Genomic DNA, 72,089 nt, shown 5'->3' with positions numbered 1-72,089 from the left:
TGTCGAATAAATAAAAAAAATCTTAAAAAAAAAAAAAAAAAGATTCTCTCTCTCTCCCTCTCCTTCTACTCTCCCCCGCCCCCTCCCCAAAAAAGAATTATTCAAATCTTTGAAAACAAGCGTACATGCACTGATTGTGTAATTGTTTGATAATTAATTTCTTTCCCTTCAATATATATATTAACTTATAAACAATGTACATATGTAACATACATAAGCATATATAACATATAAAATATATACATAACACAAACATATATGTGTATATGTGTTATAAACATGTTACAAACATATATGTATATGTATATATATGTTCGTTTCCCAACAGGACAGCTGATCATGAGGTAGAAGGTAGAAAGTCTAGATTGTGCATGGCAATCACTGATATGGCTGGACTCAAAATGAGGCTATAAAGAAACCTCAGAAAATTTATGACTGTTGGGGCACCCATGTGGCTCAGTCAGTTAAGCATCTGCCTTCAGCTCAGGTCACGATCCCAAGGTCCTGGGATCTGGGATCGAGCCCCACGCTGGGCTTTCTGCTCAGCCGGGAGCCTGCTTCTCCCTCTTCCTCTCTCTCTGCCTGTCTCTCCCCCTGCTTGTGCTCTCTCTCTGTCAAATAAATAAGTAAATAAATCTTTTAAAAAATTTATAACTGTTTTAATCACATTAATAAATAAATGCAGCAAAAAAAATTCCACCAAAACAATAGGAAAAATTCTACCCAACACTCCAAAGTCTAAAGCAGAGGATCAAATACGCTAAGTCTGGAGTGCTGTCCACGGTTCGGGCAAACTACTTCCATCCAGGGGTCATTCAGGTGTTCCAAATTCTTGCTACCAACATCAGCACTGTCAACTTGTTCATAAAAAGTAGGACCAGTGGGAGGGATAGTGGCCTTTAAGGGAGGGCAGTGGTTGTAAGAGAGAGGATTCCAACCCCACCATGTGCCAAATGCTGAATTCTATTCGTGATCTAATGGGGAACAAAATAGACATGGGCTCTAACTAGAATTTAGAGTTTCAAGAGCTTAATGCAATAAATTCATATTATGTTGTAATCAATGTCTATGAGAAATACTATTAAAAAGGTACTGATTGTGCATGATATGAAAACCAGACTTCATCTGGAGGTTCAGGGCATCATTTGAGAAGCAACTGGAATACGGAGGAGTTATGTAGGTGAAAAGTAAGAAAGGAAGAAGGCATTCTAGATTGAGGGAACAGTATATGCAAAGGTTTTAGGGCCGGAGAGAGCACAAAAGCACATAAAGCCTCATACGTTTTCTAGTCACTTTACATATATTATCTCATTTGATCCTCACATCTACCGAATGAGGTAGGTATTTTTACCCCCCAGTGTCAGATAAGTACACAGATGCTTAAAGAGAGTAAGTAACTTGTTCAAGGTCACACCACTACTAAACTCTTATTTGAAATCAGACCTCCTATTTCTTTTTTTTTTTTTAAAGATTTTATTTATTTATTCGACAGAGATAGAGACAGCCAGCGAGAGAGGAAACACAAGCAGGGGGANCACATACGGTGTGTATCAAGTAGCCTTTTCTTCTACACAAAAAGAACAGAGATGAAGGAGACAAGATTCATAGTGACTTTCCATGACTTTTATATGTGTTCTTGTGTTTGACAACTGCTCAGAAGGTATGATAACATAGGAAAAGTTCAGCTACCATGGTTATATGAGTTGTCTAAAGGCTTAAAAACAGAAAGGCAGAAAAAAATGCAGGAACATTCACCTTTCAAACTAATAGAATAGTGACTTTCCCAGGTATCCCAAAGAGACAAGTGTCTGTGAGTCTCATTGGGTTGACAAGTCCTTTTGCAACAATCCATGATGAGATATTGTGTGTCTCTTTAAAGCCCCAGGAATGTTTCCAAGCCTTCAGGAACAGGAAACGAAATGTGACAGATTGTATTCTGTGCTGCTACCAGCAGACATTTTGGGCTTTGTGCTTCCTTAAAGTCATGCCCAATCATATTTCAGACGGGCTTCCAACCTGGAAAAACCACACGAAGGCCTGCCTCCATTATCAGATACTGCAGTCCTTAGAGAGAGGACGGTAGCAGGACACTACTCACTGAGTGGCTCATGTGAGGATCTCCCCCTGCTGATACTAATGGAAATGCAGTGATAAATATGTGATAAAACATCTGCATAGACATTTCCAGAAGTCATGGTCATTACACTTTCCAAAGCCTGCGGAGACAGATGTCAGCCATGATGATTAAAATTCCATTAAAAAGCACAAATCCTCATTAGATTTTTCAAATATTTTAAATTTATACCGCTACACATAGTAAGGGAATTTTAAAAACTCTTCCTACATACAAGTAGTAACACAATTTCACATTTTCTGCCTTTTGTATTTATTCAGGTTAGCTGTCTTTTTTTCCCATGTGAAATGCTCTAATTCCTCTCCCTCTGTTAAGATTCTTTAGACACAAGCAACAGAAACATAACTTGGCTAGCTTAATCTTTTCAAGCAATTGATTGAAAGGACACTGGGGAGCTCACACAATCAAATGTAAAGGTGAACCACTGGCTATCTGGGAGAAGAATCATGGCATATTGAAAGATATTAGTAGCAGGGACTTGTACACAATCTCTTTTTAATGCTAACATTTGCTGAATTCCAAGAATTGGGTTTGTTTTTGCCTTTTGCCATTTTATTATTTTTTAAGTTCTGACTTTAATTTCAGTTAGTTAACATACAGTGTGAAATTAGTTTCAGGTATACAATTACAGTAATTCACCAATGCCATACATCACCTGGTACTCAACACGACAAGTGCACTCCTTAATCCTCCAGGGACTGTTTTAATTTGGGTCATAAACTCACCCTGGTTGGGAAGCGGGGGTGGGGTGGAGTGGGGGAAAGCATTGTTATGAAGATCTCCCCCAGCACAATATGGAATACGGAAGTTTCCCAAAGGATAACTGAGGTGCTATTACAAACAAAACAAAACAAAAAACAAAACAAAAAGGACAAAGGAAGCAAATGCCTATAATCACTGATTTGCCTTTGTTTGCTTGGTTTGATTTGCCTTTCTGTTCGTTTGTTTGTTTGTTGTGTTGTCCTATTCACATTCTTTTTCGTTGTTTAAGCTGCTGCAGGAAACTGCCCAAATGTCCATCAGTAGTAAAATGAATAAAGTGTGTTCTATGCACACAGCGGAACACTGTGCAGCAATGAGAATGCATGTCTTGCAACTGCACAAAAATACAGATAACCAAACATAATGTTGAGCAGAAGCCAGACAATGAAAGAACATACTGTTTGATTCCAATTATATAAATTACAAAAATAAGTGAAGCTAAATGAAGGTGTTCAAAGTCAGGATTTTGGTAACTCTGAGGAAAGGGGATTAGTGACTGGAAGAGAATATGAAGAGGCTCTGCAGCTATTGACCATGTTCTGTTTTTTGAACTGAACATGAGTTTCAAAGACTGTGTTCAGTCTGTGAGGACCCACTGAGCTATAAACTTAATGTATACTATTTGGTGTGTACATTGCCTGAGACAAAAGGGAAATCAAAGAATACTGATTCTGTCTTTTAAAAAAATTCACAGTGTGTTAACTGTGGAGCCTTTAACATTAATTTTAGTAAAAAAAAAATATACTGTATTAAAATACTATTTACCTTGAAAGCTGAATGTTTTGGTGTCCCCATGAATTTTGTCCCTGAGGCAAGTATCTCACTTTCCCCACCGTAGACCAAACTCTGTACTTCACAACAGAGAGAATGAAAACCGAAGGACATAAGGTGACCAAAACAAAGTCACAGAAATAATTTCTTCCCCTTCGAAACATTTTTCCTCATCAATTAGAGATCTTTCTACACCTACAACTCTCCTTTCTACATGGTTATACAGAGCAGAATGAATCTGAAAACCTTCCACGCCTTCCATTACCCAGACAAGTCATATTATTGTATTTCCAAAGGAAAAGCAAAGTTAAGAATCCCAAAGAAACACCCCAAAATCTAAATACCTTCTTCCTCGAGACTTTATATTAACTTTAATTTGTTGAGCAATTATTACACTCAGTCGCTGTCCTAGTCACCTAACACAGATTTTCTCTAAAGCTTAGAACAAGTAACCCTGATTCTCTTAATGGTCTTATGGGGGAAGGATGATAATCCCCACTTTAGTAATGAAGGAGGCAGAGCAGATATTTCATATCCTGCTGAAAATCACAAGCTAGGAAATGATGAGGCCATAAACCAACACTGTGTATATGTCTAACTTCCTGGCACATATTTCTGAAATTCCCTGGCTGACACCCCTGAAGCACACAGCCACACCTAGAGTTTGACATCTTTGAGTACACTTAGGGTCTTAAAAAGTGGAACTTATCAAGTGTTTCAAAGTCGGTTTTGTTAAATTCAGGAAGAAAGGAAATTAAATCCTACAAAGTCACAATTTTATTCACCATTATATCCTCAATGCCTAAAACAGTGTGTGACACTCAGTATATGCTCATAAAATAAGTGTTAATTACATTTTTTTAACTCAAACATTTTTCAAAGTCTGGTCTCTGTCATGGGACACTCCCCCAAATGTCAAAGTTGTATTTTATTTTAATTTAATTTAATTTAATTTAATTTAATTTTATTTTTAAAATGTCAGCAGCTTAAGGATATTCAGTTTGAATTAGGTCCAAGGTCAGAATAGCTTTTTGTTTTGTTTTGTTTTTAAATATGAAATCTACTCAGTATTTTTCAAAGAAATTTAATTTTAAAGCTATCAACAATTTCCCAAGATTAATTATCTTCCCCAAGAGAGATAACAAGTCAATAATCAAAAAAAGTTAGAGTGTATGATTTTCCAATTATTGCCTTATGTGAATTTTTCACCTTTTCTTTAATAGTAATGTGTATTTAATGTAATGTGGTTCTTTCTCTTAACACTTTAAAAGTCTATCAAGTACTTTTGTCACTCTTTTTGCTTTTGGATTGCTTATTTCTGATGAACAGAAGCTTGAAAGTCTCTTGTTCAGGAGTCAATCAGAATGCAGCTCTTTAATAATGGTACAGTGAACACTTGACACTTTGTGGGGCTAACATCTTTTCGACAAAATGATTACATCTATTGCACATCAATCACTTGACATAACCAAAATAAAGCCAGCTTAATAGAACAATATCTCATGATAAATACCTTCCCTTGAAACTTCCCATCTTTGCCTCTACGCTTATATATTGATAAATGATGTTCCTTCACCTTGATGCTCTTTTTCTCCGAGCAGGAGGCCCATTGTCCTATGACAGCTCCTACTGAGTTCACTACATTACCTAGATGTTTAAGGCAGTTTTCAAACAAAGTCTTCTCTGTCTCAGTAGATTGCCAGTTAAATCAATACGCATTAAGAGCCCAAAGTTTAGAAGGGCGGACGCTTGCCCTCATCCAGTGAAACTAGGTAACAAGATATGTGTTTCTTGTTCTTTGTCATCTTTATAGCCATGAGCAAAATCATGGGTTAATATCAGGATCCTTGCCTTTCTTAGCCAGTTTCACAGGGCTCCGATGAAGGCGAACTCAGTCTAAGCTTCCATCTTTAGTGGTTTCTTCCCTTAGTGGAATGAGAAGAATGATGTTTATCTCTTGAATACTTTTAGTAAGACAATCAAACACAACTGTTGGAAATGGTACAGGCTCCATACTGAGGGCTTAAAGTTTTCAGTTACTTTATTACTTCTTTGTAAGTTTTTGTTATCTTGTAAATGAGTTGAAGTCTTTCCTTATGTAAATTCTGTATTAGTCAGCTCTTGTTAAAAAATATATATATTTTTTCAAAATTTCTGGCTTTAAAGAATTAGTAGTTATTCTTGCTCATGAGTTCACTGGCCATCAGGGTTGATTTAGGCCAGGCTCATGTGTCAGCATGCCAGGGCCAGTCACCTGGGGACTGACCTATCTAGAATCACATGCCTGTTGATTGGGTGGAAGTCAGCTAGGGCAATGGGTTGACTGGGTTACTTATCTCTCATCATCCCACAGACTAGCTTCAGCTCATTTACAGGCAACGGTTGGATTCCCAGGGAAAGCACATACCACAACACTGCATCTGACACATTGTGTTAGCAAGAACAAAGCACAAAGCTAGCACAGATTCAAAGGACAGGAAATACATGTAACCTCTTCACAGGAGGAGATTCAAAGTCACATTTCGTGGGCCATGGATACAGAGAAAGGAGAAGAAATTATGGCCAATTTTGTAATCCATCTATGGCAAATGCAAGAGCTCCCCAACAGTCAAATATATTTGCATGGATTTATAAAAATTATCATCCTTTAAATTTTAAATTCTTTAAAATTTCAATTAAATTACTGAGATGCCAGCCCAATAAAATTATCTCATTTATACAAACATGTTTTAAATTTCCCTGATTGATTTGTTTTAATCACTGGATATGCTAGGTGGAAAGCAATATGCATGGATTTGAAACTTTCAACATAAATTTCTGTTTTGATGACACCATTTCAAAATCATATAAAATAATTTTCATTGCACTATCATTAACATTAAAAGTTTAGGATTTCAAGTTCGCTGTATCTGAGAATAACGACAATATACACTCTATTTCAAGGAACATCATTCTTGGTGTAGAGTGCAAAGTGTTCCTACATCATAAAGCAAAATGAATATCCTGTTTACTTTGGTCACCATCCAGATGCTTTTGGTTTGTCTTAAGTAAGGCCAAAAGAAAATGCTATATTTAAATCTTTATAGCAACCTCATAAAGGAACAGTTTAAAAGAACAGAGTTAACACTAAGAAATTTAGAAAACTTAATGTAAGCAGAAAATATGCTTTGAACTAGTCGATTTATAAAAGGACTAAATAAAAGAATAAAGAACTATAAGAGTATCAGCTATTCTTCACTGAATATATGGTAGTATTTTTATTCTAGACTTTAGCATAATATTACTTTTTGGAGGCTAGCATATAGGTTTGAACGGGTTCTGTGAACAACATCCACACATCACTGTGGCTTATTTCTGGCATTTATTTTTAACCAGCAAATATTCTCCTACTCCACTGGCTATAACAGCCTGACATTTTGTAACTTAGCAGCTTTGATTCTTATTTATGTAGGCTGCATTATTTTCCATCAATTTGTCCTTTAGAGGGAGCTTTTTTCAAATAGAAACTGTACTATTATATTAATGAATGAAAACAATGAACGACTACTATTATTTCAAGTGTTTATTGAATTCAATAAACTTAAATAAAACTGAGAAATGAATTAACCCTAAGCTTCCAATAATCTGCAAGTAGAGATATAAGAAACCAATTTATTATGAAGAAATGTAGAGTAGAATAATTGTGTAAATGAATGCTTGAAAACTTAATTACTGCTTTTTATATTTCAGTCATTTTTTACTTAAATGGGTTTGTAAAAACTCCAGGAATTGATGCTGAATTTTCATGGTTTACTACCACGAGGAGTAATTCCATAAAATGTATTATACATTTTTGTTTGTTATTTCATTCTCTCCTCTGAGATCAAATTGTCAGCAAACAACAAACTTCTGGCAGGGGATATATATTGTCTGCTGACAGAAAAGATAAATTCAGGGCATCACCATATCCATCACGATCACAAACCTTCCTTGCCTAATTGAGGGTTTATAGTAAAGAAAAAACATATCTAGAGAAAAATTGCTAGAGGAATTATTGTAGGCAAGCTGGCCTGAAGACCTTCATGTTGAAGAGTTACTGTGAAAATTACCTAATAGTTACGAAGTGTTTCAGGTATGTGCTTAAAACACTGGTGATAATATTATCAACTGTAGCGAACATCATTATCACATTATTTTAAAAATATTTTGCATTGTTAAGATTTTATGATGTTCAATTTCTTACAAAGGTAGTATGAAAAGCATTTCAACTCATGGTTCCTACTCACTGCTGTGTTTTACTCCTATCTGCACAAATGTTCAATTGAAGCTGACCTAGAAAAAAGTACAGGACCTTAAACAATTATCATTACACTCATGACCTAGCCCGTGAAGAGACAACATGACATCACATCTTCAGCTAATGCTCTCTACGGGCTCAGTTATTTCCAAAGCAGTATCACAAATTTCAGAGTTTGACCTAGAGGTGAGGTTTTCTTCAAAGCAAACAACAATATTATATTCTACGGTTCTTCACGGAGACATTTACTTTAGCAGTCAGGGCTGTATGAAGACACAAAGACAAGGAAGCCACGGATCCCCTATTCAATCTCTGTCTTCCTCCCTCTTCCACTTCACAAATACCCTTTCTCTGGGATGAGAAAGGGGATACCATGTGCTGCCCTAAGCTATTAAGAGTTGACCAGTGGGGCAGCTCTTTCTGCCCATGGGTCCTGTCCCTGTTCCTTAATAAAACCACCTTTAAAAAAAAAAATGAATTGACCATTGGTGTGTCTCTTATGTGTCAGGCTCCTTAAGAGAAGAAACAATGCTGACTGAACTTGTTTTGCGTGGTGTGTACAAGGGGACAGAGCTAAAGAAGATACTTAATCAATACTGACTAAGGATGATCATTTGAGAGGTGAAGAAAAATCTATTAAGATTTCTTTGGAAAAGCCTGAATGATCAGAAACAAGATATCAATTTAGAGCTTAATCTGTTGTAACAAATTTATAAGAAAATAATTTTTTAAAGCACTCCACTATCATGTTGGTATATTTTTTAGTACCACAACAAGGTGGGCACTATGTTACTTGAAAGATAAATGTCATTAAAACACTCATTCTGCTCTGGAAGAACAGGGGAACAGTCTATGGTGGTACTTTATGGGTTGCTCATATTTTGGCATATTTAAGAAGAAAGAGAGGAAGTAATTTAAGCTTAAATAAATGCATAAAAACTTAAGCCCAACCTGCATGTGAATCAGATTTAGGTAATTACTTATGATCTACTCATCTGATATAAAAATGCATGAAGCATTAGAAAAAATATATAGATATTTAAGATTTTATTTATTTGACAGAGAAAGAGAGTGCACAGAGGGAGAGTGACAGGGAGAAGCAGACTCCCTGCTGAGCAGAGAGCGCGATGTGGGACTCAATCCCAAGACCCTGAGATCATAACCTGAGCTGAAGGCAGATGCTTAACTGGCTGAGCCACCCAGGGACCTGAAAATATGTATTTTTTTACATTTAAAAAATTGCATTAAGAATACTGAACATGAGTTTTACACTCAATACATTTTTAAGTATATAATTAAAGTAACATTAACTCCAGGCACAATGCTGTATAGATCTCTAGAAACTAATCAGCTTGCATAAGTAAAAAAATTTTTTTTTACTTATGATGAAAAGACTACCTTTGGAATCAAGGACCAAAGTGTTAATACGAATAACTAAATATTCATCAATAAGCATTTCAAGGAACTAACAAAATATGCATTTTGCATATTCAAAACAATAATCTACTAACTAGGGTGAATGGGACTTCAACAGTTTGAACACTGGGACTTTGTGTTTTTGCAATGTTTCCCTCATGTGCCCGATGACTATCACACCCAAAGTAGCCTGGTCTGTCTGTCTGTCTGTCTGTTGATGCTAAGGTATATACGCAGGACATAATTCTACAAAATCACACTGATCTGTTATCTTCTCAGAAAATTTTTAAAAATTTATTTTAGCCACATCTTGGTAAGATTGGGGGTATAGAGTAATTTCTCAAAGAGGAGTTCCGCGGACCACATGCTATACACTTCGCTATATTTACCTTCCTCCCTCGTGAAGCTGGTCGATAATTTATTCTTGAGAAAAACAAAAAGACCAAAGTCTCTCTCACTTCCATTTCAATATATATAATGATGTTTAATGACATTGTATTAATAACTTCACATGGGTTATTTCAAGAGATTTTCACTAATAACTCTAAGTTCAGATGAAATTTCAGTTGCATAAAATTGAACATTGCAAAAAAACATGAGCCGAAGCAAAATAAGAGTCTACTTTTCTTTCATGTAAAATGAGTCTGAACAGAGCCAGTCCAGGGCTGGTTTGTTGGCTTCCTAGTGACACTAGGGACTCAAGTTGTGCTACCTTTCTGCTCTGTCATCTGACAATCATTTTTTATTGTCAAGGTCGCTATGGTTGAAGACAGATGCTGGAATTCCAATCATGAATTCCAATCATTCTTTTTTTTTTTTGTTTTAAAGATTTTATTTATTTGACAGAGATAGAGACAGCCAGCGAGAGAGGGAACACAAGCAGGGGGAGTGGGAGAGAGAAGCAGGCTCATAGCAGAAGAGCCTGATGTGGGGCTCGATCCCACAATGCCGGGATCATGCCCTGAGCCGAAGGCAGATGCTTAAGCGCTGTGCCACCCAGGCGCCCCTCCAATCATTCTTACATAGAATAGAGGAGGAGAAAAGTAGAGAGGCAAACATGGTTCCTCCCACCTCCTCTGCCTTTCTTCTTGAACATTCTCAGAAATCTCATGCAGCATTTCTTCTTATAGCACATTGGCCAAAACATAATGTCTTGACCACACTGGGGAAAGTGACATATTTCATCCCTGAATAATATCAGTGTTGTGCTCCTGAGGAGGAAATAGAGAATGGGAAGAGAGTAAGAGAGAGAGAGCCTGAGACTGATTGAAAATAGGCAACTGGCTGACTGTCCCAACAAACCTGATTCAAGTATTTAAAAAGAGAAAACTGAGGTTAAACTCTTTAATTCACTGGTTCTTTTCTTCACTCCTTCAGGCAACCAATACTATTGATATTTTTTTCCCTTTTTCTGTATGTTACCCACCATCCTTGTACAAGGAATGCAATGTCTAGCAATTAGGCACGGTATTTGCTTTCACATTGCTTTCAGTGCAGTAAAGGGGTTTGATCAGGGAGTAGGAAAATGCAATAAAATGTGACAGGATCTATGGGAGGACAAGGGACTATGATGGCAAGTAGACAAGACCCATTCAGTTTAGATTCTACTTACAATGGGAAAACTCTGATTAAGAGGGAACATGATTAGGAGTTTGCCAAGTGAGATTAGGAAATGCAAAAGAATATTTCAGCATAAGGACAGTTCACAAGACAACTCCAGATCAGAGGGATCATGCCCTTTGTGGGATTGAAAGTTCAATGTGGGGGCGCCTGGGTGGCTCAGTCGTTAAGCGTCTGCCTTCGGCTCAGGGCGTGATCCCGGCGTTATGGGATCGAGCCCCACATCAGGCTCCTCTGCTATGAGCCTGCTTCTTCCTCTCCCACTCTCCCTGCTTGTGTTCCCTCTCTCGCTGGCTGTCTCTATCTCTGTCGAATAAATAAATAAAATCTTTAAAAAAAAAAAAAAAGAAAGTTCAATGTGACTGTTGTTATAGGGATTTAACAACATACACAGCAATAGAGAAGGACGGAGATGTAAATAGGATATAGTGAGCCACTTATAACTGTGTTTTGTTTCAATTTGTTATTCAGAGTAATAGTCATTGAATGGTACAAACAGAAGAATGACTAGATTCACTTTCCCCTGAAGTGTACAGTATTCAGGAGCCAAAGAAAGGTAGATCTGAACCAAAAACCTCAGATACTTTTCCACATTTTCTTTCCTAAGTGAGCTGATCATTTTTTTAAGTCCCAATTTAGAATACATCATGAAAAATAGTTAAAATTTTGTCTGTCTTGGAAGCCCTGACTTATTTTTCCGTATTTATTGAAAAGCTTTCCTTTACAAGATATGTGTGCTGTTTGAAATCATACATTGGATTTATTACCACTCCTAAATTCAATTTAGATGGTTGCTAAAATAATTTCCATATCTTTAATGAGTTTTGTAAATCACCTCTGAGCACACAGACTAATATTCTTTGTGAAGCTACTGGAAGAGGGATGGTCATAAAAGGAAGCTTTGCTAATGAGTGAATTGCAGTGGAATATTCTTTCCACTGTATGTTTTCCATTATTTTAATCAAGCAAGTGACAAAGAGAATCTCCATCCTTATTGTGCAGCAACAATAGTAACACCTGCAGAAAAATGGGGACCGCGACAGTTAACAAATGTAAAGCACCGTGTGTGTTAAAATGAGTAATATTTTATCAGGACTGAAAATAATTCTTCAACACTACAATAGAAAGGGTTTATATTGTCATTCACAGCAGTTAAGCATATAATTATAATAGACCCTGAAATCCAGTCAACATAATCACTTTCCCTTAGTTGTCTGAGGTTAAAAAAAATAAGAAAAAAACTGTGATTATATTAGGAAATATTTTTGTACAGAGAGAATTATTAATCAGAAAAAAATGTCCTCCACTGAAAGAAAGAAAAAAAATGTTCTTACTAAAGTGGAATAATTTTTCTATTAATTATTCCCATTGAGACTTCCTCAGTGACACAAAAACATACATGCTTATATGCCAGATAATTATAATACCTCAAGAATAAGACACTATGAGCCCTATTCAATATGTGTTCTGGTGTCAAGCCATCAGAACTATTTTGAAAAGAGTCCTTACTTTACTTTAAGAAAGGATAAAAGAGACATTAAAGAAGAAACTAATGATCTCAGAAAAATAACTTCCAAAGTATGAATGATCCTCAATAATTTTGATACAAGAATTTCTGTGTAGATTTATCCATACCACTCACTCTGTGACATCATGCCAAGTCGGATAATAAATCATTCTTCAGTCACTTGCAAAAGTATATGTTCTCTTGAAGGAAAACATAGAGCATGATTATGCTACCTCCCTTAATTTAGTAATTCCCTTTTCTTAACTTTTTCAAATAGATAAATGAAGGTGAGATTCTGGAAAGTTCTTAGGTTTACTTAGTACCAAAGTACTACGAGAAATCTTTAGCATTAGCGTGAACTGGAAAACTGGACTTCCATAACTTGCAAACCCCAAAAAAGCGAATTACAACATAAAACCTGTAAATATGCAAATTCTTAAATATTTACTTCCATCTTCTTTGCAATCCCATATCAGGTACATCAATTGGAGTATTTGTGAACATTCTATGTGTTCACACATAGAGAAATTTGGATGACTCAGCCATCAAAGTAGTTGTATAGGACCCTTTTGTAACAAGTATACCTCAACAAATTTACTTATTAATCTACATTAATAATATATTTTAATTCCTTTTAAGTGTATATTTTAGTTTTATATCCTGGAAAAGGGTATATCCATGAATAAAGAAATGTAGGAAATAGCACATGAAGGGGGGAAAATGGAATTAGTATATACAAGAATGTTCTGGGAAATCACAGAAGAAAAACAATTTTTTGAATTAGCGTACTTAGGGAAAGCTCCTTGAAATCCATTGCCCACCCTCTCCCCCCAACTACCTATCCCCCCTTTTTATTTTTATTTTTTTAAAAAGATAAATGTAGATTGACTTGACTATGTCTGGTCCTTTCCTAATTCTGGGTCTATAGGACAAAACATGAGAAAATCTCTACTAGCAGGGACATTTTAGAACAAATTAAATCCATCAGTATCCTCATCTGTAAGAAGACAATTTGATGTTTCCTCAGATACATTCTAGTATCTTAGTTATTAGATTCACAATGTTGAAGTAAGTGGAACTAAGTCAAAAGTGGGGATATCAGGATTATCACTTGAAGTCTGGTGGTACAGTTTTCACACCCCACTAGACAATATGGTATTCTACATAAAAATATTCAGTACACTGAATATGAGATATTTTGTATAGTTAGTCTTCTATTCAATTGCTCTTAGTGTTCATAGTAGCCATTTATTACACAAAAAATTCAATTCACTTGACATGTATATGCTACCTACCTGTCCCTTTGGAACCTGTTCAGCATCTCTGCCTTAATATGGTGAAGGATCCACCAGGCATCAGATAAGCATCAATTTAATTTCTGCAAACTTCCAATCTCCTAATTCTAGTCATCTATCTATATCATCTCTCTCATTACCCAAACTCTGCCTATGCCTGAGACCTACTTTTGGTAGCCAGCCCCCAAGGCTGTCCCCCGTGATCACTGCCCCTTGGCACTGGTGTGCTCATGCTGTCTGCCGCACTGTGGCAGGATTGGTTTGTGTGATCAACAGCATGAGGCAGAAGTGAAGCCCTATCACTTCCAAGACCACAGCTTGTGTCATGAGCACTCTCTCCTTCACACTCTCTCTTCTTCTCAGCTAACTTGCAATGTTGTGCAGCCCTATGGAAGAGCCCATGCCAACACCCACGTGATTTCCCATCCCCAGCAGAGCCAACGGCTTAATTGCAAACTTACGGGAGACCCTGAGTTAGCTACTAAGCTGCTAACAGATTCCTGATCAACAGAAACTGTAAATACTTCTTTTAAGCTGCTAAATCCCCAGATAATTTGTTAATGCCGTAATAGCTAACTACTGCAGACCCTGGTACCTAGAAGTGGAGCTCAGCTGTTGCAAAAATCTCAAATGTAGGTGTGGCTTTAGAACTGGAAGGCGCAATCTGAGAAGAGCTTTAGTGAAAGCTCTGTGCCTTTTTTTAAATTTTGATTGAATTTTTATTTTCTTTTTTTTAATAATATTTTTTATTATATTATGTCACCATACAGTACATCCCCAGTTTTTGATGTAAAGTTCCATGATTCATTACTTGTGTATAACACCCAATGCACCATGAAATACTTGCCCTCCTTAATACCCATCACCGGCCTATCCTATTCCCCCACCCCCCCAATCCCTCAGTTTGTTTCTCAGAGTCCATACCCTCACATGGTTCATTCCCCCTTCTGTTGACCCCCCCTTTCTTCTTCCCTTTCTTCTCCTATCAATCTTCCTACTTCTTATGTTCCATAAATGAGTGAAACCATATGATAATTGTCTTTCTCTGCTTGACTTACTTCGCTCAGCATTATCTCCTCCATTGCCGTCCATGTTGCAGCATCTGAAAGCTTTGTGTCTTGAAGGGGTTACTGGATGCCTCCGGGGAGGGCTGGGGAGCGTGAGGGAAATGCTACTGGAAACAGTTCAGGTGCAGAATATTTAGCAACACTGCCGCCTGCAGTTATGCGGAATGTGGCACATGTACCTAATGAAGCAGGCGATCTCAAGAGATTTCCAAACACAGTGAGCGAGCCATATGGTTTCTTCCTGCTGCTTTAAGGGAAATGTGAGAAGATCGATAAAATAAAAGAAGAACAGTTGAATAAAAAGAAGGCAGAACTTGATGATTCTGAAAATCCCCAGTCTCTACAGATAACAAAACGATCCAAAGACAAAGCTGAGGGTATGATGGTAACATCTTTTAAGACCTCCCTCAGAAAGGTAGAAGGCAGTATCTCAGAGTACTACTAGGAAAAATGGCCCCAAAAGGGATGAAAGGTGTGTAAATTCTGAATGAAACAAGAGGACTTCTAGGAGGCTTAAGGACATTGCCCTCAGCAATCCCAGCAGAAGGGGAAGGTAAAGGATTACCTCACAGAAACGTATGTGTTTGTTCTGTTATGTTCTAAAGGAGTAGATCCTAGAAAGATTGACAGAGGGTCCACCAAGTTTTTAAAAGTCCAATGTTTTGACTGAATGCGTTAAGAGTACAGAACAAAAAGACACCTTTCGACACCCCAGATTATATTGACAAGAAGTAGGTGGAAAGAATTATTCAGCTGTAAACACAGAGTAACTTTCATGAAATGGGAAGGGGACCGAGAGGTCAGAACCAAACCTTGGAGGGCTGAGTGAAGAGACATGAGGAATTATCCCCAGTCCTTGAGACCTAATCAAGGAAATTCCAACATTTTGATCTCTGTAGCGGTGATCCTCTATCAGATCCATCATATGGATTGGGTATAGGGGTGCAGATACCTTTTTTCTTTATTTCTATAGGTTGAGAAGAACTGCATTTGCATGGCTGTATTTAAGGAACTATACCCGAGGAAATTCATCCATACCTGGACCTGCTGTAGAGGATAGGATTCTTGAATTCAAGTGGATGTTGAAGTGGGATTATAATTTGGGGTGTGGAGGGCCTTGAGAGAGGTTAAGTATACCCTGAAAGGGTCAGAGAGATGAGCAATTTTTAAGTACTTAATACTGTACCATTAATTATAATCACCATTCTCTACATGAGATCTCCACAAGATGTTCATCTTATGAATGGAAGCTTGTATTCTTTGACATCTTCCCATTTCCCCTGGCCCACAGGCCCTGGTAGCCACCATTCTAACTCTCTGTTTCTATGAGCTTGACTTTTTTAAGGTCTGTGTATAAGTAAGATCCTACAGTATTTGCTTTTCTCTGTGACTTAGCATAATACCCTCAAGGTCTACCTGTGTTGTTGCAAATGGCAGGATGTCCTTCTTTCTCATGTCTGAATAATAAACACCACACATACACACACACATACACACACGCACACACACAGAAATACACATACACCCCCCCACACACACATACCACATATCATCTTTATCCACTCATCCATTGATAGACACTTAAATTGTTTTCCTTATCTTGGTGATTGTGAATAATGCTATAATACTGCTACAACAGGAGAGTGCAGATATCTCTTCAAGATCCTGTTCTTATTTTCTTTGGCTACAAACCCAGAAATGAGATTGCTAGATTACAGAGTAATTCTATTTTTAATTTTTTGAGGAACCATAAGGAACTATTAACACCTATGCTGGATCATAGAATAATTCTATTTTTAATTTTTTTGAGGAACCATCATTCCCAAAGTGGCTACATCAATTTATATTGTCACCAACCATGCACAAATGGTCTCTTTTTTCCACCTCCTTGCCAACACTTGTTATCGCTTGTCTTTTTTTATGATAGCCATTCTAACAGGTGTGAGGGGATAGCTCATTGTGGTTTTGACTGCATTTCCCTGTTGATTTGCAATGATATTTGAGAAGGATTGGCATTAATTCTTCTTTAAATGTTTGGTAGAATTCACCAGTGAAACCATCTGGTCTTGGGGTTTTCTTTCTTGGGAGGTCTTTTGATTACTGATTAAATCTACTTACTTATTATTGGTCTGTTCAGATCTTCTGTTCATGATTTAGTCTTGGTAGGTTGTATGTTTCTAAGAATGTATCCATTTCTTCTTAGGTTATCCAATTTGCTGGCATTGAGACTGGCTTCTGTTATATCCAGTGTCCTTATATTTTTCTGACTGTATATAAAACACTATTGGGAATGTATTTAGTCTCTCTTGAAAAGTTTAGTTTCTTCATAGGATGAACAGAAATCATCTTTCCTTGTCTTGAGTGTGATAAGTGTTTTGGCAGAAAAACTGATATCCTAGAACTTGACAACTAATGGATTTAGGGATATTAACACTTGAACTATAAGTCAAGTTTTTGTAGCAGCTACACATTGGTTCTTACGTCCTGAAACTAAGTATCAGACCCCTTAAATACAACAATATCTGACTTCTGGTATTTATTTAGAACATATGCGAGCATTCATATGAAATGATAAAAGCAGCATTTGCCTTGGGCTTTCCCTACAGCTGAGGAAATAAAGCTACTAAATGCTCATACAGTTCTTGCACTGAGTTTTAAAAGTAAACTTTTATTGCTTATAAATCCTTTAAACCATCAAGTATATTCTGTGCTATTCTTTCCAAATGCTGAAATAATTATTTTTAAAAGAAAAAAAATTCATTCTAAAGGGCAAAGCAATTAGGATAGGAAAAGTGATATACAAGCCAGCATTGGGGGCTGGGTGGCAAAATGAACTGAGCTGGGTAAGGGAGGCCCAGGAATACAAGTACAACTTCAGGACCGGCCGAGGCTATGACTGTGAAGGTGGTGGTAGAACACAGATATGAGTCCCAACGTGCTCTAGTAATGTTGCTTTGGATTAAGCGGAGCCAGGGGTAGTATGAGTATTAAAACCCATGATACTACCCTAAGGAAAACTTGTGTGGCGGTCACTGTTGGATGCGCTCCACATTATAAGACTGCAGAAGAAGTCATGTCGATTTTGATATTTAGGTAGAGCCATTATTCTTACCCTTTTCTAGTACAAAACACATGATGGCTGATTTACATCTATGAAAAATAAATTCCTTTACTGTGTCCACTAATGTGCATGTTAACTATAGCTCCATCATTTTTCTCTTCTAGTCGAGAAAGTATTACAGCAGTATATTAGAGTGACCTTGGAGGTCTTACTTGCTTTTGTATTAATTTATTATGAAAAGAAATACTCTTCCAACGTTAGTACTATTAACACTTATTGTTACCAAGATTCACCTCAGTGATAAAGGAATACCACAGTTGTAAATCTTTATTTATTTTTATTATTTTTAAAATAAATGCCTCTTAATAAAGGCTTTTAGAACCTCTACTATCTTCACTACTCCCTTCTGGTTTCTCTTGTGGTACTATGATACTATAATAGGAGATGTTGTTCTTTTTATTGAAGTATAGTCAACATACAGTGTTATATTCATTTCAGGTGTACAATATAGTGATTCAACAATTCTTTACATTCCTAAGTGCTCATTGGGATAAGTGTAGTCACCACTGTCACCAAACAACACTATTATGATCTTATTGACACCTTTCCTGGTGCTATTCTTTTCATCTCTCTGACCTGTTTATTTTGTAATTGAACTTTATACCTCTTAATCCCTTTAATCTATTTCACCCATCCCTGCCCCCCATCCCCTGGGGAAACCACCTATTTGTTCTCTGTATTTCAGAGTCTGTTTTGTTTTGTTTTTTTGTATATCCTTTTTTTTCCCCTTTGGTTTTCATTTGTTTTGCTTCTTAAATTCCACCTATGAGTGAAATCATATGGCATTTGTCTTTCTTTGTCTGACTTATTTCACTTAGCATTACACCTTCTAGGTCTATCCATGTTGTCGCAAATGGCACGATCTCATTCTTTTTTATGGCTGAGTAATATTCCATTGTATATGTATCACATCTTCTTAATTCATTCATCTACAGATGGACATGGGTTGTTTCCAAATCTTGGCTATTATAAATAATGTAGCAAAAAACAGAGGGGTGCATATGTGTTTTCAAATTCATGTTTTTATTTTCCTTGGGTAATCATCCAGTAGTGGAATTACTGTATCATATGGACTCTCTATTTTTAATTTTTTGAGGAACCTCCATACTGTTTTCCACAGTGGCTGCACCAATTTGCATTCTGACCAATAGTGCATAAAGGTGACTTTTTCTCTACACCCCCACCAACACTTGTTATTTCTTGTCCTTTTGATTCAAGCCATTCTGACAGGTGTAAGGCGATATCTCACTGCGGTTTTTATTTGCATTCCCCTGATGGTTAGTGAGGCTGAGCATCTTTCATGTGTCTGTTGGCCATTAGTATGTCTTCTTCAGAAAAATGTCTATTCAGGTCCTCTGCCCATTTTTCAATAGAATTATTTGTTGTTCTGGAGTTGTGTTTTATAAGTTCTTTATGTATTTTGGATAGTAACCCCTTATCAGATACACTGTTTGCAAATATCGTCTCCTGTTCAGTAGGCTGTCTTTTTGTTTTGTTAATTGGTATGGTTAACACTAATTGTCATATTTCTCAAGATCCACCTCAGTAACCAAGTAATACTGAGGTTGTAAATCTTTAAAATATAACAAAAAGAGTTCTGTTGAGAGAGCTACTAGAGAGGTGCCCAGTTAAAAAGAACAAAGGAGGATCAAAATAACTGATTGTTCTGTTGGTAAATTCAGAGGGATGTTAGTGGGCAAATTAGCATCTCACAAGTTTAAGCTACTATAAAAAGAATTGCATGTATCTCAAGTTATATATGTTTCATCTTTATCACCCTGTTTGAGTCAGTGCAGTATCTATAAATGTTATATTATTTTCTAGATATTTTGGGGAGAAACTTACTTTCTACGTGGCTAGAACCTATAAGGTTCAACATGGAGAACATTACACAGGATCTGAAGGATAAATTTAATAAGTACAAGGGAATGAAACTGATCAAGAGGCACAGTGTTTGGCAGAGGGTTCGGGACATAACAGGAACTAATAAATACATACTGAAAACCAAACCTCAGAATTTTACAGCTGAGCAAGATCCACTAGAACTCCTACAGCAGCCAATTCATTTGAAAGCTGGAGACACTAAGCTTTTTTATTTTTTTCTAGGAGACTTAGAAAGGTAATTATAACATAGTTCAAAACTTAGACTGAGGAATGGATTGGCCACTTATTTACTCAATGAACTTGAACCAATTATTTAAATTCTATGAGCCTCACTCTCTTCAGTGAGAATAAACAGCTACTCTGAGTGCTGACATGTATATAAAGTGATAAGAAAATGCAGGACACATGAGGAGCATTCAGTAAATGACAGTGCTAGAGTTGATATACAAAGTTGCTCATAGACCAGAGGATAGGATTTATGTGTCCTGCATCCATCACTATTTACAAATCTATTTCCAAATTCTAACTAAACTATTATTTACTGGCCTTTCATGCATGGTGCATGTCGATTTCCTATATGCTATTCTTAATATTACATCATGATGCCTATGTATCAATTTTCTATCAGAATTAGCGTGTAATATTAAATGGCACTACCACTGGCTCATTTTTTCAGTAATATTCCTATTACAATTTCTGAACATTCTAATTCATCAATGTTAAAGATAATTTCCTCCCCTCATAAAATATTAACATCCTTTTTTGTGTGACTAAGAATTGTCTTCAAGCAAGTTCTTCCTGTCATTAATTAAAATAATGAGTAGTGTAATATTAAATGTGTAATTCTCTGACAAGCACTCAAGTGTTTGCCGAGAAGTCCCTTTCTACCAAAAACATCTGGAAAATAATATGGTAAATTAAAAAGCTGATACTTTAATACACTACAGGGTAATCCCCAAGTCGAGGTAGGCAAAGTGCCAAATTGGCAAAGCTCCTACTCCTGGCATGGCGCGACAGCTTCCTCCTTTTTTCTTTTCTTGATGTGTTATATGAGGATTTTGCTCAGCCTCTTTCTATTTTCATTGCTTTCCTTATCAGACAAGAAAATGACAACAAACGCATTCCACCACAGGCTAGCTTCTCTGCTTGCGACAGGCAGTGCCTTACACAGACCCAGCTATCATAAAAAATTTAGGAACTCCGATAGACTTGGGACCAGCTGTAGTTAGTAAAAATAGTTGCATGACTCCTGGCCCAGCCGTAAAAGTAAATTGCTCCTTCTCATTGGTTTTATGTCCTCTGCTAGATGCATTTTAATGGGCATTCAGGTCCTCTTCCAAGAAGCTGTAGTCCTTTCCTTACTTTTTCCCCTCTCTCGACTTTATGTTTTCAGGGTATTGAATAGTATGTTAAAAGCCTGAAGCTTTAAAACTCAGTCATCCAACACTTTGTGAAATGAGTTACTTGATTTGTCCAGGACTTTACTGTTCTGGTTCTCAGCCATATTATGTCTTACACTTTGTAAAAGACTTTGAACCTCAGATGTACACCAAGAAGGATTAATTTCCCCACTTCTCTAAAACAACAACAACAACAACAACAACAACAAAACACACTGAAGCTCTGAAAACTGATTCTTCCTAAAATCAAGAGACAAATAATACACCTGTACCCCTTAAAATGTAAAACTTTCAATAAGATAATCATTCTACATATTAGATACAAATTAGCGGAAAAACAAAGAAGCGGGACTAGAATTCAGGTCTTGTGATCCCACATCTGGAGATTTTTCTGTGGCAGCACCTTGTAACCACAAAATCCAGACAGGAAGAAGGGAAACAGTATATGAAAACAGCACGTGGGAAGACTTTCAGATCATATTCAGATATTTCTCACCCCTCAAATCTCAGGTAAAATATCACTGATGAAGACAACATTGTATCTGATAGAAACAGAAAAGTCTTCAATGATATCTTACTTGAGACTTGATGGGTAAGAAATATCGAAATATGATCTGAAAATCTTCCCATATACTAGTTTTATTGTCTCCCTCAAACTTCCTCCACAGTATTTCTCCCTCTTGTGGTGTGAACCTTTTCCCTTACAGTTTGCATCTCAGATAATTTCTGAAAGTTTGGCAGGAGAAACTATGACCTCATTTCTTTTCACGTACTGCAATAACATCTTTTAAAAGTAATTTTTTCTCAACAGCAAGAGACAAGATTCAGTATGGAAAATTCCAAAGATGGAAGAGGAAAAAGAAGTGGGATCCATCATAATCTGTGTTCCTGCCTATGGCTGGCTACTTGACTGATCGTCCTCCTTCTGTCATGAACCACGTGAAAACTTTACTAACCTCCTGGTATCCACAAGATTAGCTTGGAATCCCTCAGCAGGGCCAGTAGGCTCTATTCTTCTCCTTTAGTCACATTATCAGTCCCTTCCTTCAATCCCACCAAACCCATGCATTGCAACAGTTCAACCACACTCTTGAATCCCCTTGGTACTTTGAACAAAACAGTCCCTTTCTCTATGTCTTAGGTAAAGAGAACTTTATTTGAACTGCAGATTTATTGGGGTGTGCTTTCGGAATAAAATGAATTAAGAGATGTAGAACTGGATAGTGAAAGATGTGAAGCCTTTTCGAGAAAAGCCTTAGCTAATCTCCGTCAGTTTTGTCACTGAATGTAGTCTGACTCTGAGGAGGGAGCGTAACCTCTGGCAAGGCTTCTCTCTGTCTGAAAGCAAGTCACAGAAAGATATTCAGCCATGAGCTATCAACAACCCATGCTCCAAGCAGATGGGAGAACAAATGCCTCAGTCTTAAGGGGGAGTCTGGGCATAACACCAGAGTATCCGCATTAGCTTGTAAAGACATATTATACTCTCCTCTACCTGTAACAAATTCTACTCATCCTTCAAAATGCCAGCCAAACAGCCTTGCCTCAGGTATTTCCTTCTTTAATTATTCACTTTTTTCATGATGTCATATTTTATGTCTACAAAATAATATTTATCATGAGCGTCACTAGTCTTTGAATTCCATGCAGAAAGGCCCTCTATCTTGCTTATTACTTTCTCCCCAGTGCCCAGCACAGCACCAGGCTATACTAATTAATAAATATTGAATTAAAAACCACATCAAGCTGGCAGCATGCAGGCCCTCTCCTGAATGCCTTCCTCTTTTCAAACTTGAGATAGTAGAAATTAAGTCATATGTATGTATAACCAGAGAGGATCTGCTGCTGTTCTGCCCTGAGGTTCTTGCATGAAACATTTTGTTGAGAAAGAATTTGTACCATTTATACCCAGGGGAGGAACTCGTGACACAAAACAAGACAGACAGCTGTGGGAGTAATTACACACAATTCAAAGTTAGGAGAGCTAAGGTTCAGCCTAGACACAGCCATGTACTAACTGGGAGATTTCAGAGGGTCCTATCTATCTATGATTTATTTATTTATTTATTTATTTATTTATTTATTATTAATCTATGGGGGGAGGGGCAGAGGAAATGGGAGAGAGAGACTCTCAAGCAGACTTCTTGCTGAGGGCAGAGCCTGACGTCAGGCTCAATCTCACAGCCCCCAAGATCATGACCCTGAGATCACAACCTGAGCTGAGCCCAAGAGTTAGCTGTTTAACGCACTGCACCACCCAGGTGCCCCAGAGGGTCCCAGATCTATACAGACTATGATTTCCTAGAACATTAGCATGTGATTTCATCCAAAGGTGTTTGAGCTAAAAGGGAAGTTGTCTAATTTGGGGGTATCTGAGCTAAAAGGGAATTTGTAGAATTACTATGTGTCATCAGAATGGAGTGAAAAAGGCTAAAAGTGCTTTACAAAGAAAGGCCTTTTTAGACAACAAAGTTTTAGTTATTTACAGATGAAATGGTGGTGGGCATCTGCCTTAGGCAAAAGAAAATGAGCGAAAGAGCTAATAACAAAAGAAAAATGAGACTCAAAACTGTCAGGTCTATTTCAAAACTAAATCAGTTCATATGTGCAGGGGTACAATTTAAGGTCAAATCTAAATATTCCAATACTCCTAAACTTATTCTTAAACTCTTTTTAAGATATGTTCTCTCCTAAAAACCTCATCATTCTCATTTCATTTGCCTCTACTGGGTATGGCCAAATCTCTGGAAATAGGTTATCAGTCCATATTGTTATTAGATTGGGTCTCAGAAGCAGCTTTTGCTGCCAACCAAAAGATATTTTGGAGACCAATCAGAACATTATCTGTTTAAACACCAATTATAATTCTTGAGTTTTCTTTTCTTGAAGAGAAATGTTTTATTTCCCTTTTGATTTCTCTCTCTCTCTCTCACACACACACACATGCACATACGCGCACACACATACACACTTTCCCTGTTTTTCCACTGAAAGGGGTTAAAAGTAATGACATAACCTTAGCAACAAACACACATAGCACTCATATCCTGCCTTTTAAATGTAACTGTTCTCTCAAATCAGTCAAGGTGACTTGAAGGAAAGGTTGAATCCAGCACTGGGTCAAGGAGAGTTAACAACAAACTTGGTACTCTTGATGTGTCAGAAAATAAGGAACTATATAAAGAAAGATAAGGGCCTGTCCAAAATATCCACACAGTAGCTAGTTTGAAGAGACATCCATTGGCCAAAACTGAGACAATTTGAACATCAAAATAAAATGAGTAACAGACTTATGGAGCAATAAGCAGATCCATGAATGTACAGTAATATAGATAAAGAAAGAAACAAATATGAATGAGAAAGAACCTTATATATGAATGCTAATTGATAAATATAGAGGGAATGCTGGATTTGGAAAATCACCAGTGGTAGCTAAAATTATGGAGTAATAGTTTGATAAAAAAAAAAAAGAAGAGTTAAATCATTTAAAAATATTTCTCTGAAAATGACTTATTAATTATGAGGGGATAGTAGTAACTTTATAGCAGAGAAAACTCACTGACACTCCAAGTAATCAAAGTTAACATCACCAATAATGGGACTAATTGGCATCATGTGCTTTACAGTATGATACACTGAAAAGAATACAGAACTATTCAGGCTTTTATTTCTAGATAAATACATCAGTTAGTTTCAAAATTAAAGACAACGGAACAGTGACAGGTACAATATTTCATGTCTGTGTTTTGTTATTTAAAAGTAAAATATATAATTAGTTTAAAAATATGTTCTGTTTGCAATCCATACATCGAATATCCGTAAAGCTTTAATTCAACAAAAATAACTCCAGTGATATAGCATATGGCTTTCGGCTTACCCTTGTTCACTTCAGTACTAAAAGGTATGCCTTTTATTCAATTCATTATTAAGGGCATCCATGACACATTGATTACATTTCCAAACAGATAAAAATATTTAATCCACTAATCTTTTACTATATATCTGGTAGGCACCGTGGGTCAGATTTAGCCACATTAACTATAGGAAGGTCAAATTAAACAAAAATAGAAGTACACGTACAAGGTTAAAATTACTGCTACTTATATAAATATATCATGGGAATTTTTATTGAATTAAGTTCAAAGTGGCTTAAAATAGTTGCCCTCTATTGATTTCATTCTTTTGGGTCTCAGATCATGCAGCTTCGGTTTTATAGAATATTTGAGACATCACATTCATCAAGCTCCCACTTCTAGTTGTCCTGATAATGCATATTTTCTTTCAAGGTTGGACTCTCATGTCTCTTTACCTAAAATATTTCATTAGATTTTGTGAGTTAGCATTCATCATTCTCATCTCTGGGTACCTACAAAGTCTCCATACATATAAGTCCCCATAGTATCTAATGAGAAGTCCACATATTAAACGTGAGTGAATGTGCTTTTTTGTGTAAACCTCCTTCACTGGATTACGAGCCTAAAGACAGAGAAAGCACATATTTTTCATTGTTTGTTTATCGTGGTCTCTGACATAGAAGTCAAATTAGCTAATATCTGTATGCATCTTAGCATCATGTCTGTATGTTAGCAGGCTTATCATGAACGAGCTAGCCAAAAGACATTGAGAATATCTGGCTCAGTCTGGTAGCCCACCACAGTAGTTAAGAGCGTGAGATTAGCAGTCAAAAGTACCTGAAATTGGATCCTCACTCTACTGCCTACTAGTTAGAGGACGAGAGCTAGTTATTCAATTTTTATGTGTGTCCAGCGCTCATTTATAAAATTAGAATAAAAAAATGTTCTCAGAGATGTGTGGGAATTAAATATATTAGTAGATACAGTGGGTTTATATAACTGACACATAGAGAGTTTGATATGAGCATTACGAGCATTTACTCTATACAAATGCAACAATAGGTAGGTAGGTGTTCTGCAGAGAAGGGCCTGCTATCATCTTGAACCACTCCACATGAGCAATGGTTGAAAACAGTGTAATGCTTATTCCAAACTTATTCAACAGACCATGTGAATCCTGGTTCTATTACTTGCTAGCCAAGTGGTCTCATAAGTTTCTTAACTTCTCTGAGTCTTTCACCTACATTTGTAAGGCAGAACTAGTAGTGAGATAAGAGAGATATGAGGAGAAGAATGGAGAAAGGAAGAGAAAGAAGAGAAGGAACAAAGGGAAGAGAGAATCTTCCCATAATTTCAGTGAGGAGTGGAAAAAGAGAAGATAGTGGAATGAGAAGATGAGCCAGTGAGAAAATAAAAAGATTGAGAGGGACATGAAAGCAAATTAGTCAGTGAAAATACCTTGGAGCAGTTAAAGACAAGATGAGAACAGGAGTACTGTGTGTTCAGTCTGAAGCAGATGTACTGTCGGGAAGTGAACCACTCTTACATACCACTGTATTCTCAGAACCCCCACTCTTCAGCAAATCATTTGGGTTAAATGGAATCAAGGGATTGAGGAAAGTGTTCAGTTCCCTACTTGATTAATGACATTTAGATAAAAATGACTATATTCAAGAGCACAAGCTCAAAAAGGCATAGGCATAAAATCCCAGAAACACTGGTGTTGATTTAGACCTCTATGGAACAAGGGATAGGAGCTGGCATAAGCATATGAAAATCTCAAAGACTCAGGGCACCTTCCCTGTTTTCTGGACCACATTGTCTTTAGAGGAAGATATCATGCTATGTGGGTTGCTTTAAAATACTGGAATTCTATGATGCAGTAAAGGGAATAATTTTCACCTTTCCAGAAAGTATGATGGAGAACAATTTTTACAAAGGTTACAAAGAGACCAACTTCAGTTCATTAAAATGAAGATTATCTTGATAATTAACTCTGTACAAAATTATTGGGGGATTGGATACCATCTGTTCCACAACTAACTTGTTTAAACAGAATAAAACGACCACTAGTTGGCATCACCACCGAGGGGATTTAAGCCTAAGAGAGGAAGGTGAAGCAGTGATGTTTGAGACTCTTTCAAAAACAAACAAAACACACAGAAAAGAAAACAAAGAAAGAAGCAATAGGAAGAAAAAAAAATGGTAGCATTTAGTAAGAACTGGTTCTGACTTGAATGTAATTTTTAAGAGAATAAATTAAATCTGAATGGTAGGGGAGAGAGTCAAGAACCCTTATATCAGAAAAGTTTGAAAATAATGGGCACTGGGAAGAAATGGTGCAGGAGGGGAGATATATAGCATTTGGAGCGGGGAGAGCCTAATGGTGTTCTTAGGGCTGATTTCACAGTATATATATATATAGATAGATAGATAGATAGATAGATATAGATATAGATATATAGATATATAGATATATGGCTGGAAGCTAACAAAGCAGAAATGTACAACAGAAATATGTGAAGGTTAAAGTAACTCTACAACATGTGGGCCATGCGACCATTTCTATTTTGGAAGATATACAAAAGTGTATATATTTACTCTCACACAACAATTACTTGTAGGACACCAGCTAACGTTTGGGTCTCGTAGGTGAGATGGAGAATTAAGCACGAGCATACATTCAGAGTTTACTAAAAATAACCAATTAAGCACACAGACATACTGTTGTTGGGTAATAACAAACATATTTGGCCTTTTACCAAAGATGTTGCAGGAAGAAGTACACCCTATTTTCCCTATTTTCTTACAACTTGACTATTGCTTAGCATCCTTTTTAAATCCTCTTTTGGAGAAGTCTGAATATAATAAAATATTTTAAAAATCCTACAACTTATTTCCATATTTTGGAACTTTACATTTAAATGGTTTCCCTACCTCCTTAAGAGACATTATTCCATAAAACTTCTCTTAGTCCAGTGTCTTCTGTCTTTCTATTTCATTCCTTCCTCCCACTTGCTGTTCCAGAAAATAACCACAAACAACTTCTTTCATCTTTTCTGATTTCTGCATTCTCTTTCTTTCTTTAGAGTGAACAGCTTATTCAAATATCCCATATTCTGCCTCCTGTCACTTCCAGAGTGGTGAATATTATCTAAACTTTCAAGCTTCAAACTAAAGATCACTTTCTCAAGGAGGACTTTTATGAGCCCTAGACTATGACATTCTCCTCTTCCTAAAGTTCCAACTACGCCTAACACCCAGTGCACATTCCACTGCAGCCACCTGCCACGCGGCCTCCTGTACTAGGGTATCGATGAAGTCAAGGCAGGTACTACCACCTTATTTATGTTCATTTACTGTGTCCTCATGACTATTGGGTATCACATGGGGGAGATAATGACTAAATGAATGGAGAGATAGGCGGATAGAAAGATAAACTAATCAGTGTATATCGACCAGGTACCCACAGGATTCTAGATTATGTGACGGTATCATGTATTGAAATGAGGGGGATGTTGCCCTTTTAAGACGCTAAAGATTTAGATAGAGAGATGCACAGGTAAATGACTAAAACTAACACGGGAATGAGACACATGCTATTTCAAAAAGTATAAGCATACAAAGTACTGCTGGGCAGTGCAAAGGAAAGAGTAAACCCAGCTGGGAGCATCAGAGGCAGACATCACAGAGAGGATAGGTCTGACTTCAGTCTTGAAGAAAGAATAGAAAATTGACAGAGATGGAGGGAGGGCACACCCTGCTCCAAGCTATAGAGGCCTGGCCAAAGATGACATCATCAGGTGTGTGTAGTTTAGGTTTTGTCGGAGTAGATTCCTATAAAATGATTTCATCAGGAAAAACAAGAGGGTGGGACACAACCTGGAGGGTTTTAGCAATTAGACTAAAGAATTGAGAACAAAGTATGTAGGAAATAGGGGCACATAAAATATTTTTGAGAAAATAATCAGCTTTTTTAAGGATGATAACTGACAGTAATATGAGGAGTTCCTTACAGAGACTGAAAGCACCCAAGTGAAATGGGAGGCTATTTAAAGAACCATGGCAAAGGGATGATGATAAATGCAATGCCACATCAAAAGAATCTATTAATATAAAGTTTATATTTCCTATTATACTTGAATGACCATCCTTCATGTCTTTGTAATACGCACATCTACTTAGATGTAAGATGGATAAGTCTCGAGAGAAAGCACCAAATGAAATTTACTAAAAGTTATATCTGAAAATCAAATTTGAAGGGAGACATGTATTCAAACACAAATTAAGGCGACGGGGCTCATTATAAGTATTTATCTGTTAATTAGATCAAAACGAAGTTTATACGTGTGTCTGGAGTTTATATAGAAGGAGGTCCTATTGATCAATATTCTTAATTTAATACTACCATAGCTCATTTTGGAAACAATAGCCCATAACTTGAAATGACATGTACATTTGTAGCCTGAAAATTTTAGTGACACACACATTGATTTGGGAGCTTACTTAGGTTTTAGAAAACCTGTGTTTTCTAGGTTTACTGGAAGGGGGGGTAAGGAGAATATGATTAAAAGGACTATATTTATTTTGAGGTCCTGGATGTATTTACCTATTTGTTTCATCTTGATTAAGCTGCAGCTTGTGTTAACCTTGGAGAATGCATATCTTTTTTTCCTGATTTAATTGCGATTGCCTGGAGCTTCAATCTGCATGTAGCACCGTGACAGTTTATAAAACAACAAAACAAACTGAAACCAAAGTCAACCAGGGAGGAGGAGACAAGAGGAAAATAAGAAGTGGGAGATTTTCATCTCAGTGAATTTCACGGACTAAATGTTTGGGTTCCCCCCAGATTCATACACTGAAGCTCTAACTGCCATGTGATGGTATTTGGGGGGTAAGCCTTTTGAGATATAATTAGGTGTAGATGAAGTTATGAGGCTATGACCCATATAATGGGATTAGTACACTAACGAAAGGCCATGTGAGGACATAACAAGAAGGCAGCCACCTGCAGCCAGAGAAAGTGCTCTCCCCAAACATCAAGTACGTTCAAACTTTGATTTTTTGGCTTCCCAGTGTCTAGAACTGCAAGAATTAAATGTCTCTTGTTTAAGCCATCCAGTCTATGGTATTTTGTTATAGCGGCCAGAGCTAAGACAGTGGACATATTGTATATTTTGTTTACATATATTTCCCTTTCCAGAAGCTAACTTTGTCCTCATTTATCTAAATATTTTTGTTTTTATCTACAGAACAAAGTAAGAACGTGATAGTCAATGGCAACACGTTTTCTAAGTGTACAAATGGGAGAAGAGCTTAAGTTACATATAAATACTTAAAATGTATTTTTATAGTAAAAATGTTTCCTTTAGGCTCTGATGCTTAAAAGTTTGATTAACGAAATAATTATGTGGAGCTTTCCAGTTGTATGTATGCACTCCTGATACAGCCTCTAGTCTATACCTATGTCCTGTGGAAACTCGTCCGTGAGGATTGGCACGAGATAGACAGGTGAAGGGGACATTTTTAACGGTGAGAAATTCAAGGTGAGGAATAACCAGAAAAACTGCAGAGAGAAGTTAAAGTGGAAACTGAGACAGAGGCCCCTAGTGGCAATTATAAGGAGTAACAAAAAGGTAAAAACCATCAGTGATAAGCATCTAGGTTAGAAACCAAAGGGTTTAGGGGCGCCTGGGTGGCTCAGTCGTTAAGCGTCTGCCTTTGGCTCAGGGGGTGATCACGGGGGTCCTGGTATTAAGTCCCACATCGGGCTCCCTGCTGGGAACCTGCTACTTCCTCTCCCACTCCCCCTGCTTGTGTTCTCTCTCTTGCTGGCTCTCTCTCTGTCAAATAAATAAATAAGATCTTAAAAAAAAAAACAACAAAAAACCAAAGGGTTTAGGTGCATAATGAATTGAATTCAACAGACCGTTCTCGAAGAGTGGTCAAACAAGACTGTAAACTTGAAAGGGAAGCTAGAATTATCACAAGCTTGATGTTCTCCTAGCACATTGGGGTTCAACTCACCATCTCACATAAAATTATGTTACGTTTTTTCAAAGAATAATTTGGCAGTCCTGACCACTCCCTCTCCCCATGCTGAAATCTTTTCCTCCCACAGTTTCTGGGATATGGCATTCACCTGGGTTCTTGTCTCCTCCCTTCAACTGGCTAACTGATCTCCTTCTCAGATCTCTCATATGAACGCATCTCCTGAGTCACCAGGTCCAACTCTGTTCTTCCCTTGGATCTTAAGATAAGGGATAACCTTATCTTAAGGATAAGGTTACCTATCTTAAGGATAAGGTTACCTATCTTAAGGATAACCCACTGCCTATTGAATAGTGCCTTCTAGATACACTGCTGGCCCCTCAAAATCAACATGCAAATACCTGAGCTTCTTTTTCCCAAACCAACTCCCTTTATTGATCCCTGAAGCTTTTTAATAGCATCTTCCACACTTAAGACAGTGTTCTCATCATGACTTTTTGGCCCCTTCATCTTTCCCGCTCACCATACCCCTGGCCCTCTTCCAACACTTAGTTTGAATTTCAGGAGCAGTTAGTAAACAGAACCAAGCTAAAAACAAGGATTATACTTTGAAAAAAATCCAAAATTTACTGTTTTATGTTGTTGTAGATGTGTATTTCATATGTCTATGGAATTTCCTGTGAGGGTGGGATTTGAGTTTCTCTGTTTAGATATATTTGGTTTAGTTTATCTACCTGACAGATGCTCTCATGGATTTCCTTCCAAAGAACACTTTATTGTTTGTTTCAGGTCCCCCTCCCCCGCTCCGTGTGAACACCACATTATTATCTTGAAATGTTTGGATTCTCGAGCTGTGTTAATTTGTGTTCTCTCCTAATTTTCTGGCAACTTAATGATTTCTCGAAGAAAAAAAAATCTAACACCTTCTTATTCACGGGATTTTAGCACATTCAGTCTTCCCTCTTTGGAGGTTAGATCTCTAATATCCTCAATCCCACAGAGCCATGGGGTAAAATCTCTTGTCTCCCTTTTTCATAAGTGCTGTTGTTCAGGACTTGCTGTTCCAAAGTAGTGAAATAGAAGCTTGTATTCACTACCAACTTCCACTTCGAGTCATTGCAAACACATCAAATGTTCTCTTGGTCTCAACTCTCTGATCTTAAAAATGCCTGACCTGGGTTAATAATAGAGCTGTTATTAGCCCATAAGCAATTGAGAAGGAAAATGCAGCACTAGCTGTAAAGTTTCTCATGGAGTTCGTGGACTATATTAGGTCCTGGTTAGGTGCTGTGGGTGCAGATTGTTACCACTGCTGCTGCTATTACAGTAGGTATGCTTTAAGAAAAAGAGATGATCATTATAATGGGGATGGACCGGGGGGATGATACTAAATGCAGAAACATGGATATCAGCGAGCGAAACCGCTAAACAGCAGCTGGACCAGAATGTAGTAGAACACTGTATCATTATTATAAAGCAAAGGCAAGAGTTCATAAGACACTGACATATGAGACCACTTAGCACAAGCAAAATCTGCTTTTGCATCATTAATACCCACCGATAAGACTCATTTCATCATGGCCTAATTATTGATAAAATAAGATCTGGGTCATTTAGAAAATAAACGTAAATTTGTTTTAACTTTACTTGGTTTAAGACAACGACGAAGCATGCATGTCAGCTGGAAAGGTTTCTATTTAAAATTGGTAATATTTTAAGATTTAAAAAAAAATGCAATTAACCACAACCATTTAGAAAACCAAGGGGAAAAACCCCTAGATAAACATCCATGCCCTAAGAGAAAGGCACATTTGAAAAGAGAAAAATCTTGAGTTGGCAGCCTGTTTTTCTACCCGCTTTGCATGACTGCTTGGTATGCAGACGCCGGGTCACAGGTGGAAGACGTTGAGGACCATTATACAATGTAAATGTTTATAATATATCATAATTACCAGCACACCTGTGGTAAATAACTTTGTGAGGGTGTGCAGCAAAGATGCTGAAAATGCTCAGTAGAGAAAGCAAGAAATACAACTCTCTCTCTAGTTTTTTAGCCTACCATTGGATGGGATCCAATTTCCATGTTTCATTAGTTGGAACAGCCACTTGCAAGGCTGTGAAGCCGATGTCTGTCTCTGAAGTGTTCCATTTCTCCCCAGCTATCACCCCAGCTCTCAATATATGAGGCACTCAAGATTCTCAGGGACCATATTTTTTTTCAACACCTTGTCTTTTATTCCAAGAAATACTTTGTACTTAGGTTTCATTTCAGATATAAATCAATTAGGTATTTCCTTGAGAAGTCAAAAAAACTCTGGTTAACAAGTCAAAAATTGCAATTAATTATTGTAAAATCTAAGTCAATAATTTTGGCAAAGTCTCCCAATATGAAACTGATGTATTCACTATTACTATTATCACAAACTAGTTCATTTGCTTCGTTAGCTGTGTGTTTTGCATCCAGTTTACTTTACTGATATCCCAGAAAGAAGCTTGGTCCACGATGAAATGTTCTAATGGATCTGGGGTTGGCTCCAACCATACACTTAAACAGATTCTCCAGAGACCAATATTATCTGATGTGAAGGATACCTGCTCTAAAACCTATTATTATGTAAGATGATTAGAAAACTTCATATTTGAACAGACTTACTGTATTCTTTCTTCCGCCACAACCTCCTAGCATTTGTTATTGAAATGTATTTCAATCGTATACTAATGGGTAAAATTGAGAAAGATTCTCTGAAGTGGCAGCTGTACTATAAGGATATTTTTGAAGAACTGTTTTCATTATAAACTGTAATAGTCCCGCGGGTACCACTGAATATTAGAGAACTCAGAACGCATTCTTTTGGGTTTTGTTTACTTTTTCCTTCTTCCCTTAATGGACACTGAAAAGGCTCATGATCCCTGGGTTGGCTAAAGAAGAGTCATAACCCAATTTATGGCCTGCCACTTACACGTGTTCAGGTTTTTAAGATCAACATTGTGGGTACTTCGGTTGCTATCATTTTTTAAAAAGATTTATTTCTTTTAGAGAGAGAGAGAAAAAGAGAGCATGAGTGGGGGGGGGAGGGAGAGGGAGAGAGAGAGAAGCAGATTCCCCACTGAGCATGGAGCCTGATGTGGGGCTCAATCCCACAACCCTGAGATCATGACCTGAGCCAAAATCAAGAGTCAGACACCTAACCAGTTGAGCCATTCTGGCGCCCCTTTCCCTTTCATTTCTATCACCTCATTCTGTCTCATTTTCCATTTGTTTATGTAGAGCAAGAGGCATATACATTATATAAGCATTTTCAATTTATTAAAAAAGAAAAAAAAATCACCTAAGCCTTTGCTTTGGCCTCTTCTATCCCTTCTCATCAAACAAACATGCTGAATGATGAAAGTTAGCCCCAAACCATCACACTTTCCACCATCTGGAGAAATAGGATCAATGATACAAACAAAGAAACTGTATCTCACTTGTAAAAAGTCTCAGAAATAGATGTGAATATCTCAGCCAAACCTCATCACACTTGATTTTTGTCCCCTACCTCTTGAGTCAAAATTTAAAATGGGACTCACTTATGGGTCAGAGGTGCTCAAGAAAGAATCAGCAAATGCTGCACAGCCCAGTGATGCTGGACGTTGATATAGTTTTAAGGGGGAGAAGGAAATCTTTACCCCATGAACTCAGGGAGGAGGAAACACAGCCTGAGGCTATATCAAAAGGGAATTAACGAGCCACAGGACATAAAGTCTAATAGAGAGCAAAGCATATTAATGAGCTCAAAGCTCATGCTCGCCCTCAACCAATTAGTTTGAGAAGACCTACCTCATGTTCCTGTGTCTGATTCCTTTTCAGTGAATGATTCACACTGCTGCCAGAGGGTCACAGCATTCCCCATTTCGGCAGCTCATCACCTAGAGAATGAAGTCCAGGGGGTTGGCCTATTCAGGGCCACCCATAAGAAGCCCAAAGCGACTTTCCTAGTCATCAGACACCTACTCACATTGCTCGCGAGCCACAGGTTGTGCCATGTTGTTGTCTGAGTAAATCATTCGATTATAAGTTCCACTGGATTTTTCTGTACAGATTGGTCCTACATCCCAAAATATCCTCTCCATCATGCTCTGCCTATTCAAATCCCACTCATTTTTCAAGACACAGCTCAGATATAAAAATCTCTGAAGCCTACCTCTGTATTTTAGTCCGAGTGTTTGTATGTACAGCCTACACTTTGTGGAAAAGAATAATTCAGTTTTTGCGTGCCCGGAACTTTCATAGATAAACTAAGCTAAAAGATTAAGGGGGAATAACATTGGTGCTTGGTTCAAAGGATTGTTTGGAAAATTTAATAAACAGTATATGTTAGGTCCTTAGTACTTGATAAATATTAATTACTTGGTAAATATTTATGCTAGTTACTAAGTAACAATCTATGAACTCTAAACGCGGATTCTCACTCTGAGAGTCCTCTTGTACAGGTGAACATACCTGTGCTGAAATACTAGGCTACTCTGGTACTAAAAACTCTGTGTTTTCGAGTTGGTTTATTTTCTGTCTTGGTCTCTTAAAGACTCACACTTACAAATGAACATACCGGAGCTCTTTTATATGGAGTTTCAGAGACAATTGTGAGACCCATCCAAGTCTGAAGATGGAGATACAGATGGTCATGGAATAAAGAAGAATTAGTAATGAAAAACTTGCAACGCTTTACCAAGCCACAGGGAATGGCTAGCACAAGATGGAATTTATCAGATTTGTTTGGAGTTTTGACTTTGCCATATGGGTTCAGACAAAACTGAAATGCAAAACAGAATTCTAAATCATTCAAAGCTGTGAATAGAAATTGCCAAGTTTTACAATCTCAACTATGAGGTGGTAAGACCATGGTAAGGAAGAGAGGTGCCCTACATGAAGAAAATGATCTCATTCTCTTTAACTCCCATTTACTGAGCACCAGCTGCGTAAAGAGATGTGCGCAAGATGATCGGGAAAATAAAGGTGAGGGAAACATAGAAGAAAACTCTTTCTTCTTCAGCCATATCAAAAATTCAAGTGTGGTGGGAAGAGCTTTGCTCTTAGAATGAGGATGTGAAAGTGTCTCTATCATCTAATAGTGTGATATTAATATTGTAATTAGCCATATCTCACAATCACATGGAACATAAATGTCATAATTAATGGTGAAGTAAGTCCATGAAATAATTATCTGTGTGGAATCTTACCAGCAACCCCTCCTGTGCTACATTGTTATTTTTTAAAATTTTTTTATTATGTTCATTTGGCCACTGTATAGTATATCATTAGTTTTTGATGTAGTGTTCAATGATTCATTAGAAGCATTTTTCTTTAGAAAACAAAATTAGAATCTTGTATCTGTGAACCTCATAGTCCTAATATGAAAAGAAAAAAAATAGCAGTCAAACTAATACATATTGTGTATATATCTATGTTTTTGAGATGGGCAAACAGTGAAAATCACATAAGGCAGCTAGTTCTGCCTTCATCTGAGAGTGCCTTTATTTTCCTTAATTCCTCAAGGAAACTTTGCTTGAACATAGGATTTTAGGTTGAAAATTCTTTTCTTACAGTATTTGAAAAAGTGTTGTGTCACTTCCTCTTGGCATATAATCTCTCATGAGAAAAATCACCGTGATTTGAATTATTTTTCCCTTATAGAGAAGGCATTATTTCTACTTTCAAAATTTGTTTGTCTCTATATATCAGAAGTTTGACCATAATGTGTCTTGGGATGGATTTCTTTGGATTTATCCTGCCTGGGTTTCTCTCAGATTCTCGAATCTACAGGTTTATGCCTTTTGACACAATAAATATTTTTCACCATTATTTCTTCAAATACTTTTTCAGCCCCACCCTCTTTATTTTCTTCTGCTAGGATTCCAATGACATGATTAGAGCTTTTATTATATTCCCACAGGTCTCTGAGGCCCTTCTTATTTGTGTGTGTGTGTGCATGCGTATTTTCTTTTTGTTGTTCAGATTGTGTAATTTCTATTGTTCTATTGTCAAGTTCAATGATTTTTTTCCTTGGTCTCCTCCATTTGGCTTTTGGGTCTGTTCATAGAGTATTTTATCTCAGTTATTGGATTCTTTTAGTTTTATAAATTTCCACTTGGTTCTTCTTTCTATCTTCTATTTCTTTAACAAGAATGCTTATTTCTTGCTGTGACTTTCTATTTTTTAATTTAAGTGTATTCATCACTCACTGAAGCATTTTTATTACAGCTGCTTTAAAAGATATGTCAAATAATTTTAACGTTCTGTCATCTCATTATTGGTGTCTATTAATTGCTTTTATTTTTCCACTCAGTTTGAGATCTTTCTGGTTCATAGTAATACAAGTGATTTTTTATTGGAACCTGGAAATTGGGGTTATTGTGTTATGAAACTCTGGATCATAATCAAATTTCTCTTTCAGCTGGCTTCTTCTGACATTCTTCAGGAAATGGAAGGAGTGACAGTGCCCCATTACTAACTGGCAGATACAGACATCTAGGCTCCCTGATTGGCCTCCACTGATACCCAAGAAAGGAGTTCCTCTTTATAGCTGATGCAAATGGGCATCATTTGCATTTCCTCACTAGGCCTCCACTGATATCTCTTTGCCTGGGTAGTGTAGGTATGCCTTATTATTTTTCCTATGAGGCTTTCATTCATACCAAGGTTGGGGACATGTCCTTGTTATTACTGGGCAGTGGTGAAATTTCCTAATTATTTCATAGGTCTCCAGTATGGAGATTGGAAGGAAAAGTACCACATTCCTGCAGAGTGGAGATTGAGTTCAGGCTTCCCAAGTGGTCTCACTGAGGGGGAAGGAGGAATGGTCTCATTAATCATGGTAGGAATCAAAGTTGTAGCTCCTGACTTGGCCTTCTCTAACACCATGCCGTCAGCCTTGTTAAAGACTTGTGGTACTAGGCTCCCCACGTGGCCTGCAACAGTAGGGGTAGGAGTGGGGCAACAGTTTTTTCTGAGATTTTTGGATAAAATAAAATTATTGTAGTCTAAAATTTTTTTCTGTCTCATTAGACTCACCCTGCCTTTGTCTTTTAGCTAGAGAAAACAGGTTTTTGTTGGAACATTTTTCCTCTCTGTCTGTTGGCATTTCCTGATTGCCAGCTTTTTCAGTTTTAAGTCTAGGAAATAGGAAGTAAAAGAAAATCTAAGGAACTTATTGCTATGTCATTCCTTGGGTCCCAAAGTGCATAGTCAGTCTGCTTTCTTCCTTCCAACTTTCATAGTCTTATTATATATGTGTTTTATGTGTAATATCCAGGGTTTTTAGTTGTATGTAGAAAGAGAAATTGGAAAAAGGACATCTACTCCATATACCCCGAAATACTCTTTTATTTTGCATGTTTCTGCTCTGAATGGATTTCTAATTTTTCTAACTATACTAGACTCAGAAAAACTTCATAAATAGCCATATACAATTTCACCAGATATTCCTAGGGTCTGAGTATGATTTTAAGTTTTCTCAGTATCCTAACCTATAAAATGAGGCTAAAAGCATTTACCTGGGAGGACTCTAGTGAAAATTAAATAAAATTATGTATGAAGCATTTAACAAAGTACCTCACACATAATCACTCAAAAATGATGGCTGTTATTGTTTTTATTGCTAATAGACACAAAATCCTATTTTTTAAAAGTTAAAAGCCATGTGACCTTAAACTACATATATATACATATATTTTCAAATATAGCAAAAAGTTACCATCTATATAACAAAACTTTTCTTATTTTAGGATAGAAATTCATGGAATTTATATTGCTAACCTGGAGTCAGAACTGGAGAGAGGAATTATCTTTAGAATGCTAGAAACAAATGTTAATTACACATTTGAGAGTCCACCAAAAGTTCTAGTCTGAGGATCAGAGTGAAGCAAGACACCTCATGCATTTAGTCTTGTGATAAATGACTTCACCCTGAGAGGATTCCACTACAGTATTGAAAGTACATTATATTATGACAAAAAGAGAAATGTCAAAACTGTTTCCCAGATTCAAGGAGAAAATGTGCCACATCATATGTCTTGATCAACATGCCTTTTTATTGAATCTCTGAATATTGACTAGTCTTGTGCTACAGTCTTGTGCTACTGAAAATGTGTTTCTTTCCAAAGCTTAGAGAACATTCTAAGGACATAATCTTGACTATATCTGAAATCTCAGGTTTCACCCTTCTATGTTGAAAAGTCTTATGGCCTGATCCAGTGCAATCTACCAGGCTGAGAAACCAATATTGAAAAGCACAGACCTTAGGAAGGACGATGAAACAGGTTATAGCCTGCAAAGCACTATATGGTACTGCCCAACACCGGCCCAGAAACAAGATTAAAGGATGTACCTACTTGTGAATCACAATTTTGAAGTGATCCTATTATAAAATCTCAATTAATTCAAGTGGATGTGAACATGGCTGATATTTTTGTTACCTGGAAGTGAACAGAAAACCCCTTTATTTACTACATCAATCTCCTGGAGATTCTAGGTCACAGAATTCTACATTTGTCTGAGAAATGAGGATCAGAAAAAGCTAAAGTGAAACTCTCATCACACAGGACTCTGCAAAAATGAGGAGCTTTCCAAAATAATTTTCTACCAAGACAGGTATCTGGCATCTCCTTTGTATTTTTCTATTCACTACCCCTTTCATCCTCATAACTTCACTTTGAAGTGAGGTTTATGACCTCCATTTTAAAGATGAAACTTGTTGAGGTTTGGACACTTGCTAGAACCAGAATTTTCATTCAGGTCTCTCTGTCTCTAAGTCCCAAGTGTTTTCTACTATATATTCACTGTCTTCCTGGGCTGTTCTTCCTCAGTTTACATTCTGGCTCAAATGTTCCATCAGCCAAACTGATAATGCTTTCAAAGAGATTTTGAAAGAAGCACAGTGCATCCCTGTGGCCAGCACAATAAACAGCAGGAATTAAATAGATTTCAAGGAAAAGAAAAAATCTAGCAACATCTAATAGTGACTGCATAATAAATACTTGAAATACATTGTTCTTAACCTAAGATCTTGGAGACTAACAAAGAAAGAAGCCTCCCTCTTAGGAGGTTTAGTTTTGTTGTTGTTTTTAACTTTTTGTTATTTTGTTTGGATGAGTGTATGTTCACATTCTATAGTTAGATTTTTTTTTAAAAGCATTTCCTATATGACCAAACAGAATACAAAACCTTTTATGTGCACAATTTCATTTAATCCTCACAATGACACTATGATATCACTGCTAGTAATTACCACCACTCCTCATTCTATAATTGAGGACATCAAATTTCAGAGATGCCACATAATATGACTGGTAAGTTAAGGAGCCAGGATTCTAGCCTAGGACTGTAGAACACCAAGCCCAAATAACTGATTACTCTCCACACGCTTATCACCAATTTCTTTCTCTCTTCTTAATGGGAAAGATGGAGACAACATGGTTATTTGAAATTCTAATAAATCATATGCTCACTGAATATTTGAGATAATTGATTATTGATGACATCTCTCAAGCCTCAACTCTTACGTAGATGCTGACTAGCTAAACCCATATGTACACCCCCTGAAACCTTTCAAGTCACCTTGAAAGACTTTTTGAACTTACCCTTCTCTTGTTTCCTTTTACTTGTGTGCAGAATCTCAGAAGAATCTTCTGTTCTTAAGCAGAATACATCCTTAGAATCACTCGAATCCAGTAACTTCCTTCTAATAGACTATTTGATGTTGGGGGAGGTCATTGAAAAGATGTGACCACTAATTGACCCATGAGCTGTTCCTAAGCACTTGGAGATTCCTCATTCTCTCCTGTCTTAGGAATATGCCTTCCTCTTGCCATTCCCACTCCTAGAAGCTGCTCTAAGGTCACAGTCCTGAGACAGTGATGTGGCATTAAACTTTTAAGATTTGGTGGGTGCAGGGATCCATTTGTCTTGCTATCTCCCAAGATTAGCCTAGTATGTAAGTTCACTTTGCTTATTAAAACTGCCACTTACCAAGGTAGAGTGGCCTGCCTCTTTCTTTGGTCTTTCCTTGCCCTTCACATATAGGGGCTGTTTTCAGATTTTGCCTGGAAAACTCCTAAAAGGGTTGGGAACCAGCATTTGAAAACATTTTGTATCACTGTTTCATTGGGTATTTTAACTGTTTACTCAAATGAGTAAATATCATCCTCTTTCAAAGAAGGAAACAGCAAGACCAAACAACCATCCTCTGGGCACATCTCAAGCAAAACAGTGGAGGAGTTGTGTTTACTTCACCTTAACATGCTTTTATAGAGAGTTCAGATGAGCCTGAGATTCCACATCTAGGACTCCATCACTGTAAACCTGGCCCTCAGGGCACCTGAGTGGCTCAGTTGGTTAAGTGTCTGCCTTCAGCTCAGGTCATGATCCTACAGTCACAGGATTGAGTCCTGCATCAGGTTCTCTGCTCAGCAGGGAGTCTGCCTCTCCGTATGACTGTCCCCCATCTTGTGCTTTCTCTCGTGCGCTCTCAAAGAAAGAAAGAAAGAAAGAAAGAAAGAAAGAAAGAAAGAAAATCTTCTTAGCTCATATAAGCATCATGTTGCTTGTCTTTGGAATTCCATGTTTGTATGGATTCCCCTTATTCACACTATTAAATTTGATTAATCTGTTATCTGTCTCATGTTGACTTGATTCTTAGTCCAGCTAGAAGGACCTTGAAGAGTACAGGAAATTCTTCCTCCCCAACACTGACGAACCAACCAACGGTATTTCCTTTAAGAACAGGGTAAAAGGAGATGTAGCGAAAATGTTACAGATGGGGAGGAAATAATCATTTAAAGAGTAAAAATTTGGACTACTTGACCAAAGGCTCAGATAAAATTGAGCACAGCATACTAAATTGGGGGCACAGAACTCAAATAATCATAGAATATAGAAGTGTTCAAGCTGGAAAGAAGCTAAGTATGCATTTGCTATAAAACTCTCAAATGAACAAAGTAATCCAGAGTGATCAAGCGCCTTACCTGAAGATACACAGCCCATAAATATTAAAATTGTCTCAATTTTCCAGGCCACCAGTTCTGTTGTTATGAGAACTATCCAGTTCTCTCAACTGCCAGTTGTATTGTAATATAAGTGCTAGCAAATCAAATAGCAAATGAATAACTGTACCAATTCAGTTTGACACAAAATATTACTTGTTTTGTTTGTTTTTTTCTTTCCTTCATCACCTTATTTTTGCCCCCATTTGTTATTTTATTCACCAGGTTTTCATTTTATGCTTTGATTTCCTTTGTTTCTCTCTCTGGTTGTCTTCCTGGATGTCCCTTCTGATGGAGGAAAGACATTAAGGTTCAAAGCCAACAGCCAAGAAAGAATTCCTGAGACATCTCTGGTGCAAAAAGGTGATTTTATCAAAGCACAGAGACAGGACCTGTGGACAGAAAGAGCTGCACTGGGGTCATGAGGAGTGGCCCATGATATATTTTCAAGTTTGGGATAGTTTAAGTCTCTAAGGAATTTTAGAAGCAAGATTTCCAGGACCCTGAAGGAGCTTACTATTGTTGGGAAAAGGTCATTACTGTCTAATAAAACCTGAGTCATGAGATCCTTCAGGTGTATATCAGTGGGTCCTATGCTTGAGTGATGATTGCCAACATGTATCTCGGGGGGGTAGAGATAAAGGAAGTTTCCGAGGAGATTTTTATATGTTAAAGTACACTTACAGGATCCTGGGGGTTGGGCTAAGATTACCTGTTGCCCTTAGCAAAGTATTAACCTTGAGGCAACTGTGTCCCTAGAGGAATGTCACTCTGTCTGTTTCAAGGACTTGTCAACGGGCTGTAGGTAGTAAGGAAATTTAGTAGTTTTTCTTCTGCATTTGTTTCCCATATCACATTCTATTTAGTTCTACAGAAATCTGTGTAATAGTTTTGACTGAAGTAAGTATTTCAGTCAAGAAGACAGATATAGTAAAGCTACCTCAGCCTCTCCAGCTAACCTAGTACTCTTTAAACTTTAGTAAATGCCCTTAGCCTATGTGATCAATTAACTACTCTTCCTTTGTATATTCATAGATCATGCATTCTTTTCTAGAAAGAACAGAGCACTTATGCAATCACAAAACAGGAACCACACCCCCTTGCACAACCCCCAAGCACCAAGGTAACATCTGTAGCTAACACCACTGAGTCTACACATAATCAAAAAATGTTACAGACCACTGCACTCCCTTTACTGATTAACTAACTACCCCCAAACCCCTTTAAAAATCCCTGGGCCAGGCAGAAACCTTGGAGTTGGCCTTTGGACAAGAGTCTATCCCCTCCTCAGGTGGCCAGCCTCCTGAATAAAGCTCATACTACTTTCCAATCAACACTTATCTCTCGAGTATTAGTCTTCTGAACAACAGGCAGCTGAACTTGGGTTTGGTCACAATAGCAACTTCTTTCAATAATCAGCATTTCCTTGATTCTGCAATATTTAGTGCAGGCTATGGGTCAGGTACTGTGCAATGTGCTTTATACGTATTTCCCCAGTCAACCATCCAATCCCATTTCTACAGATAAGGTCACTTAAGTTAATCATTATATGGCCTTGGTTAAGAACTGGGATCAGAATTCAACCCCAGGTCTTGATGCACCCATAAGAACACCACATGGTGATGCAGAGTGCCTTATGATTTTCCATTTAAAAAGTATACTTAGGGGGCGCCTGGGTGGCTCAGTCGTTAAGCGTCTGCCTTCAGCTCAGGGCGTGATCCTGGAGTTCTGGGATCGAGCCCCACATCAGGCTCCTCTGCTGTGAGCCTGCTTCTTCCTCTCCCACTCCCCCTACTTGTGTTCCCTCTCTCGCTGGCTGTCTCTCTCTCTGTCAAATAAATAAAATAAATCTTTAAAAAAAAAATAAAAAAAAAATAAAAAGTATACTTAGGTAAGCGGTCTCTTTTCTAGGTCTCTGAAGGTTATGAATTTATAAACAGATAAAAGAAACCATGACAGCAGATGAGGCTATCTCCACTTTCTTTGACCATTTCCATCTTATTAGAATTTTAAACATATTAATTGCTAATTAGACAAATCTAGATGGTAATCACAGAGATTTAATTTACCCAATATCATTTATTGGAGGGAGAGATTTGTTACTTGGAAATGAAAATTAACTCATCAGAAATGTTTTGGGATAGCAGGAAAAAAATAAAAGGAAGTACTCAGGAATTACGCTAAAAAAAGAAGCTAAGATCCTCATGGTTACTGAATATATTGATGCAAGACAAAACATCCTCTCAATAGGTGACATGTTTGTGGCTTTAAAGTAGGAATTGTATAGAGATACAATACTGGAAAGATCTTTGGATATTTTAACACCTTAATGTAAGTTTAATGGTCTGTGAATGTTGGTTTTCTAATGCCTAATCAGAATTACAAATTGATTTTCAAAGTTCTTTTTTTCCGCTATTGTTCTTGTTTTTGCTGTCTACTATGGAAGAAATGCACTACCTCTATAGCAAGTCTTTTAATCTTGTCTCCCTGTCTTTCTAACATACAAACACCACAGTGAGACACAAAATAATAAATTTCATTATCAGTGTTATCTAAGCAAAGAAATGGTAGCTTTTTAAAAAATGTTTATTGAAAGTTATACAACAGGAGTTTAGATATTAATATTAACAAGAATACCAAGTCTATCAGGAAAGATGTGTTTTCAGTTTCCACCAACCTTTATAAAATCACCTATGTAGTACTAAACAAACTGCATCCTTTTGCGAAAGATCTAAGTCTAACTGGATGAAGTGTAAAAAGCTCAAATATCTCATGGGCTTGACTTTCTTAATTCCTGGAAGAATATTCTATAGCAACCAGAAAGTTTTAATTAAAAAAATAACAAAAACCAAGCTTTAAAATGAAAATTGAAAAATAATATGGAAAATGAATAAGAAATGTGTGGGTAAATCCCTAGGTACAAGAAATTAAGGGGGGGGGGAGACCTTGCATTATTATCCAAAGATGTCTCTATTCCAAGTGATAATGGTAGTGTAGTCTGTGCCTTTTTGACACTATTGGACTCCTCTCCAAAACAGTGCAGTTTCCCAGCAATGGTGTTCAAAGAGCTCTTTAAATAGTGGCTTTTTCATTACAAATTTTGCATGTAAACACCATGCATGTTCTGATTTAATGAGGCCATTCAATGCTTTCTTAATACTACTGAAACTTTCTCCCCCGGGACTCATTTGATTGCTCAGAAATATCTTTGATTCATTTGCATTTACTAATTCAGGGAACCATGAGGATATTTTCTAAGCCCTACTAAACTCCTGATAGTAAGCCCTGGGGATACAGCAATAAACAAGACAAATGTGGTCCTTACCTTCACTGAGCTTGTAATCCACTGGCTAAAACAGATTTTTGAGGAAGTAATTACAAGAACAGTGAATTTAACAAAGAAGTTCAAAGCACAATGCTAATATAAATATTTTATACAATAAAAAATGAACATATGTCAAAGTTTTTATATAATTTGTTAATTAATGAGGGAACCAGAAATATACTGAAGTTGGTTCAAATGAGAATTTAATTTACAGAGATTCATACTCTATCAAACAAAACTTAGTTCATTCTTATGAACAGGAATAATTTACATTGCTCTGGACAGGAAGCATTTACATTACTATTAGTTTTCTTCTATCCCTACGTAGATGTAAAATAGCTTAGTGAATCAAAGACAATTGAAGACACCCCTGTGGAACCAGGTCATCCCTAGAGAGTCACCCAGTGATCTCTTCTGCCCACTTCCAGGTCTTTGACAGTTTGTCCTGGTAGCTTAAAAGGGATAAACCCAGAGAGGTTTGGTAATAATTGGGATGAATGGATAGTCACTCTGTCTCTGTAAACCTTACCTAGAAGATTTAATATAAGCTTTGAAGGGAGTCTAGAATATCAAGACTAGGGGTCTTGGAACATGTGTCAGCTTGCTTTGTTTCCAGGAAAAGTACCAAAAAAATCGATGCTTTCTTGCGGTTTGGTATGTCAGCTATAACTTTATGTCAATGATCTTTATTAATATGTGTACAGCTACTCACTTTTCAAATGGAATCTCTGTGTGATGGTTAATTTTATGTGTCAACTTGACTGTGCCTGTGTCTAGATTATTTGAACAAACATGATTCTGAATATTTTGGTGACAGCATTTCTGGGTAACTAACATTACAATCAATGGACTAAATAAAGCAGTTTTCCCTCTCCAATATGGATGGGCCTCATCCAGTCAACTGAAGGTCTGATAGAGCAAAAGGCTGACCCCTCCCCAAACAAGAACGGATTTCTTCTTGCCTGACTATCTTAAGCTGGGACATTGTTTTTTTTCCTTCTTTCAGAATGGAAATGAAACATCAGCTTCCTCATCAGGCTGCCAACTTTCAGCCTGAACTACACTGTCAGCTCCCCTGGATCTCAGCTTGCTGACTGCAACCCATGGGTCTTGTCAGTCTCCATAATCATGTGAGCCAATTTCAAATATAAATAAATATATATATACACACATACAGATATATACACACACACATACATATAAAACAAGAAATAGAGAACTATTTGGTGTTCTCTTATCACATAAAAGTTTGAAAATTCAGTTCCACCACTAAGAAATAACATTTAAATTTTTTCTCTGTGTATATATGTATCTTTTAAATTTCTATTTATGCTTGTTTATATAGCATGGAAAAAAGTGTGGAACATAATGCATTTAAAATTTCTTGAGGGGCACCGGGGTGGTTTAGTCAGTTAAGCGTCTGCGTTAGGCTCAGGTCATGATCCCAGCATCCTGGGATCCAGCCCCACGTTGGGCTCCTGGCTCAGTGGGGAGTTTGCTTCTCCCTCTCCCTCTGCCCCTCCTGCCTGCTCATGCTCGCTCTCTCTTTCAAATAAATAAATCTTTTACAAAAATTAATAAATTTCCTTATAATACAGAGAATGTGTAACCATTAAAATAATGTGCATACCAGAGTTTATTCAACAACCTGCTTTAGTTGGGTTTTTAGGGTTATTAAAGTTTTTCACTATTAAAATAACAGCCTTACTTGTACATATTTGCTCACATATCTAATAATATATCTGTAGTCTATTTTTATGGGTAATAACTGCCACAAAAGAATGTTGATTTTTAAGTAATTTGATGTATAATTTTGTCAATGAACATTTTTTCTTCTTCCTTTCTTCCCTCCCTTTCCCAATACTAATCGGAGTACATTTTTATTAAAACAACAACAACAACAGTAACAAAATCTCTCTTCTTACTGTTAAAAATAAGTGAAGGTTTCTTAGCTTAGAGAGTGCTCCACCTCCCACCATGACTAGAGCCTGGTGGGGAAAATGCCCTTTGAGAGACCATTTCCTCTTCTTAACCCTGTTGTTGGGTTGAAAGAAAAATCATGGAGAATTTGAATGCCAGTAATTCAGAAAGATCCAGAAGGGAGACAAATATGCTGCTTATTTTAAAATGAAAGGGGGGGGTGCATAGCCACCAGATACACTTTGCTAGCAAGACGAAGGCCATCTATACTATTCATGCCATAGAAGAAGGAATACAGATCATTTTTTTTTATCCTCTTTAAGGATATTTTACCATCTCAATCACTTGAGAACTCTGGGAAGCATGAGCAAAAAAGCAAGATATTGACTTATCTCTAAAGCAAAATTTTTAAAAGATTTTTTTTTGAGAGAGAGCACGTGTGGCACAGAGAAAAGGGGACAGGGAGAGAGAATCTTTTTTTTTTTTTTTAAGATTTTATTTATTTATTTGACAGAGAGAGAGAGAGACAGCCAGCAAGAGAAGGAACACAATCAGGGGGAGTGGGAGGGGCAGAAGCAGGCTTCCCAGTGGAGCAGGGAGCCCAATGTGCGGCTCGATCCCAGTACCCTGGGATCACATCCTGAGCCGAAGGCAGATGCTTAACAACTGAGCCACCCAGGCACCCCTGGAGAGAGAATCTTAAGCAGGCTCCATTCCCACTGCAGAGCCTGACATGGGGCTCAGTCTCATGACCTTGAGATCATGATCTGAATCGAAATCAAGAGGTGGATGCTTAACCAACTGAATCACCCAGGGGTCCCAATTTTTAAAAGAATTTTGAGACAGAGAAATAAATCAATATTTGTCAAAAGCAATGCATGACTGTGGTTTCTTTTATGTAAGAATTGACGTGGGGATGGTTTTTTAAAAAGCACTTAATATGTGAGGCCCCTGTAATTATAGGCATTCAGAAATGTACATGCTCTAGTTGGTAATGAATTAAAATGATGGACTCCAGAAATGTACATTTCCAGATGGCTGAAGTTGATACTGAACTTTTAATTGATCTCAGTTCAGCTATGCTATCTTTATTGTTTTCATCCTCTTTAGTCATAAGGACTCTTTGAGTTGGAGTACAGAAGCACAAGTTTGTTAGACCCCATTAATACTTCAAGTTCTATACCTAAAAATGATTTGACATGATTTTGAACAATATTAAAAAGGGGAATTTGGCCAAATAAGTGGTAGATGATTGTCTAGGGACAAGGAATTTAGTATTACATTAATTATTACTAAATATCATTCTGTACTTCCTAGAAACCAAGACCAAAGGAAAATTTATTGAGTTATATGGGTCTCATTTTCTAACAGAAAGCAGTATTATGTGGTAGGTATGTATTTTTGCTGACAATAAAGTCCAGAAGAACTTACTAGCCATAGATAGTGCTATGGTCTGAAAATTTGTGTCCTCCCAAAATTCCTCTTTTGAAATCCAAATCCCCAGAGATGATGTTATTAGCAGGTAAGGACTTGGGGATTAGATCGTGAGGCTGGAGCTCCCATGAATGGGATTAGTGCCCTTTATAAAAGAGACCCCGCAGAGATGCCTAGCCCCTTCCACTATGGGAAGACACAGTGAGAAGATGCAGCTATGAATCAGAAAATGGGCCTTCACTTGAACATGACCATACTAGCAACTTCATCTTGGACTTCCAGCCTTCAAGTCAATGACAAATAAATTTCTGTTGTTTATAAGCTCCCCAGTTTACAAAAATTTATTATAGCACCCTGAATGTATTAAAACATATAGTACAACACCAAAGCTATCACTATTGTGTAATATTATTTCATAGATTTAGTTTTATGTTTTATACTATGAGAGTACTTGAAGACCTTGGTCCATATAATTTTATTCTATTTATACATCATTTGGGTGTTTATAAAGGGAAAAAAAAACCCCTCACATTTGGAGTTCAGAAATATGGTAGAAACGAGCATGGAATATTTCTTTGTGTGGTAATCTTTTCCTTTTCCCCCTCAAGGTTTTCTTTGGGAAACTTCAATATCATTTCAAATTCTAAGATTAACTCAAACAGAGTAATGAAGATACCTCAGAGCAAGATATGAAAGGAGGGAGAAAATAGGAAAAGTGTAATTCAAAATTGGCCTAAGAGGTCATGGAAAGATTTTTATTTTCGTGTCTTATATTTGTTTGTTTTTTATGTCACTTGGTAGCAAGAGGACAAGCTGAGGAAACAAGGTCACCAAGGAAAGTAAGGGATACAAAAAAAAAAAAAAGATATGGAAAAAGAAATCCTTGTTATTTCAGCTACATGCTTTTTTATTCGTTCCTTGTGTTTACTTATGTGTTATGGCTTCATCTCTTATCTGAGCCCCTAGTACTTCATGCTCCAGATATGGGGTACCACATTCCTTCCAGTCTCTGGAGGAGGCCCGGTTCTCTTGAGGTCTTCAGCAAGCATTTCTGGGAAAACTTAGGCAAGTGTTTTTATCAAATATATATTTTCAGGCATCACTTTGGAGAATGTCAGCATACTTAACTCCTACTATGCTCAGAATACTTCAAGATGACTGGACACATTTAAATCTCCCACTCTAATTGACAAGGGAATTACTATTCCCTTTGATTAAGAACGTCCCTTGGAATTTCATATAATATAAAGTCTCACTTTTTTAATGAGTGAATTTATCTACATTTCCTTGTATAAAAGACATTGTCTGAATGTGTACGCATTTACACATCATCTGTCCATCTGCCCTTTAGCAAATTTAACACTGTGATTTGTATCATAATCATAAGTGGTGGGGAAATACAACTTATCTTGCACAAAATATTGAAAAAATATATTATTGTATGTCTCTGTTAGAGCACATGTTAACTTGTTTTAAAATCATGTGATTATTGCTTATTTCAAGTACAGCATGGGATTTGCAATCATAAAAACATAGGGTTACTCTCTGGCTTTGTCATTTTCTAGTTCAATGATCATGGAAATGCCATTTAGCTGCAGTGGGCCTCAGATTCCTCATCTATAAAATAAAGATCATAAAACAGATTTCACAGCGTGAGGACTGCATGAGGTAATGTATGTAAGGGCACTGGAATATAGTAAAGAGTCCAGAAATATAGTCCCCATACTTTCCTTTCAATGTCATAGAAAAAATGGTGTTTCAGTTCCTACACTGTGGACTTTGTGAGCATACGGAGTAAATGTATGAATTGAGTCAAACTGGGGGAAATCAAGATTACCTGAGTGAGATGCTGACATGTCCCCATAGGCACAGGCATGAGTTGGGTCTTGAGAAAATGCATGTAGACATCCTTTCATACTGACACCAAGTGGACCTTTCATGTAGTCTTAGGTATAGGATAAAACTGAAGAACGGAAATGATTAATCAGAGCTCCAAATCCTGCCAGATAGTTTATGCTGCGCAAAATGGCAGATGTTGCCTTTTCGTAAGTGTTTGACTATTTTTTGAGCACTAGGCCTCAGGCCATTTAAACTTAGCAAGAAAAATTTCCTTACCAGTTTTCCTTTTCCTTCCTACCTCCATCGCTCCATCTTTCCCTACTGTCCTCCCTCCCTTCCTTCCATTTTTCTTTTTCTGGGTGGTAGTTTTCTTTTTTCCTGGTTTATTGAAACATTATTAACATAAAATATGTTACATTTCAGGTATATAACATGATGACTTGATACATGTATATATTTTGAAATTATTACCGCAGTAGAATTATTTAACACCTCCATTCCCTCACATAATTGTCGCTTTGTGCGTGCGTGTGTGTGTGTGTGTATGTATGGTGAAAACATTTAATTATCTACTCTATTCTCTTAACAAGTATATAATACAGTATTGTTAACACAGCCACTATGCTATACTTTAGATCCCCACAGCAGACACACCTTATAGCTGGGAATTTCTATCCAATCACCAATATCCTCCCACTTCCTGCCTTCCACCAGCTTCTAGCTATTACTACTCTATTTCTGAGTGTGTTTTTTTTTTTATTTTTTATTTTTTTTAAATTTTTTAAAGATTTTATTTATTTGACAGAGAGAGAGAGACAGTGAGAGAGGGAACATAAGCAGGGGGAGTGGGAAAGAGAGAGAAGCAGGCTTCCCGCCGAGCAGGGAGCCCAATGTGGGGCTGGATCCCACGACCCTGGGATCATGACCTGAGCCGAAGGCAGATGCTTAATGACTGAGCCACCCAGGCGCCCCTGAGTGTGGCTGTTTGAGATTCCACATATAGGTGAGAACAAACAACATTTGTTTTTCTCTGCCTTATTTCACTTAGCATAATGCCCTTAAGGTTGCCATTCATGTTGTTGCAAAAAACAGTTTTCATTTTATATTAACTTTAGGCATAATTTACACATGCAATAAAATGTACCTATTTAAGGGTCAATTTGGTGCATTTTGACAAATGGATATATACACCGGTGGACTCAGAACTCCAGTCAAGATAAAGAACATTTCTATCTCCCCAAAAATCCCCATCTAAGTCCTTGCAGTCAAACCACTGGTATACTTCCTGTGATTACAGAAGAGTTTGTCTCTTTGGGAATTTCACGTAAATGGAATTATACAGCACGTGTGTTTCTGAGGTTTGTCCAAGTTGTGTATATCTCCAAACAGTCTCTTTCTATTGCTCAGTGTATGAATGTAACACAGTTTACCCATTGTCCGACTGGTGGACACTGTTTATTTCTAGTTTGGGGCTATTTATGAACAAAGCTGCTATGAACATTTATGAATAAATCTTTAAAAAGATATACATTTTCACTTCCCTTATGTAATGACCTAGTAGTAGAAACGCTGGGTTAAAAAGTATATGTTTAATGTTTTAAGAAACTGCCAAACTGTTTTTCAAAGTGCCTGTACCATTTTACATTCTCCCCAGCAGAGGCCCAGTTGCTCCATATCTTTACCAGTACTTGATATCATCTGTCTCTTTAATCTTAGCCATTTGGATAGATGTGTACTAGAAAAGCGTTGTTATTTTAATACACAGTTCACTGATGGCCTACGATGCTGATTTTTTCATATGTCTTTGGTCATGTACATTCAAATACACAATTTTTATTTTTTCTTTGAAAATAATTTCAAACATGGAGAAAAGTTGCAAAAAAAAGTAATAAAAAATACTTTACCCATTTATGTTTTACTCATATTCACTAACTCATGGCATTTGCTCTCTCATTTGCTCCCCGTCCTAAAACTTTCTCTCTCTGGTATATACACATGCATGCATAAATACATGCGTATTTTATTTTCTTTAAACCATGTGAGGGTAAGTCAGGTATGCTGTGGCCTTTTAACCCAAAATACTTCAGGGTGCGTTTCCTAAGACTAGGGATAACCTCTTATGTAATAACCACAATAGAGCTTGTCAACATCAGTAGATGTAGAATTGATACAATACTTAGCCTGACACCTGTTTTCTAAGTTTGTCAACTGGCCTATCAATATTTAACTCTCAATATCACAAACTCCTCTCTCTCTCCATTTATTTATGATTTCATTAAATGTTCTCATCGAAGTGTACATATCTTAATCATACTTAAAAAATTATTCCTATGTATGTCATACTTATTCTAAATATTTACAGTTTCAATCATTAATTGCTAGTGTATACATATACTGTTAATCACTGTATGCTGACTTTGCATTCTATGACCTTGCAAAATTATTTATTTATTTATTTACTTCCAAGGAGCAGGCAGCACAGGGACAGGTCCCAGGGCAGGACACCTCCCTGACCAACTCTCCTTCTCTTCCAGTCCACCCAGTGCAATAGGAGGATGAATGCCAGGTACTCCTAGCCAAGGACACATGTCCAGAGACTCCCACTGAGCCTATGAAGAGAGAGGGAGAACACAGGGACATATGGCCATAGGACCCCTGTCCCCACCTGCGCAAGGGTCCTCTTGGCCCCTGGGGGACGCAGATAACATTTCCTGGAGGCGGATGAAGCTCCTTCTTGGGCTCCAAGCTCCCTCCCCCTGTGTCAGCTCATCACTTGGGGGCCCCCAACTTTCACCTTTTTTAGTAGCTTGTTTATAGGTTTCTTAGGGTTTTCTATGTATAGTATCAAGTTGTCTGAGAATAAAGACGATTTTGTTTCTTTTCTTCCCATCTATATGCCTTTTATTTCCTTGTGCTTCTGCACTGGCTAGGCTTTCTAGTACAATGTTGAATGGAAGCGGTAACAGGGGGATATCCCTACCTTGTTCTTGATCTTAGGTCAAAAGTAATTAGTTTTATGCTATTAAGTGTCATATTGGGCCTAAGTTTGTTGTTGTTGTTGTTTTTAATAGATATTCTTTATCAAGCAGAGAACATTCCTTCTATTCCTTGTTTGCTTATTTATCATGAATGCATGCTGAAATTTCCTAAGTGCTTTTTTTCTGCCTCTACTGAGACAATCATATGGTTCTTTCCTTAATTTTGTTAATATGGTTAAGTACCATAATCGATGTCTAAATGTTGCATCAAACTTGCATTTCTGAATAAAGCCAACCTTACATAATGCTGAATTTCAGCTTGCTAATATTACGTTACCCTTTTGCATCTGTGTTCATGACAGATATTGGTCTATATATTTTTTACTTTTGTAACATCTTCGTTTTTGATATCCTGGTTATGGTGGCCTTATAAATAAGTTAGGAAGCATACCTTCTTCATCTATTTTCTGATGAAAAGAATGGTAATATTCTTTTTCGAATGTTTGGCAGAACTCACTAGTGAAGCCATCTGAGCCTGGCACTTTCTCTATGAAAAGTCTTTTATTTATGAATTAAATATCTGCAGCAGGTGTAACACAATTCAAATCTTATATTCTTGAATCGGTTTTGGAAAAATCATGTCTTTCAAGGAATTACTTATTTCATTTGAGTTGTCAAATACATTGGCATAAAGTTGTAAATAATATTCCTGAATTACTCCTTTTATGTCTCTCGAGTGTCAGGTAAGATCTCTTATTGCACCCCTAGTACTGACAGTCTGTGTCCTCTCATTTTCTTGATCAATCTATAAAGGTTTATCAATTTTATGGATTTATGCATAGAACAAACTTCTGTTTTATTGATTATTTTTACTGCCTGCTCACTTTCTTTATAACTATCTTATCTTCTGTATTTGCTTTCATTTACTTATTCTCATTTTAATTTCCTCTTCCTTTTCTAGCTTAACAGGAAAGATTATATCATTGATTTTAGCCATCTCTTCTGTTTTTATTTTAGCATTTAAATCTCCAAATTCCCTGTAAGTGCTGCTTAGCTGCATCCCACACACTGTGATGTGCTGTATTTTCATTTCCACCCAGTTTCAAAATATTTTCTAATTCCCCTTCTGATTTCTTCTTTGACCCATGGGTCATTTAGAATTCTGTTGTTTAATCTCCCAAATATATAAAGATTTTCCAAATATCTTCCTGGTATTGATTTTTATTTTAATTATGTTGTGGTAAAGAATATGTTCTGTATTATTTCAATCCTCTTATTTTGTTGGGACTTATCTTGGGACCAAAAATGTACTCTACCTTGATAAAATTGTGCGAGCGTCTAAAAAGGGCGTGCATTTTTCTGTTATTTTGTGGCATTTCTACAGATGACACTTACTTCAAGTTAGTGAATAATATTCATAGGTCTTCCCTGTCCTCTAGATGTCAATTATTTCCTATTAGTTAATAGTATTTGCATCTTCTATGTCATCATTCCTTGCCTACTTTTATAACAATTTCCAATAAAGGTATATGAAATATTCACTATAAATGTAGGGCTGCCTATTTCTCCTTTCTCTTCTAACAGTATGTACTCCAGGCATTTTAAAGCTCTATTATTATGTGCATACACATTTCAATTATATGTCCTTGTGTTAAACTGATCCCATTATCATTATGAAATGTAACTTTTATTCCAGATAATATTCCTTTTCCTGGTGTCTACTTTTTGTATTAACAGACCACTCCAACTTTCTCCTGATTAGTATTTTGTATGCTTTCCTTTCTAAAAATCTTTGCTTTTAAGCTATCTGTATCTTTTTTTTTTAAAGATTTTTTTTTTNGTTCTTCTAGAAAGCATGTAGTTGAATCTTGCTCCATATCCTAATAGCTTACAGTTTCTGTTTTTTTAATTGGAGTGTTTCAACAACAGTTGTGTTTAATTTCTTATTTTTTTTTAATTTATGCCATCAATTCTTTGTTCTTTTTTTTTTCTTTATTTCCCTTCTTTTGGACTGAATATGGAATATATACAAATATATACAAAATACTTAAGGTGTAGGTAAATTCCTGAACTTCATAAGCTATAGTATAATATTTAACTGCTGTTTTCATGATCATGAATGATAACGAAACAAGCCCACCTAGTGAGATTCATGATTTCACACACATACTTTGTGGTGAAACTGAAGGTCATCGATTGCTTGGTGTGGCTCTTTGCACTATGCTGTTTCTACTACAATGCACAAATTGTGCCATGCATTATGTATATGAAAATCTGCTTGGAGTATATTTACCTGAGAGTGATAGCTTTCATTCAGTTAACTGACCTTTGGACTTATTTCTGCATTAATTTCACATTTGAAATATTACATTCTAGTAAAACAGTAATTAAAAATTCAATTTTTGCCATCAGATAATTTGGTGTCCAGTCTTAGCTTGACTACTAATTTACCCAACAATACACAGGTGGAAATTTTGAGCTTTAATTTTTTTATTTCCTAGGTAGAAATAATAATGCCTAATTTGTAGGGTGCCTGGGTGGCTCAGTCAGTTAAGCATCTGACTCTTGATTTCGGCTCAGGTCACCATCTCAGGGTTGTGAGATCGAGCCCTGCATCGGGCTTTGCAGTCAGCACAGTCTGTTTGAGACTCTCTTTCTCCCTATGCCTCTGCCCCTCCCTCTGCCCCCCGCCACTCCTACTCCACAATTCTAGCCCTTCTTTTCCAAGGTAGGCTGGATATTCTCTGTTTACCTTTCCAGTCCACTTCACCTTTTGGGCATTTATCTTTATAGCCTTTATGGACTGTATCAAGGCACTCTTGGCCTCCAACTTACTTTGCATGTAACCAGTGAAATCCACTGGTAAGAAATGGGATGGTGGAAGGCAGGAAATGGGATGGTGGAAAGCAGAAGAGAGAGAAGTTGAGGTGTTATTCCTGTTTCTTCCCTTGCCCAGGTATGGTTTTGCCCTGGCTGCTCTCCTCTATCCAAGTAACAAACCCTACTGGAGAGCTTTCAAGAAATAAAAGTCTCACCAGAAATCAGTGATGGCTAACGTCTTCCGCTACTCTCCCTCCCCAACTTTCCACTCCAGGCTCAGATTTGGTGGTATTTTCTTACATACATTTGTAAAAAATATGTAAAAATACGTATTTTATACATATACATGTATATTTCTCATACCTATATTTCTTTTCTTTTTAAAGATTTTATTTATTTATTAGAGAGAGAGAGATTAAGCACAAGCAGGGAGAGTGGCAGAGGAAGAGGGAAAAGCAGACTCCTCTTTGAGCAGGGAGCTAGATGTAGGATTCGATCCCTGGACCCTGGGATCATAACCTGAGCTGCTCTGATTCCTATATTTATATAGAGAGATATATGTCATATGTATTCCTATATTTATATATGTACTTATATATATCATACACATATACATATGATATATAGATACATATAAATATAAAATATATTTCTATATATATTTTTAATATTTATATATATATATAAAAGCATCAAATCTCTAAAATCATCCCTCTTGAGCATGCCTTTTTTTCTTTTGCAACTTTGATACATATAGACCCTTAGACCCTCAATTCAAATCCTGTTTCTAAACTCACAAAGTCTACCCAGTTCATCTTCCTGTCTTGAGCATCCAAAATATACATATTCTTCCTCTTATCATGCCTGGATCTTCAAGTATCTTGCTGACCAACACTTCTTTTTTTTTTTTTTTAAGATTTTATTAATTTATTTAACAGAGATAGAGACAGCCAGCGAGAGAGGGAACACAAGCAGGGGGAGTGGGAGAGGAAGAAGCTGGCTCATAGCAGAAGAGCCTGACGTGGGGCTCGATCCCATAACGCCGGGATCATGCCCTGAGCTGAAGGCAGACGCTTAATGACTGTGCCACCCAGGCGCCCCTGACCAACACTTCTTGCCAACTGAAATATACTCATCTGCTTTACTGATTTAAAATTGTTCCTGTTTCCACCAGGAAGATATGACAGACATACCTTAACATTAACACACATTAGCATTTCCAAGCACACAATAGCATATACAAACCTCCTAACAAAATATACTTCCTAAATCCGTTAATTTTTTGTAATCCTATTTTAAAATAATACATTTTAACTTTTGATCAAAATTTAAGTTCTTTTTTTTTTTTTTTTACACTCTCTATATCTGCAAATGACCATTTTTTTTCCTGCATGCCCATACAAGTATGTAGGTAAAGTCTTCAGCTTTACGGTTTCAGTATTCAAGTATTTCATAGTATGATCAAATAGCACAAGTGTAACGGCTACATTATTTCATACAACAACGTGTTTCTTGGGTAACAGGTGGTTCACTGGATTCAGAAGTAAGTACAAGGCAATTATAACTCCTAATTACCCTTGAGAATGATGTAAGCAATACCAATAATTTATTCTAAGGAGAAAAAAATAGTATTCATTGGTTGTTACAAGTTCAGAAACAAAACTGTGGCATTTTATACGTGGTGATATATTTTCAGCTTACACAACTGAATTCTGTACTGACAGTCAGTACCCAAGCTGTCATCCATTCACCACTGACCTATAACATGTGGGAGACTGGGAGTCAAGGAGAAAACTCAAGTTTAAACAGAGTGGGCCACGCTTGATGGCCACACAGATACTCTCTCCCTTTGGTACTATTCAATACCGTTTGTGAGGCAAAACAACCAGAAAAGTTATTTCTTGTTCTAGAATATCTAGAGATTAAATTCTCAGGTTGTTTGTGACAAAAATGCCCTATGCATGCCTTTTGTCAGTTATTATCAAACAATATAAAGTTGTCTCCATAGGTTTCATTGGCTGACTCGAATCAATTATTTAAAATATTTCAAACACTTTTAATTTGTAAGACAATGATGCTTACTATTGGCTTATACCTTTAACAATGAAAATCGTTTTTCTCTCAAAAAAAGTACTATAGCATGGAATAAGTATCATATATTGCATTGTATTCCATCATCTTATATAGGCCCATTTAAGCATTTTTATAAGATCTATAATAATCTCCCTGGTTTTTGCTCACCATCACAACTTTGACCTTAGCACAATGACTGGCACAAAGCCACTCACCATTAAGCATTTGGTCAGTGAATAAAACAATCAATTTTTTAAAAATTGTAAAGGTTCTTCTAACCTCCCATGTTCCCTCCTGAACCTCTCCCTAATTTTCTCCCATTCTAATAATGGATTAAGGAGAAGTGGGGTGGAGTTGGAGTAGAGAAAGGAAAAAAACAAAAATAAAACTACCCTATCCTTTTCAATGCTTGTTATTTAGAAAATACTATTATTTTTATATTTCAATATGGAGGTTATTCCATGGGTTAGGCCTGGCATCAGTAAGTCTCCAAATGGAATAAATTTGGATAAATCAATGTACCTGACAAGACAAATATCAATCAATGATGACTCGAAGCAAAGGAAACAGAATCATTCAAACCCCAGACTAACCAATAAAAAGGGTAAACAATGCCTTTTTATAAAGAGAATAAAGCACAAAGAAGACACACAGACACATCCATCATTCATGCACATTAATTCAAGGTTATTTGATAAGTTTGAATGTATTTCTTTGATGAGACATTTAGGTAAAAATGAATTTATTCTTTTTACTTGAACTCATACAAAATCCCTTATTAATTCAGAAATAAAAATAGAGACTCTATGGAAACATATTTTTCAGTCACAGACGAATGGAGGTATGGTGGTGTAATGCAGAGAACTTTGGCTCCTGGGCTCAGACAATCTGTGTTCAAATCCTGACTTTATGACTTACTCGCCATATGACAGAGCTCATCCTACTTTGAAGGATTATTCTGAAAACTGAAGTTAATATATAGTAACACCAAACTTACTTCTTTCCATATGGGTGGTTCTCTTTGGGAAATTTTTCTTCCAGAATATTTAATTCTGTTTTGAGTTTCTGTGTGTGTTTGCATGTGTATGTGTGACCATACCATAGTTTATTGTTTATTCTCAAAGTTTTCCTAAAATATAGGGATCGTAACTGTATTACCTTTCCTAGATGAAATCAAATTGAAGCCTTAAGTGCTTGTCAGTCTCTGAGGGAAAGTTGTGTTTCCTTATGGCCTGAATATCTGGGAATGGACTTCCCTTGGTATTCTTTCTGGTTAAGATGGGAAGCAAAAGAGGTCGAAGAAAAAGAAAACTTCCAACATCCACGGGATGCCTTGATGATGTGGGTTTTAAGCGTACATATGGAGCGTCTACTGACAAATGTGGCCTTTCCAGTATTTATTTTGAAACTAAACACTGCAGTACATAAAAATCCTGAAAAATTTATTTTTTTTGAACACATAAGCATTTAAAATAAATGTCTCTTTCTTCAGTGAAGACTCACTAGCCTAAATGTTATAATTCCTTTTAAGTGCCAAGGAAGTTGGAGAAATAAAAGATAAAATTACAGTGACTGCTTCCCTTATGAAAAGTCATTCTTTGAGTAATTCAGTAAACAGAGGCGCTTATAGAATCCTGTTCATCTGTGAAAAATACTTTATGACAAAGATGTCTCTGCGATAAGAATTAATTAAGATCAACCATCTGGTTTGAGGAGTTTTTCTCTAAAAGCAAAAGGAAAAAAGTATTCTTGAATTGTTTTAAAAAGGCAGCGTTCATTAAAGATAGAAAAGTAAGTAATATTATTTTGATTAATTTAGGCAGGAACGTGTATGTTTAGGAAAGAAGAGAGTCACCCAGCTGAGATGAAAACTAAATAAATATCTGTATCTCTATCTATATGTCTAAGTCTGTACGTCTCTATCTATACAGCGTATGTGGCTTATATTATTATTGTTGTAACTCTTAATTTAGACTTTCAAATGGGATATTTAGGGCCTCAAAAACTTTTGTGTTCAGTGTTAATCTTTAATTCTTCTCCTCCCAAACCCCACACAAAAGGTAAGCTTACATAGCTTTCTGCCTGTTCTGTCATTTTGGTCATATCTTTCCTGAAGTCAACTAGCTATTTCACTAAAGAATCACTGAACGGCCTCCATTATCATGAAATTCTTCTGTGTCCTTAATTGTAACCCTTCTTAACACAGCTGCATTATTCCAATCCTATTAGTAAAGACATCTCTCAGAATGACAGAATGCCACATACACGCTACACCTGAATATATTTCTGAAGTACGTGTTTTGATATGATCAGGTCAGAGTAAGGTAATTGACCCCCACCCGCAATACCCATATTTTTTCCAATCCACCAAACAGACCTGGATTTAAATCTCTCTTTGTCATTTACTAGCCATGTGGCCTTGGACTGTTTCAGAGGACTGTTAGAAAAATGAATTCCTCTATTATTTTCCATGACGATCTTGCTATGCGTTCATGAAATATTTAGCATAAGGTATAGAAAGGAGCAGGCACTCAATCAATGGTAGCCACACAATAGAAACAGGTTCCTGGAAGAGTCTTTTAAAGGAAATTTGTAGTCATGTTTCTGGGTTCTCAATAATGAAAACTTTTTGACGTCAGCTTCTTGTGAGCAAGACATGATGATCTGGAGGGGCACATCCACATTCGTGCAAACATACATACGTGCTCTAATTTCAATGTAACATACCTATAACTTCATTAACATTAGTTTTTCAAATTATATGTAAGATTTTAACACTCATGATGCTATTAAGAAAAAGTAAATTCTTCAATACCTATTTTCACAAAGCTTAATTATGTTTTGGAGATACATGACTTGGCTATTCTGGAGATGTAATTTTACTTTTAACTTTGTATTCCCAATAATTGGCCAGCAACTTTAAACAGTTCTCAATGTCACTAAGAGAACATATGATTTCCTGGACAGGTGTGTTCTGTGATTAGGGTTTTTCTTTTCTAATATGCTATAGAATTTCCCTTTTAAGACGTTTGAGCTGCTGAATGTTCAATTGAATCAGAAGAATGTTGGCATTGTGCCCAACAAACAAATATTCCAGGTACAACAGACAAGTAAATATTCATTAGAAATGTCTGGGATGTGAGTGCCTGAGGTAGAATAATGTGAACTGGAACAGCACTGGGATAAATTACATTGTGTCCGATAGGAGCCAGTCAGGAAAGAGAGATTATAGCACTTGTTTTCACAAAGAAGATTTCATTTACTCTAAACTATTGTTAAGAAACAGAAAAGAAAGAAGAGAACACTAAAGTAACACTTTAAGAAGCACCTACCATCCCTAGAGATGGGGGAACCAGGGGAAGAGGATGGAATTTTTACAGCTTATAAGCTTAAGATTTAAGCCTATGGAGCAGAGACTCAGCCTCTTAGAGAGGACACCAGCCAGATGGTGCCGTGTGTCTCTGGGCTTGGAGGAAGGCCCGTGTGCTTGGATCCAGGTAGATACCAATGGGTTGGTTCTGTGGCTTCAGAAGAGGGAGTGATGAGGTTGATATTGTCGAGTGTTAAAAAATCTGGGGACTGGAAATTTGCTGGGTTAACACTGATGAGAACAGCAAGCAAAAAAAGGAAGAACCATAATCTTCCTTCCTCCTCTCCATCAGCTGTCTGACCTTCCTCTAGAGACGGTGGCAGGCAGAACCTAACAAGTAGCCACCTGGCAAAGGTGCCACGTTATTTGAACCTGAATAGGTATGACTTAATGATAGAATTTGCATTATCAAAGCAATTTTCTTTTGAGCATAATTTCTGTGTTTCTGTACTAAACATTCAGAGATGAAATAGTAAATAAAAACAGAGAAAGAAGAAATTAGGTGAAGTAAAATAGAAAAACTTTAAGGAGACGAGGGTGGCATTAAAGAATGCTTAGAGAATGGAGCGCATAAGTTAAACGGAGAATTTATATAGTGCAGCCCAAGCGGTGAATATTTTCTAATGGGTCTGTCCAGAATAGCATCCTGCTTTTCTCAAATGGATCTCCTTGTTCTTCATGAGATGTGATATAGTTTAGGGATCCGCTCAGTACTGCCATTTCCATGCATATTATAAATTACCCTGAATAGAATGATAACCTAACTCAACCAGTAGACTAATTTCCTCCCATAGGTCTGACTGATTGACAGGTAAGTACTCTTTTGTCTTCATCATCATCATCATTATAGTTAAATTTAGGATCACAAAAACTAATGAGTTCCAGTTTCTCTCTCTTGGTGAAGAAGATGTGAACCTTGTGTCCACGCATACAGAAGAAGCTAATCAGAGAATGAGTCTACTCCCAGGGAAAGACAGTCAGCAGAAGAAAAGGGAGCAACTTGGTGGACTTAATCCACCCCTGACACCACCTTTCCTTCTAGTCCCTATGTTTGGGTGACCTTAAAAAGCAAATCCCACCTTCTTCAGAGTCTACTCTGACTTTGGTTTTTCTCTTGCAAACTGGAGTCTCCTCCCTGGTATAGGATATCTTCCCTGATTTAAAACCTGACAACTTCTATTACAAGGTCTATTAAACACATCCTCCCCTTTCAACACTCTTTTCACTGACTTACACCCTGACATCCTCTTTTGTGGGGAGACTAAACTATTTGAAGAATAACCTTGATTTTGCTCCAATTTATAGTAAAGCAATCCTCCACAAATTCCAATATTCTAATGAAATTTTGTTGTGAGTTACTTAAGATAAAACCCATGGTATATTAATATCACACTTGAGAACTGCATCCAAACTATTAGTGCATTTCTCTTCATTTTTTTTCTCACCACTTGGAACACTCTGCTCTTTTCTTCCTCTACCACCTGCATTCTGAAATTCTGAACTGATTTTTGGAAGCACACAGAGGACGCAGGCACGCAAGTGCCACCTGAACTGCCTTCATACAATCTTCGTGGAATTCTTCTCAAGGCTGGAATTTATCAGTCTTTGCACTTCTCATGATTATCTCATTATATAAGGTGGGAAGTATTTCAAGGTTCAGCTAGACAATACAAGAGACTTCTCCTTCCCATAACACTGCAGACTTTTAGCTGTGGATGTGAGTTGAGTCACTGTTAGCTCAATTTAATGAAAATAGTGGTGGTCAGGTAATATATTTATACAGAATAGATTTTGCCTCATAAATTACCTATTTTTTATGTGCCCTAAATATTTTCTAAGCATATATGGACTAGTTTTTCTTTTTGGATTGTGTCGTTACTGTTATCCGTGAAGTGAGATTGGATCAAGGTTATTTTTTATAATTTGAAATTAGAGACTATACTCCTGTTTTCAGTGGTTGAATCTACTATTCTAATCCTCTCTCTTTCTCTCCTCTGTCACCACACATCCCTGTCTCAGCTGTCCCCAAATTCCCCCAGCTGTCTCTAAACTGTATATTACCTCGGTTTTCAGGTTGTTCGGAAGGCATTTGAAAGCATTTAAGTAACGGGCAAGGACTGATGTTGCTTCTGGACATATTAAACAGCTTCACCGTCAAAGCTGTTATTTTATTATTAACTGATTAAACAACAGCATCCTGAAAGTCATGGTGTTTTTAATTACCTATAATTCCTTACAATGTTTTCAATAGTTAATTTTTTTCTCCAGCAATTTAGTAGGACCTTGGTTTTCACTGATTGGACAGTGTAGTAGTATTGACTACTCATGTCCATCCCTGAAGGCACATGACATGTGGTCATTTGTCATTTTCCTGGTACTTAAATTCAAGATGTGCAGGTTGTGAGGCTGTATTTCCAGAAGTGTTCCTTAGCTGGTGAACGAATTTTGCCTAGTAGTGAGACTACACAACCCCACCCGACTTTGCTATAGAGGCATTTAATGTACAAGTTCAATCGCGCTGAAAAAAGATATTTATTATTCAGGAAATACTCATCTTAAAGCAAGGATTTTCACATCTCTGAAAATAATTATTGGAATTTAAAAGACAAGCTTCCTGTATATTGACAGAAAACAAACTTTCAACAGATGAACATAGGGGAAGGGAAGGGAAAAAAAATAAGGCGAAAACAGAGTTAAGAGACTCAAAGTTAGGAAACAAAGGGTAGCTGCAGGGGACTTGGGTGGGGGGATGGGGTAACTGGGCGATTAAGGAATGCGCTTGATGTAATGAGCACTGGGTGTTATATGCAACTAATGAATCAATAAATTCTACTTCTGAAACAAAAAAAGAAAAAAGAAAAGAAAAGAAAGAGAAAAGAAAACAAATTTTCAAGTCAAGAAGAGCCAGATTTGTATTTTAGTTCTTGTACTCTCTTTTGTCATAGCTGGAAAAGTACTTACTCTCTCTTAATTTATGTCCCAACCTGTAAACTACTTCTGAAGATGTCAGAGAGGATTAAATAAGACAACAAATGCATATTAATACTAGCTCACGGTGGGTCCTTAATAACTAATGAGCATCATTGTTAAATTTTATCTTAGTACTTTGGACAAGACCTATAGTTTTCTTTTTCTTTTCTTTTTTCTTTTTAGATCCTCTGGTTTATGATTTTCAATATTTTGCATGGTTATTAGTTGATCTTCTCCAATAGAATAGTATCAAACATTATGAAAGAGGTTAACCTGGCAGTTTTCCCTTTCCTGAAATGACTACACAGTCTCTTAAGAGCCTTTAATTGGATTTCAGTTGGTTAATATCTTTTTTGAATTCTAACACTTCTTGCAAGATACTGGTATAGAATAAAAATCAATTCCAGAACTAAAAATGAACCAATCATTTTTTAGTATTTATATCTCATTTTTCAAATATACTTATTTTCATAAAAGCATTTTACTGTTAAAAATCTTTTTTAAACAGATGCTTTATTCTTAATCTGTGTTTTTCACCAAATTTGTAAGGACCAAAGTGCTTGCTCTTTAAAAGCAAAGCAGGCCCTCTAGTTGTCTAAAGAGATTTTGCTGCTTTAAGATTATTTTTCATTCCACTCTTTCATTCTAAAATAAATTCTATTCTATGACATTGAAACTTTTTAAAACAGCTTTATTGAGACATAATTGATATGCAAAGAAATGCACATATTTAATTTGCACAAATTGATGAGTTTGTACATATGCAAACCCCCATGATACCATTACCACAATTATGGTAATAGATATGTCCAACATCTCCACAAGTTTCCCTGTGTCCCTTTTTTTTAAGCTTTATTTAGTATAATTGATGTACAAAAACTGCTCAGTTTGATTTGAATATGAATATATCTCATTCACTCATTAAATTATCACCACAATCAACATAATAAACATATCCATCACCAAGAAAAGTTTCACTGTGTCCCCTTTTGTGTGCTTGTGGCAAGAACACTTGAGCTCTTAATACATTTCTAAGTGCACAATACAGTATCGTTAATTATAGTCATATTGTAAAGCAGATCTTATGCATTTTGCATGCAGTCGTGTTGCATAACTGAATTTTTTTAGAATTGAACAACTCTCTAACTTCCCCTCCTCGCAGCCCATAGTAGCCACGGTTCTATTCGCAGCTTCTATGAGTTTGACAATATAAATGGAATCCTGAAGTATTTGTCCTCCTGTGGTTGGCTTATTTCACTTAGCATGACGTCATCCAGGTTCAACCAAGTTGTTTGCAAATGACACAATTTCCTTATTTTTCAAAAAGCTGAATAAAATTCCATTGTATGTATATGCCACATTTTCTTTATTTATCCATTCCTCCATTAACATTATCTTCTTTTCATCTCTTGGCTATTGTGAATATTGTTAAAGTGAACATGAGAGTGCAAATACCTCTGTGAGATCCTGATTTCAGTTCTTTTGGGTGTACACCCAGAAGCAAGATGAATCATATGCAAACTCTATTTTTAATTTTTTTGAGGAACCCCCACATTGTTTCCCATAATGGCTTTACGAATTTACATTCTCAGCAATACTGTACAAGCATTCCAATTTCTCCACTTACTCACCAACAATTTTTATTTTTTGTTTTCCTGGTAATAGTCACCCTAACAAGTGTGAGGCATTTATCTCATTGTGGTTTCAATTTGCATTTCCTTGATGATTACTGATGTTGATTATCTTTTCATATACCTGTTGGCTGTTGCATGACTTTGGAGAAATGTCTCTTCAAGTCCTTTGTCCATTTTTAATCCAGTTAGTTTTTGCTATTGACTTGTAGGAATTCTTTTTATATTATGGATATTAATCCCTTATCAGGTATATGGTGTACATATATTTTTTTCCCTTTTAACTGTTGTTTTATTTCTCTACGGTGCAGAAACGTTTTAGTGTGAGGCAGTCCCATTTGTCTAATTTTGCTTTTGTTGCTTGTGCTTTTTGTGTCGTAGCCAAGAAATCACTGCCAAGCTCAATCTCTTGAAGCTCTTCCTCTGTGGTTTCTTCAAAGAGTTTTGTAGTTTCAGGTCTTGTGTTTAAGTCTTTAAATTTTACTTGATTTTTGAATATAGTGTAAGTTAAGGGTCCAAATATATTTTTTTGCCAGCGGATATCCCGTTTTCCCATTATTATTTATTAAAGAGACTATCATTTCCTCCTTGTGTATTCTTGGCACCTTTGTGGAAAATGAGTTGACTGTTGATGTCTGGGTTTATTTCTGGGCTCTCTATCCTGTTCTGTTGGTTTATATATCTGTCTTTATGCCAATATCATGCTGTTTTAATTGCAATAGCTTTATAATATAATTTGAAATCAGGAAGTGTAATGCCTCCAGGTTTGTTCTTCCTTCTCAAAATTACTTTGGCTATTCGAAGTCTGCTGTGGTTCCATATGAACTTTGGCATTTTTTTCTATTTTGGTAAAAAAATGTCATTGGATTATGATAGGTGCTGCACTGAATCTATAGATTTCTCTTGGTAAGTATGGACATTTTAACAATAGTATCTTCCAATCCCTGAACACAGGATGTCTTTCCAATTATTTGTGTCTTGTAAATTTCTTTCACCAGTTAGTTGTACTTTTCAGTATGTAGGTCTTTCACCTCTTTGGTTAAATATATTCTGAAGTATTTTATTCCTTTTGATGCTATTAGAATAGGATTACTTTCTTTATTTTTTGGATAATTTGTTTTTGGATAGTTTGTTGTTGGTACACAGAAACATAATTGATTTTTGTATCTTAATTTCGAATCCTGCAACTTTATTGAATTTGATTATTAGTTCTAACAGCTTTTTGGTGGAGTCTTCAGGATTTTCCACATGCAAGATCATGCCATCCACAAACAGAGATGATTTTACTTCCTAACTTTTCAATTTTTTCTGGGACTCCCATAATATGCATATTGTTTTAATCAACGTTGTCTCATAATTCCCTTAGACTTTCTTTACTCTTTATCATTCTTTTTTTTTTTTTAAAGATTTTATTTATTTATTCGACAGAGATAGAGACAGCCAGCGAGAGAGGGTACACAGGCAGGGGGAGTGGGAGAGGAAGAAGCAGGCTCATAGCAGAGGAGCCTGATGTGGGGCTCGATCCCACAACGCCGGGATCACGCCCTGAGCCGAAGGCAGACGCTTAACCTCTGTGCCACCCAGGCGCCCCATATCATTCTTTTTTTTTTTTATCCTTTAACTGGATAATTTCAAATGGTTTGTTTTTGAGTTTGCCAATTCTTTTTTCTTCTTGCTCAACTTTATTGGACCCCTCCAATGAGTTTTTTTTTTCTAGTTCAGTAATTATATTCTCTAGTTCTCCTGTTTGTTTTTATTACTTGTTCATGAATTGTTTTCCTGATTTTATTCATTTTTCTATCTGCATTCTCTTATAACTCACTCAGCTTCTTCAAAATGACCTTTTTTCTCAATTTATTTTTAAGCATGTCATAGGTCTCCACTTCTTTAGGGTTGGTTACTGGAGATTTCTTTTGTTCTTTTGATTGTGTCATGTTTTTCTGATTCTTTGTATTCCTTGTAGCTTTGCACTGATGTCTGTACATTTGAAAAAAGAATCACCGCTCCCAGTCTTTATGGACTGGTTTTGACTGAGAAAGACCTTCAACGATTAGGCTGCATTTATTTATTCATTTATTTATTTATTTGGTACTTAAAATTTATTTTATTTATTTTATTTGTTTGTTTGTTATGTTAGTCACCATACAGTACATCATTAGTTTTGATGTAGTGTTCCATGATTCATTGTTTGCGTATAACACCCAGTGCTCCATGCAATACGTGCCCTCCTTAATACCCATCACTGGCCTATCCCAATCCCCCACCCCCCTCCTGTCTGAAACCCTCAGTTTGTTTCCCAGAGTCCATAGTCTCTCATGGTTCATTCACCCTTCTGTTTACCCCCCCTTCGTTCTTCCCTTCCTTCTCCTACTGATCTCCCTGCTATTCCTTATGTTCCACAAATGAGTAAAACCATATGATATTTATTATTTTGTATTATTATGTTCAATTACCCAACATATAATACATCATTTGTTTTTGATGAAGTGTTCAATGATTCCTTTAGATTACATCTTTGTTACTAGCTGTCCCAGGAATCTGATCTGTTGTTGCTTCCTAGATCCCTAATTTTTTCTACTGTCAGTTTCTTCACAACTCATATTGTGGTTCAGGCAGAAACTAGCCCCTCAAGCAGCACACTGAAAATCTGGGAGCACTGGAACTATATATACCCCACTCCTGCCTCCACCCTCCCCCACCCAGAGAAGAAGACTCAGTTCTCAATCTTCTTTGATACTTGCTGAGCAAATCTGGCTACAGGAAGATGCCCTTCTCCAAGCTGCTCCAGGCATCCAGACTACAATAGTTCTTTCAGACCTCTGTGTGCAATGTGACAGAAGCCTGCCCTCTGGAAGTGCACTGAAATGCCCAGAATGTTGGATGTTCACTCCACTCTCTCTCCTCACCTTCCCCTGTAAGTAGTTAAGATCTCTTAGGGCAGAGTCTTGCTGGCTCAGGGGAGGGCCTGACACAAGTAAAGTTAATTTGCTTTTTTACACATTTCAGTACAACTGATCTTGTTTTGGTGTTCACCGGGGATACTGCAAATTCTTAACTGGAATCTCAATTTCTTTTAAGGTACTTTGTTCCTTATACTGTTGTTAAATCAGTGTTTCTGTGGGATAAGAAGGGATGGAACTTCCTAGTCCCCTATCTTGCTGACACTGAAACTTGCAGTCTCTGCAGTCTTTTGGGAAAGGTGAATCAACTCCAAAGGACAGGAAAAGTATTCAGAAGCACTGAGAACCATCTTCTGGGGGCTTATGTGCCTTTAGTGTTGCATGGTAAGTAGCCCAGATTTTAAATCGAATGCCATTTGTCGGATTTTGCAATTACTGAGTGCCCTTCCTAAAACATAGTATCATCAACCTTTCCCTTAGGCAAACCTATTACTGAGGAGATTTAGGACATTTAGATAAAATGAAAGAAGATTCTAAACAAAATATCAGTTATGAGATTGAGCCATCAAATATGACATTTGCATGTAGAATTAGGACAAAAACCTCAAAAACAGAATGTTAGTATGGCTTCCATTAAGTGTTTTTTCCCCCCTCTTCTCTTAGTGGACAAAAATTGCCTGCTGGCTAGTCTACTTGCCTCTAGCTTTGACCTCGTTACGTGAACACTGCCTATAGGACTTCTAGTATGTACTCTCTAAAAAACAACTCTGACCATGTCATTCTTCTTCTTCTTTTTTTTTTTTCTCATACCATTCAGTGCTTTGTGGTTTCCAAAAACGAGACAGCTGTTCTTTAATATGGTATACAATGTTTCCCCATTGCCTGGTCTCTGCTCACCTATCCTTATCTCTCTAGTTTCATCTCCTACCACTTAATTATTGTTCTAAAAACATAAAAAGCCAGAGCTTCAGAACTCTCTCACTGCTCATTCTGCCTGGGAGTTCTATCCCTGACAGATGCAGTATGTTATTCTTCCTCTTTTTTGCATCCTAACTCCTACTGTTGATTAAAAATAATTTCAGACCTCATTTCCTCCAGAGAGCCTTTTCTGAATCTCCCAAGACGGATTGAGTATCTATCATTAATATTTGATATGTCTTAGGGGCACCTGAGTGGCAGTGTGTGTTAAGCATCCGATTCTTGGTTTCAACTCAGGTCATGATCTCAGGGTCCTGGGATCAAGTCCCCCTTTAAGGTCCACACTCAGTGCAGAGTCTGCTTGAGATTCTCTCTCTGTCTCCCTCTGCCCCTCCTACTGGTGCATGGTCTCTCTCTCTAAAGTAAATAAATCTTTAAAAAATATTTGACATAACTTAAAGACTTCTGAGACTGTGATAAATATTGCATATTTTTATTTCTTCTGGACTATGTGCTTCTTCAAGAAAGAAAATGTTTCACATTTAAGTTTGTTTTGCTGCACCCAGCACAATGCTTGTAACACCACAGTCATCTAATAAAAAAGGATTGTGTATGGTAGAAAAAAAATTGAGGTTCAAAAATCTGCTTTCAAGTCCTGTTAATTATGACTTATAAATAGACTACCACAGTACTATGGCTACCTCTTTATTGGGTTACTGACAGCTTCCCAAGTAGAAAGAACTTGTCTCCACCCCATGGTAGCCATAACTGCAGACAAATCTTCCAAAATAACAGGTAAAGAGGCACTAGGTGATCAAGATTCTCTAGCATGGACTAAAGATGTAAAAAATCAGGTTCAGATATTCAAAATGAAATTTTAAAATGAAATAAAAAAGCACTCCTGGTCTCCAACTTACATGCTTTTATTTGGATTCTTCCTTGATCTGAAATCTCTGTCTTTATCTTTGTACTTACTCTTGTTCATGCCCTAGTTATGTCCTACTTCCTAATTTTCAGATCTAGTTCAATGTCTAATCAGCATTGACAGATTTTCTGATTTATTCCTTCAGCGAAATTGGTGTCTCTTTCATCTTAGACTCAAACTGGGCCCTGTACATATTTAAGTAGCACATTTTCAAATCAGTAATGATGTCCATTTTGTTCCTCCTGTTCTAGACTGGAATGTACCCACAGGAAGGGAACCTATTTCTAGCAGTACGGTATAGTACTAAGAACACACCATTTGGGATCAGATTTAAGCTGCAAAATTGACCTAAATTGTGTTCCATTTAGCTGCAGGATATTCTTTTTTGTCTCAGTTTCCTCTGCAGTTACTTGGGATGATGGGACAAATTTTGAAATGGGAATTCGAAACAATAAAATAACTATTTCCATAGCTGGAAAAATGAGATTCCATTTGGCAGCATAGAGAAGTCTAAACTGACAGCACGTCTGGTGCGGCACAGGCAGAGTGACCAGTTCTCCCGATCTGCCTAGAACTTCCCTGCTTTTAGCATTGGAAGCCCCATATCCTAGGACTCTCTCAGTTCCAGGAAAACCGTGATGGTGGGTCACTCTACAGCTAACTGGCATTAGCATTCTTATAGATCTTTGAATGACATGAATATAAAATTTGAAGATTTGTCAGACAGTGAAGAATAAAATGAAATAAGACTGAAGTTACAACGATCAAATAGTAAGATGTTGTACAAATTCAGTCCCAAACAGTGAAACCATCCCACCAGTAGAATAATGAATACATAGGACTCCTGTTCAATAATCAACAAAATG

The sequence above is a fragment of the Ailuropoda melanoleuca genome, chromosome 12 (genome assembly GCF_002007445.2).
Source record: "Ailuropoda melanoleuca isolate Jingjing chromosome 12, ASM200744v2, whole genome shotgun sequence".
NCBI lineage: Eukaryota > Metazoa > Chordata > Mammalia > Carnivora > Ursidae > Ailuropoda > Ailuropoda melanoleuca.
The sequence above is the reverse complement of the archived record's forward strand: the minus strand, read 5'-3'. Positions refer to the sequence as shown.